At 44.3% G+C, this 71,724-nt stretch overlaps 3 protein-coding genes across 3 annotated transcripts; 2 read left to right on the plus strand and 1 right to left on the minus strand.

Moving 5' to 3' along the window:
* Window positions 1-3,656: 3,656 nt before the first annotated feature.
* KLHL6 (kelch like family member 6) lies at window positions 3,657-28,598 on the plus strand. The gene is made up of 7 exons (XM_014941524.1): window positions 3,657-4,011; window positions 8,903-9,068; window positions 16,895-17,344; window positions 19,817-20,054; window positions 23,514-23,716; window positions 25,298-25,511; window positions 27,584-28,598. The coding sequence occupies exons 1-7, from the start codon at window positions 3,752-3,754 to the stop codon at window positions 27,883-27,885; spliced, it is 1,833 nt and encodes a 610-aa protein (XP_014797010.1). The 5' UTR covers window positions 3,657-3,751; the 3' UTR covers window positions 27,886-28,598.
* Window positions 28,599-35,298: 6,700 nt separating this feature from the next.
* GPR148 (G protein-coupled receptor 148) lies at window positions 35,299-36,357 on the minus strand. The gene has a single exon (XM_014941526.1). It carries the CDS (start codon window positions 36,355-36,357, stop codon window positions 35,299-35,301), a length of 1,059 nt encoding a protein of 352 aa, XP_014797012.1.
* A 23,718-nt stretch (window positions 36,358-60,075) lies between these two features.
* On the plus strand, window positions 60,076-70,240 carry AMER3 (APC membrane recruitment protein 3; the record flags this gene model as incomplete). Its single annotated transcript, XM_014941527.1, has 2 exons — window positions 60,076-60,176; window positions 67,211-70,240. A coding segment is annotated over exon 2 (3,009 nt), but the record flags the coding sequence as incomplete, so codon positions are not given.
* Between the last annotated feature and the right edge of the window lie 1,484 nt (window positions 70,241-71,724).

The following is a 71,724-nucleotide window of genomic DNA, read 5'->3' on the forward strand; positions in this document are numbered from 1 at the left end:
ACATTGCAGCACAAATCCAAAATATAGCCCCATACCAGCTACTATGAAGAAATGAACTCTCTCCCAGCCAAAACCAGCACAGGCTCCGTTAGCTAAAGTACAAGGACCGTGGGAAGGCAAAACGAGTAACAAGAACTGTCAGAAATAGGTTTCTATGGTTCTGCTATAGCCCCATACCAGCTACTATGAAGAAATGAACTCTCTCCCAGCCAAAACCAGCACAGGCTCCGTATCCCCGTGTTATCAACATTGCAGCACAAATCCAAAACATAGCCCCATACCAGCTACCATGGAGAAATTAGCTCCCTCCCAGCCAAAACCAGCACAGGCTCTGTTAGCTAAAGTACCAGGAGCGTGGGAAGGCAAAACGAGTAACAAGAACTGTCAGAAATAGGTTTCTATGGTTCTGCCTTTACTTTAAGAATGACTCAGCTCTTGCTCTCAATCCATTGTTGGTGGGTGTCCCAGGTGTGATTTCATCTGGGCCTCCTCTTAATCACACTCCCATGTCCATGACTTTTCCCAGGGACTGCCTGAACCTTTCACTCTCCAAGACAGGGACCAGGACCCCTGCCCAGTCTGTGCAGATTTACTGGGGATAGTCAAGCTTTACAGCACTGAAATGCCACAGCGGTGAGATGCTGGTTTCAGGAACAAACATTTGAAAATGGCCTGGTGTTGGCTACAGATCAGCGTTTAAGCAGGGAGCATGGTCAATGGGTAACAGAGGATGCAGAGGTAAGGAGGTCGGTCAAGGGTTACAGCCCTGAAAAGCCACAGATGCTGGTTTCAGGAAGAAACATTTGAAAACGGTCTGGTGTTGGCTACAGATCAGCGTTTAAGCAGGGAGCATGGTCAATGGGTAACAGAGGATGCAGAGGTAAGGAGGTCAGGGCAGGATGCAAGGCATACCCTGAACTCAGCTTGCCAAACGTGTACAAAGCAGGTATATATACCTGCCAGTACATATAGGTACCAGCAGCAGCCTGTGATGTTACATAGCTCTGTAAACTTGCCACGTGTCAGAAATGGTGGATATACATTATTTAGCCAGTAATTCCAGCTAGTTATCTCAAGCTGGTCCAGAACCAACAGAGATGAATTCAGTATGTGTTAGCTAAGGACAATCGACAAACACTTCATGAACAGACATAGCTCTGTAAACTTGCCACGTGTCAGAAACAGTGGATATACATTATTTAGCCAGTAATTCCAGCCAGTTATCTCAAGCTGGTCCAGAATCAACAGAGATGAATTCAATGTGTGTTAGCTAAGGACAATCGACAAACACTTCATGAACAGACAAGCCTTCAGCTCTTACCGGATTAAGTGGTTCATTTAGCTAGCAGGTAATTCTTTAAGGAAAACAGTAGGAGTGCAGCCAGAACAAGTTTCTAAAGGCCAAAAAGAAGAATGTATTTGGAAGCTGCTACCATAAAGTAACAACCTGGATTTGCCCCGGGATTAATGAACGTGTTGCTGCTGCAGTCTCGGGCGATGGAGCAGCTCATGCAGGCATCTCCCTGATGTTGGGTTTGTTCCCTTACACTTGCAAAGACACAACCTTCACCTCAGCACTGCCCTGGTGCTCGTCCAAACAATGAAAATGGCTACTACATTTGGGGATTAATCCCTGAGCAAGGGATTCTGCAAATATTAGGCAGCCCTATAAAAACAGGCCAATGGAAGAAGAAAAGAGGGGAGGTGCTTGGCCAAAAAAATAGAGTTTTAAGGGTTAAAAATACATCACATGGGTTGGCAAAGCCACAGGAGGAGACAGACTGCAGACAGTGATTACTGCTACTACTAGGCAACACTTGTTTGAGGTACTAAGGTCCTTCCTAGAGTGCAGTTAATGGGTAGCCAGGTGACAATACCACAGCTATCAGCCAGCCTAGTTACTGCAGGGTTTCCATTCCCAGCACTCATGGCCAATACAATCTTACTTCAGCTTTCACAACTATTAACGCTTTGTTTAAAGCTTCAGCAACTGGAATCAAGTCATCACTGCTGAATCTCAACTTTCACTTAAAAAGATAAAGAAAATACGAAGCTTCTTACCATGATGAAAAGCCCGATAAGATGAATTCCCTAAGGTCACAAGTCATGATGATAAACAAAGAGAACCTAACGCAAGATAGGGTTAAAATATTGTGAATTTAAAAGCACACTTGATATTTTTGAGGGCTGTCCTTCATTTTCTGATTGTATTCTTGGAGGTGTACTTGTTGGAAAGATGGGACTGGCTTTACAAAAGGAAGTATTCATTGCCAAAAGTTAGCACAAAAGGCAGCAGGAAGACATTTACATCAGCTGGGAAAGGAAAAAGCCAAAGCGCTGCACACACTACACAAAATGAAGAAAAACCCATTACAAGGAGGTAGGGGAAAGCAGAAGGGAGATTTTTTGCTTTCCTTCCTCTTGCCCATCCTATCCTGTACAAGAACCCTCTGAATCTGGCTGGCTCTGAATGCCGCTTTCCCCTCCCTCTTCTAAGCCAAGCTTCCCTTCACACTGTGAGTTCAGCTGCACAAGCTGGGGACAAAAGAGGAAACCAAACACACAATAAAAACATGAGGATTGGCCAAATGAGGATTCCTAGAAGTAAGTATCAGAAGGCAGGGTCGGCTGGTTAGCACTCAAGCTCCTAAGGTTAGAGGTTAGTCCTGCATTCCTCTCGGGGCAGGGGGAGAGAGAGGGGGCATGATTTTCTAACTCCTAAGCAAGGCAGGGGATTTACTGTGTTACTTTCAATAGGCTGTGTGGCTGATTATCTCAGTCTGCTTGGGTCAGTTTCTCATCTAGGCGAGGTCCAAGTAGATCCAATTGAGTCCTAGGTGACAGTGAAAGGTTCAGCCCTGTGCTCTGCGTGCTCCTGTCACGCTGGAGGGTCAGTCCCAGCGCTCCCTGGCAGCGTCCCCACCGCTGGTGCTCAGCTCACAGTCCCACCACCAGCAGTGTTTGTCTCAGGGACTGCAAGTCAGATGTAGATGTGACTCAAGCTACCTCCAGCAGCGGGGATGGTGGGGATGAGCACGCATGCACTGCTCCCCAGCTTCCCCTATTAGCCAGAGTTGGTGGCATGACACCGGCTGCATGGACACATGAGGGACAGCAGTGTGCCCAGCAGCCTGGCGTGAAGATCTTTGATGCTGCTCCATGTCCTGGAGAGAGTTACACTGATTTAGCCTTAAAGAAAAGCCATCCAAAGTTTGTCAGCTAACACGTCATGAGGGACAGAAACAGTCACTTAGCGGGGTTTCTGAATACGTGAGCATATTGTTAAAAAACAAGACCAAAACCAAAACCAAAACCAGCTCTTTGACTGATATTCACATACCTGGAAAAAGATATTTAAAATAATACCCTCTTCCCCTCAGCAGCCCAGTCTGGTGGGAGTGACTCGGTAGCCATATGGTGCACCTATCACTCCAACCAGCAGATCTGGACAACAGCAAAGGGCTGGTTTGAGGGTGGGAAGCAGGCCTTCCCTGTCACTTGTAATCTTCTCACATCCAGAGGCATCTTAAGTCCTTTCTAAACACGTTGATACTGCCTGAAATTCACCGAAAAAAACCCACCCTTTGTTTGTGAAAGTGCAAGGCTTCCTGTTATGTGTGTGTGACAGCTATAGATAAGCAGAGACCTCTGGACAGGAAATCCGCCCAACTTCTGCAGTGTGACTCGTCTGAAGCTTAGGAGCAGTTTTTAGATTGAAGCACCAACAGAATGAGACGGTGCTGGCCAGAAAATGGGGGACACGCTGGAGAAGAGCTCTGAAGAGCCCGAGATCTCTTTGGACAATGAGTGTTCGATGAAAATGGGGGACCTGGTGGAAGTCTCGAGCGGCGAAAAGGTCAAGTTTGATGATACGGGACTCTCTCTGGTGCTCCAGAATGGCCTGGAGAACCTTCGGCTTGAAAATTCCCTTACGGATGTCATCCTGTGCGTGGACAGCAGGGAATTCTCCTGTCACCGAGTGGTCCTTGCTGCAGCAAGCAATTATTTCAGGTAAGAAACAAAACCAAGAAACTTAATTTGCTTCTTAGCCTTGAACCGTAGATCTCCAAGGAGTGTAAACTGGCTGCTAAACTCTGCAAATTCGCAGAGAGTCTGTAACTCCTGACACCTTTCAGCTCTTTTTTTTTTAAAGTTGGAGACTTAAATAAGGCAGGTGCCAAGTTGTGGATTTGCCGGAGTTCTGATACCAGCACTCAGCAAGTCCGCTGAAAGCATGCAAAGAAACAGAGAACGGCTGGCAGACAAGTGGATGAGAAAATTTTGTTTTAACCAAGTATCTGTCACCCCGTGGGATACAGGCAAAGAGGAATATTCATGCAGATCATGCGGCATTTTTATTGAGATAGGAGTGGATTTGTGGTATTTGATCATTTTTCCCATTACTGTTCTGTGGTAAAAATATATATTACACAAAATTGTTGAGGAGGAAAGAGAAGGAATTTTCCATCTTTCCTAGGGTTACTGAAAATCAATTGCAATGGGAAATATCTGCTTGAAAGCAATTTTACCTTTTCACCCCCTCCTTCTGGTCCTCTTGAATTTTTCATTCTTTCAGTACTACAATAGATAGTCTATCTGAGACTACTGGCCAGCAAGGACAAATTTTAGACACACAGAGGAACTCAGTATCAGTTTTAACACAGATTTTCCATTATCATTTAGACAATCACATTTGCATGGCTGGCATTTTTTGTCTGTCTTTTTTTTACTGCTAAAGCGGTCAGATGACTGAATAGCTACAGAGGAAACATGAGAAAAAAGAACCTGTGACCACTTGTGACATGAGCAGAAAGCTAATTTTAATGGAGTCCAGTAAGCTTTGCTGGCAGTGCCTGGAAGAACAGTTCTGCTTTTACCATCTCGTAGGACATTGTGTCTGTGAATATATGGAGATAGGTATTATTTCCGCTGATAGACTATATAGATCACACATGTGAGAATGTACAAATAAAATCAGAGATACCCAGACTTTTCTTAACAGCATCGTGTGCAGGAAGGACAGAAGATGCTCTAATTAAGATAAGAATTACCACAACGTTACTTTAAAAAACAGTAATTCCTCTTCTGCTGTGCGGAAAGGTGCTGCAATCGGAAGGGACCTCAACGGTTAAAACCAGAAAAGACAATTTTCTGATGACTACTGCTGGCCGGTTTTCCACTGAGCCCTGAGCTGCAGCCTGCCCCTGGGAAGGAAAGGGGTGATACCTGGCTGGAGGTCATCTCATCCCAAGACAACTGCACACATGCGTGGGGTCTACAACCCTGGGTGCTTGTCTTTGGCCTGGCTTCCCCCGGAGTTGAGATTTATCACATCGCGCTGTCTGCCTGTCTGTCAGTGCCTCCTGTCACAACTCTTTGCGTTAGTTTCAGTCAAGTTTGGCAGAGGGTGGAAATCTCAAAACTGAAGTTCCCGCAGGTTTGATGGAAATCAGTAGCTCAGCAGAGGAGAGATGCCAGGACAGGGACCCCATGGTGCTCAGCTGGGTAACCAGCACGTCCTGGCCAGCCAACACATGCAGTGTGTTGTTTCACACAGAAATGTGGGAGAGGAATAACCAGAGAGAATGGAGGGCTTGGGAAGGGGAAGCTGAGGTTACTGTGAAGGGGGAAAGGAGGACACAAGTCTGCAGGGAACTGAGCTTCACTAGTTCTAACTACTCACGAGGCGACTATTTTCATCTTGCCATAATTCGCGAGAAGCTGCATGAACCCAAGGAAGAAAGAAATTCTTAAATCACACTGTTCCTGTGAGTATGTTCCATGCTATTACAGGGCCTGTAGCGCCCGTGCACGGCAGCAAAGTACAAGGGACCCTGTGAGTCATGGGCTTCATTGCTCTGCAACAGCAATTACACAACCCCCTTCCTGAGCGCCGGGCGCCGTAATGCAAGAGATCTACAGCAGCTGACTTAAACGCGGTTAAACAACCGTAACAGCTCCTAGTCCTTCCTCCAGCACTGCGTGAGAGCAGATAGATTAGAACTTCAGACATGTCCTGCATCTATACACAAAATAGACTTCACTCTCCACTTAACCCAGGTGAAGATAACAAAGGAGAGGAGAGGAGAGGAGAGGAGAGGAGAGGAGATACAAACCAAGCAGTAGTTCTTTACTCCTACACTGCCCAAGGTAGTGGGAGAATGGGGCTGGGAGAGGTTGAAGCAATATTTTCCAGAGCATCCTCAAACTCCAGCATGGTGGTTTGAAGTCGGGTTCATAATTTCAAGCACAGGCACTCCAGTGTGGATGGGTGTTTAAAAAGTACTTCACAGACTGCCACCCTTCATTTCTTTCATTGAGATTTCTCCTTGTTTTTTCAGAATTTGCCCATTTTTAGGTATCAAAATTTGGCCCTGGGCCCCTAACTTCAGATGTGCATTTCTTAGAGAAAATAATCCCACACCTCTCTGTTTAAGTACAGGCAAACCCACGGGTTCAGAAGCAGCATTTTAATCCCCAGCAGAGGAGCTCAGCCAGATCAGCCCTGAGTGGTCTTCCCTGTGGTTGGCACACAGGGTAGAAATGAGGTGTACTCCATCTGAGCAGAAGGAGGGCCCTTAGAGGAGCCTGCTCTCCAGGACAGTATGGCCCTATTCACCCCTGTCACCTTCTAGACAGGAGTGCTGGTGGGAGTATGTGTGGTTTCTGCAGGTTGCAGCCATGCTACCTGAATCTCTACCCTAAGAGACGGGGAGTGGATGGCAGCTCTAAACCAATTTCACAGATTAGGAGAGAGATTGGTGAAAGCACTTTGACAACATCCCTATGCAAAACCTCCACCAGAATCCCAAGGCTGGTTTCTGAGCAGCCGTGCAATGGTGTAACGCTGGGTATCTTCAACTGACCTCCACAAAACCCTCGGCTTTGAGCGACGAAAGTGAGAGCTCTCACCTCCCCGACAGGGATGGTTAAATACAAGACTGGAGTCACCAGTTTAAGAGATAAAAGGAACAAGAGCAGACAACACCTGCATCCTACAACGGCCTATTTCTCATTCAGACGCAGCATTCGGCACCTATCAATCCCGTGCAATTGAAACAGCTGTTTTGTACAAACCTCCCTCTCCATGTTGAAATTCCATTCCCAGGGAGAAGTGGGCACTGAGTGTGGGCCAGTGGGCCACCTGCCTGCATGCCCCAGGCATACAACATTAGACACCACCAAAAGGGAGAGAAGCTAAGGAGGATCCCACTCTCGCTCTCACTGAAGTTAAGGAGCATTTTCTCTTAATGCCTTTCAAATACTCTGATTTCAGTGGCAGCAGAAACCAGACCATGGAGCAGAGCAGTGAATCAAAAACCTCTAACGAGCCAAGACGAGTAAAGGGAAAATGAGAATTTTGGCTGAATACCTTTTCTGACAAGTAACTTCTCTGCCCAAGTCTCCTGCTGCTGCTTATCCAAAAGGCTGGTTTTAATTTATTGAGATAATATCAGCTCTCTCTTCCTATAAAATCTCTGCTGAGGCAAGGAACAGGTAGCTCTTAGAGCAATGAGTAGCTGGTATCTTCCAAACATTTGCCATTCACCATGCCTAAGCTCTTTGCAATAAAAACTGTTAGTATCTTTGTTCCAGTAAGATGTGTCAATCAGACAGCTTTATTTTGGCACCGCTTTTACAAGAAAAGGATGGCCTAAGACTTTGGATCTCTAGCCACTTCCCAGGTTGCACTGTCCTGTCAACATTGTACATGACTAATAAAGAAGGGTTTGGTATGCAGGGTAAAGAGCGCTTCTAATTACACTTTAGATCTGCACATGTTTTTCACCAACGCAGTTACAAGTGGACTCATGTACTTCTAATTTGTGGAGCGAGACTCCAAATGATGTGAAATCTTGCTCTCTGAATGCAGTGAACCAGACGGACTGATCAAACTTCTAAATAAAAGCAAAAGCATTGGAAGAAATACTTAAAACTCTTACTTGAAAATGCAGAGGAAGATGCGCGTATTTGCCTTGCAGCTATCACAATGCAAAGCGGATTAAAAAAGCTCTTAGAGAAATTACTGATTTATATCCCACATGAAATACCTGACTAGTGCCAAAGCTGTGTGTGGCAGTCACCTTTCAAATGCAGTATTATCTATCAAAGACGAGGTGGTATCAACGTGCACGAAAACACTGCACTTTCTGGCTAACAGTAGTTCCAGTTCATGACTGCTCAAGTACTTCTGCAGCCAAGAGCTACCAGCTCTACAATTCTACCAGAAGTTCCCAAAACTTAGCAGAGGAAAAGATAGCTTCTTTATTGGAAGCAAATCCATAAGCCATTCCCTCCTGGCCCATCCCTGGTATTAATGGGGTCAAAGATATGTTGGGAAGCTTAGAGGTGAGGTTAGCAGACATGTGGATCTGGTCTGGCCCTCAGGGTTCAGTCTAAGCAGCGTTATGCAGCTCCAAAGCACAGGGGTATTGACCTTAACAAGGTTTATAAGGTTTATAAAGTACACGTGTTAAGTGCTAACGAAGTATGGAGAATGTCAGCGGCTTGGAGGTTTGGGCTTAATGAGCTGAGCCTGTACGAGAAACAGAAAGAGTAAGAGCCTGGCTAGCAGGTGAGACATCACAACTGCTCTGCAGCATCAGTCCAGGCACACAGCACTGCTCAGGGAAGGTCCCAGCTGCCTTTTGCTGCCATGGAGCTCCAGGTCTACTGCAGAGTCCAGCTCTGGGGTATCCATCGTGTGTGTACGCCTATCAAATTTGTGAGTAAAGAAGTATGAAAGCAACAAAAAGATTTTCCTTGTTACTTTGCTACCGGACTAATTGCATAAAACATGAAGCAATTGGAAGACTCTGTGTTGAAATCTATATAACCAAATGTTTTCTGAATGCCTCATCCTGGCTGGGATGCAGTAAAAGATAAATGTCTTTCTTTTCAGGGCCATGTTCTGCAATGATTTAAGAGAGAAATATGAAGAGAAGATCATACTTAAAGGAGTTGACGCAGAAACCATGAATATACTCTTGGACTACACCTACACCAGCAAGATGCTCATCACAAAGCAAAATGTACAGAAAGTCTTGGAAGCCGCCAGCCTTTTTCAGGTACAGATAATTCAAATGCACTGACGCAGTCTCGCTCTGGCAACACCATGTTGTACTCTGGTTAACACACTGCAAACTTCTTTGATTTCATGGGTTCTAGAAGTATTTTGCTTCGTATTTACTTATACTGCAGTAAAAATTGTCTCTTGCAGACATCTACTGGAATGCTGCTGTGCAAAGAGGTAAACAGCTGGGCCACCTGTGCCACCCATGTGCCACCTTCCAGGCAGCAGTTGTGATGCTGGGGCAGTGCTCCCCAAGGTTCAGGTTAGCCCATGGAGGCCAGATGTCTTCCAGCCCAAAAGAGTTAGTGAGCAGTGGCTGGTATGGCCAGCCAGAGAATCACAGAATCATAGGAGGTCTTGGGTTGGACCTTAAAGATCATCGAGTTCCAACCCCCCGCCATGGGGAGGGACATCTCCTGCTAGACCAGATTGCTCAAAGCCCTGTCCACCCTGGCCTTGGACACCTCCAGGGATGAGGCATCCACAGCTTCTCTGGGAAGCCTGGGCCAGGGTCTCACCGCCCTCATCCTGAAAGATTTCTTCCTGATATCTAATCTGAATCCGCCTTCTTCCAGTTTAAACCTATTACTCCTTGTCCTATCACTACATCCCCTTGTAAAATGTCCCTCTCCAGCTTTCTTGTAAACCCCCTTCAGATACTGGAAGGATGCTATGAGGTCTCCCTGGAGCCTTTTCAGGAAGCTAACTTCATCTCTCCCTCTCCATTGCCTTGAGACAGAGGCTCACGAGGCAAAGGTAGCATTTTCCTTTGTAGGACTCTTGATGTTTTAGTCATGACTTACCCCCTTCAGATACTGGAAGGATGCTATGAGGTCTCCCTGGAGCCTTTTCAGGAAGCTAACTTCATCTCTCCCTCTCCATTGCCTTGAGACAGAGGCTCACGAGGCAAAGGTAGCATTTTCCTTTGTAGGACTCTTGATGTTTTAGTCATGACTTGTGGGAAGTCAGACTTGAGCAGCGTTACTCAGCCTTTGGTCCATGAGGTATTCACGTGCCCTGTAAATCACCTGTGAGGTCTACCAAATTGCAGTCCCTGGTACCAAGCTGCAAATTGCTAACAAATTGCAACCAGCATAACCTGCCAAGTGCCAATGTGTGTGTGTGTCCAGTCTTTTCATTAGGGAAGGCAAGAAACACCTCACTCCGTCATCATCACGTTTCATTACGAACTTCAGATTCTTGAATCTTACACGGGAGGTTTTGCTCTGAAATGGATCTGTGGGTTTTGGGGTGATGGGGGTTGGTACTTGCTGTGGGGAGAGAGGGGAAAGTTATCACAAAGTGCTCCCCCAGGTAGCCCAGAAAAGGTGGTCCAGCTTTACTGTCGGCTGCAGCTGGAGCGCAGTAGCTGGCTGACATTTTCAGCAGACCAATACTGCAAACTGGTACCACTCAAAGGTTACTTTTGGTTCATTTTCAGGACACTTTTCTGTGATCTTTTCATTTTCTCCTGAACCTTTTTTCTTTAGGATCATTCCAATTTTTTTTCTTTTTTTTTTTTTTTTTTAAGGATGCTATGAGGTCTCCCTGGAGCCTTTTCAGGAAGCTAACTTCATCTCTCCCTCTCCATTGCCTTGAGACAGAGGCTCACGAGGCAAAGGTAGCATTTTCCTTTGTAGGACTCTTGATGTTTTAGTCATGACCTGGGACTTGTGGGAAGTCAGACTTGAGCAGCGTTACTCAGCCTTTGGTCCATGAGGTATTCACGTGCCCTGTAAATCACCTGTGAGGTCTACCAAATTGCAGTCCCTGGTACCAAGCTGCAAATTGCTAACAAATTGCAACCAGCATAACCTGCCAAGTGCCAATGTGTGTGTGTGTCCAGTCTTTTCATTAGGGAAGGCAAGAAACACCTCACTCCGTCATCATCACGTTTCATTACGAACTTCAGATTCTTGAATCTTACACGGGAGGTTTTGCTCTGAAATGGATCTGTGGGTTTTGGGGTGATGGGGGTTGGTACTTGCTGTGGGGAGAGAGGGGAAAGTTATCACAAAGTGCTCCCCCAGGTAGCCCAGAAAAGGTGGTCCAGCTTTACTGTCGGCTGCAGCTGGAGCGCAGTAGCTGGCTGACATTTTCAGCAGACCAATACTGCAAACTGGTACCACTCAAAGGTTACTTTTGGTTCATTTTCAGGACACTTTTCTGTGATCTTTTCATTTTCTCCTGAACCTTTTTTCTTTAGGATCATTCCAATTTTTTTTCTTTTTTTTTTTTTTTTTTAAACCATTAAAAGCATAAAAATGGTTTTTCCTTTCTTTTCCATATTTTTCATTAAAGTTAAGAACTTATACTGCAGTAAAAATTGTCTCTTGCAGACATCTACTGGAATGCTGCTGTGCAAAGAGGTAAACAGCTGGGCCACCTGTGCCACCCATGTGCCACCTTCCAGGCAGCAGTTGTGATGCTGGGGCAGTGCTCCCCAAGGTTCAGGTTAGCCCGTGGAGGCCAGATGTCTTCCAGCCCAAAAGAGTTAGTGAGCAGTGGCTGGTATGGCCAGCCAGAGAATCACAGAATCATAGGAGGTCTTGGGTTGGACCTTAAAGATCATCGAGTTCCAACCCCCCGCCATGGGGAGGGACATCTCCTGCTAGACCAGATTGCTCAAAGCCCTGTTCACCCTGGCCTTGGACACCTCCAGGGATGAGGCATCCACAGCTTCTCTGGGAAGCCTGGGCCAGGGTCTCACCGCCCTCATCCTGAAAGATTTCTTCCTGATATCTAATCTGAATCCGCCTTCTTCCAGTTTAAACCTATTACTCCTTGTCCTATCACTACATCCCCTTGTAAAATGTCCCTCTCCAGCTTTCTTGTAAACCCCCTTCAGATACTGGAAGGATGCTATGAGGTCTCCCTGGAGCCTTTTCAGGAAGCTAACTTCATCTCTCCCTCTCCATTGCCTTGAGACAGAGGCTCACGAGGCAAAGGTAGCATTTTCCTTTGTAGGACTCTTGATGTTTTAGTCATGACTTGTGGGAAGTCAGACTTGAGCAGCGTTACTCAGCCTTTGGTCCATGAGGTATTCACGTGCCCTGTAAATCACCTGTGAGGTCTACCAAATTGCAGTCCCTGGTACCAAGCTGCAAATTGCTAACAAATTGCAACCAGCATAACCTGCCAAGTGCCAATGTGTGTGTGTGTCCAGTCTTTTCATTAGGGAAGGCAAGAAACACCTCACTCCGTCATCATCACGTTTCATTACGAACTTCAGATTCTTGAATCTTACACGGGAGGTTTTGCTCTGAAATGGATCTGTGGGTTTTGGGGTGATGGGGGTTGGTACTTGCTGTGGGGAGAGAGGGGAAAGTTATCACAAAGTGCTCCCCCAGGTAGCCCAGAAAAGGTGGTCCAGCTTTACTGTCGGCTGCAGCTGGAGCGCAGTAGCTGGCTGACATTTTCAGCAGACCAATACTGCAAACTGGTACCACTCAAAGGTTACTTTTGGTTCATTTTCAGGACACTTTTCTGTGATCTTTTCATTTTCTCCTGAACCTTTTTTCTTTAGGATCATTCCAATTTTTTTTCTTTTTTTTTTTTTTTCTGAAACCATTAAAAGCATAAACATGGTTTTTCCTTTCTCTTCCATATTTTTCATTAAAGTTAAGAATAAATTTGATCACCAAGGCTGATGCTGTAAGAAAACTATTGAATGCTGTTAGAGTAATGATAAAATCGTGAGGGTGCCATCAGCAAGAATAGTAAAATACAAAAACCTAGAAAACCGGGAATGTTCTACTAAAAGCAGTGGTCCCAAATCTGACTGCAATGGTCTTGGATACGATCAAGATTTCTAAGGCTTAAAGCCTCACATTATACAAGGGTGAGGTTTTTGGCTGAAACTGGGCTTTGTGTAAAAAAGATGTAGTAACTACTAGCGTTCTGCCAGCTTGTCTCTGCTATTTATGTGGAAGAACAAACAGAAATGCTTGAAAAAGTCAAATATTTAATTTCAGTTTATCAACAGCTGAAAAGGTTAATTCTGCAATTTATTGTAGCATTTTAGTTTGGGAAATTCTTTCCTTTCCAATTAATGACGTGAGAAAAGCAAATTCCAAGTAGCACTTTTTTATCTGACTAGCAACAATTTTTGGCAGTGCCTCTCTTCAATCTCTCAGACTTGACAAAGAACCAAAAAAGAAGTAACTTGCGCAGTTCTAGATATTCCAATATAGAAACTCCGTTTTTCTCTAGATACTATTTTTGAAGACGTTTTACATAATTATGCCTTCCCTTATTCCCTTCCAGTGAGTTTTGACCAAATGCAGCCCAAACTGACAGCGGGGAGAGGGGGAGGGCTATTCAGAGAGAGCAGAAATCCCCGCCACAGTGTGCTTTGTGCACAGAGATTTCCTCCTGGGGGGCAGCAGGTGAAGGATTAGGAACAGGGAGCTGCTGAACAGCTAAGCCTCACCCTGAAGTGACCCGGACAAATTTTTTCCACAGTTGCAACATGAGTTCAGTAGTCACCTTCTCTGTCTGGGCTGGCGGCTGCCTGGGTGCCCACCCCGGAGCCAGCCCAGCAGCCTCTACCACCCGCACTGCCTGCGGAGCAGCCCATCCTCTCATCTCCTGGTAGGGCCAGGATCTCAGCTGCTTCTCCCGGCTGTGGCAGAGAGCTCTGCTTCCCTTGTAGTAATTCAACAACAACCTTCATACCTGTCTACTTGCCTCCTGCCCCCCCAGGAACCTCTCTATTACCCCACTCCCTCAGCGTGGCTTGGGTTAGGGGCCACGTCAGCTGCTTTGGTGGAAAGAAAGAGTTCATGGGAGGGAAGCAAGCTCCTGAGCAGACGTAAGAGAAACATGATTGTCATGAAGGGCTGTGGTGAGCACTGCCAGGGAAATGCCAGCTGCAGTGGGAACACGGGAGGATGCCCCTCAGCTGCCCCACTCTGCTCTAAGCAGGGCACAGCTGAAGCACCACCAGCCTGATGCCCGTCCTGCCTCCCAAAGCACCTCTCATCCCTACATTAATCTGCTTTTCATGAAGAGGACACTAGAAGGAAAATCCTTTGCCAATTATCTGAAGACCATCCTGTAGCCACTCAGCAGTGAGCGGCCAGGGTGGCTGTCGCAGGACAGTGCTAATTACGCCGCAGCCACCGCGCAGTGCCAGCCGAGAAGGCGTGATTTGCTAACGAAGGGCTTCTGGGCAGCTCTGGGTCTGAGATCAGCCCGCGGGCTCAGAAAGCTGCCAGCTCCCCCAGAAAGCCACCCTGCAAGGGTCGCTGTGCCCCTTCACCACCCAGCTGGCTCCCCTCCCGTGGGAGGCAGGTGTTATGGCTGAGCTGGGACATGCTGCCCCTGCAGCCGCGGGCAGAGCGGGTGGCCGAGGGCAGCGCAGCTGCAGGGTGCAGGATGTGACCCCCAAGTCTGCTGCATACAGAGAGGGATCATGAATAACAGCCCTTTCAGCCACCATTCCCTTCACTTTCTGGGGGTTATAGCAGGAGGCAGGGCTGCTGGCACTGCTTACGCTTGAATCAAAGCTGGGACAAGCAAGGCCTTCAATGGGGAGAATAAATTTTATTATTCAAAGAGAAGGCCAAGCGGAGGCCAAGTAAGCACATGGGATGTCTCTAGCAAGTAAGAACCTGGATTCAAAGGGGTATTAGTAGAAGAACTCAGTTATTGAAGTAACTGTTCCCAGGGAACAGGGCTTTTCAAATGCCTGGGGTGGCATTAGGAGGGGTACTCGCAGAAGGGAAAGAAGAAAATTCAGAGCTCTGCAAGAATAATCAGAGCAGATGAAGCAGAGGTTGAGGGGTGTCTTCCTCCTGGGTGCTCTCCTGAGTCACCTCCTCTCATGGGACTGAAGCACCCCCAGTGAGTTTGGGGGAGTTTTGGGGGGAGTTTTGTCCTTAAATGGAGTCACGGGGGGAGACGGTGCAGTACAGAGAGGAGGAGGAGCAGGCAGGGAAAGTCCTGCTGTGATATGCTCTCAAGCAGCCCAACCTCTCTGCTTAAGCCCTCGGTGGGAACCGTTTCTCACACTCACACCTCGCAGTTCCGCATTTGTCTGGCCACAAACACAGCTACCCAGCGTGATTAGTGGTGTCTACGTGGCTGTGAGACCAGCGTGAACCGCCTGGGAGAAAACCCTCTGGTGTCATCTCGTGAGTATCGCTCTTAACAAGCCATGTATAAATAATTAGAGCAGTCTGCAGTGGTTGGACTGTAGGCTGGTGAGAACATCATTTTAGGGTCTGTTCCCAGACTTGTGGATGACTTGATGAGTGACGTTGGCAAATCCCAGATTTGGTTTTTTTTGCGTCTCGTTACTGCCAACTTTTAAAGGGTTAATGCTTAACCTGCCCCAGGTCTGAGGACTACTCAGTGTTGGCAAAGTCCTCTCAGGTCCTCAGGGAGATGCACTGGCGAGTTCAAAATGTTAGCCTTGTGCTAGGCCAGGCAACGTGAGCGTGGCAGGCACCCGAGGGGCCGCCGAGCTCTGCCACCATGCCCCATCGTGCTGCTGACATATTTATATCCCAACGGCAGCACAATATTCTGAGACCTCGTGTACCCTTGTTCATCAGTCAGTTGCATTTCTCTAAACTCTTGACCACATCTAAATGTAAAACAGGAACCAGGTAGTCTGTATGCAGCGTCTGTGATCGCTCAGCTCTGGTAAACAGTCTAAATGTGTCAACACGACACCCCGGGTCTGGAAGATTCTACCCTAATTACTGAAACAAATCTACATACTACAGTGTTTAAAATTTTTTCACTTCCTCTTTTACCCCTAAATTACTGTTGTGCAACTGTCCCCAGTGGGATGGAACGAGTTTAAATGGTTTGCTTGCTGACACTGGATGGAAAAAGGACCCAAAAAGCATGGACGGAAATGCAGAGCATCAGTTCTGACCCATCATTCTGTGTGTTGCTGTTTGCCCTGCTCAGGGGCAAAACCAAGATGAAATATTGATCCCCTCTCCATATCTGAAATCACAGAGGTGATGGAAAGGCCAGGATGAAGCAATGTAACTTATCAGTTCTATCCCAAAATGGTTCCCAACTCCTGAATAATCACCAGCAACCCAGCTCCCACTGTAGCTCATGGCCAATGCCCCACAGACATCTGTGGTCCAGCATCTGCGCATTTGGGACCCTCAGGTGGGGCTTTTGTGCAAAGGAAATGATGAGAGTAGTTGTGATGCCTTCCTGAATGCAAACATAGGAAGTTCTTTGATAAAGCAGACTCTGTGTGTAAAGTGAACATCTATGTTTTTTTTGAACCAATGGTGAAGACAAGGAAAACAAAGGTCACTAAAAACTCCAAAGGCCTTCACCAGAACAGACACTTGCCAGACAACCCTGGCTGTTGGGCAACTCAGCGACTGGCCGATAGTCACTCTCTTCCTGCCACGTCCCCCAGTACAGGAGAACATGCCCATACCCTCTGGGGAGGCTGCACTTTGGCCGAAGCCTCCCAGACCCCAGCACTCATTTTCCACCACCCTGGCTTGTCCTCAGACACCTCCAGAGTTTGGATGGTGGGAGCATAAATGCAGACAGTGGAGCCACCTGCTCTCCAACACCAGACTCCCTCCTAGTTGATCTGAGCTGACATACCAGATGAAGCAGGGCAAGCACATCTGAAGCCTGGGGACCTTATCTGTGCTTTGTAACTCCAACTTCATGTTTGCTTATGCTTTGAGATCTTACGGAGGTAAGGGGGATGTTAGAAACCCCTTTACTTTTGTGACAAAAATAATATTCGAAAAGCTCCATAGCTCTTTAGCAATACGGTCATACAAGCAACCCCTCGGTGCTTAAACATGCTTTTTCTGTCCACAGTTCCTTCGGATGGTAGATGCTTGTGCCAGTTTTCTCACCGAAGCCCTCCAGCCAGAGAACTGCGTTGGCATCCTGAGGCTGGCTGATGCCCACTCCCTGCACAGCCTGAAGCAGCAAGTGCAGAACTACATTATCCAGAACTTCACCCAGGTCCTGAACTACGAGGAGTTCCTGGAGCTGCCGGCCGACATTCTGTGCAGCACGCTGAAGAGTGATGACCTCTACGTCACGGAAGAGGCACAGGTGTTCGAAACTGTAATGAACTGGGTTCGTTACAAGGAGTCGGAAAGGTTTCCTCTCCTGCCATATGTGCTGGAGAACGTCCGTCTGCCCCTTTTGGACCCTTGGTATTTCGTAGAGACTGTTGAAGCTGATCAACTCATTAGACAGTGTCCAGATGTTTTTCCTTTGCTCCAGGAAGCAAGAATGTACCATCTGTCAGGCAATGAGGTGAGTAAAAAAGGAAGGTATTTGCTGCTCTTTCTAAATATCTCATGCTTCTGCTTAAAAATTCCATCGGAGGGAGCAGTACCATGAGGCAGAAAAAGGCATTTGCACTGAAGTTTCACTACCTTGTGCTACTGAAAAGTCAAGGTGGGCCCCACCAGTTATCCTGCTTATTTAGAGCTTGGAAATTCTTGGTAGCTTGTTTTAAAACAAAGTGTACAGCTTCCTGTATATGAACATCTGAGCTTCACCCTTCATACGCACACTTGTGCAGCTAAACAAAGACCCCAGGTGACTTTCCCAGTAAAAAGGCAAATGGTGTTACTCCTCACACCTCACCCTCAGCTAATATTTCAAGCCTAAGAAAGGAAGGATCATTTTCCCACTAAACTCTGCCACAATCTGTAATGACTCTTTCAAATTTGAATATGCAACAACTCCATTCATTACTTATGGGGGGAAATCTTTCAGAAAGAAACAACCTCCCATGAAGAAGACGGTCTCTTCCCAGAGGAGAGGTCTGCCTGTCTTCCTCATTTGCAGAGGTCCCTGCACCCAAAGAGACAGGCTCGTCCTGGCATCCAGTTGAGTCCTGTCCTGCCTGCTCAAGGTAGGCTGTGGTAGATCTCCAGTTCTTCAATTGCCGGTCCTCTTTGGACAGTTAGGTATCAATCACACCTCCTGGCCCAAAATGTGGGGTAGAGGGGAGAGCAACTCGAGGTCAGATTTCACAACAGGAGCAAAGGTACGTGAGCAGGTGAGGAAACTTGTGTGCCTCCTTGGAGAGTCAGAGGGAGGCAGGAGGCCTCGGGAGCATGCTGTGGATCCATCGTTCGCAGATGTGTCACTGGCAGAGGGGAAAGACCAAGGGCTCTTTGTGACTGCGTAAGACAGCACACCATGACCCGGGCAGTGACAGCCAGGCTGGTGGGGACTGCCCGAGGAAGCCTTGCCCCACTCAGCAGCCTGTCAGGTCCATGTGGGATGGATAAAGGGAGTGTCGCTCGGGGCTGAACACTCATGACGCTCATCTTCAAAGGGGCAGCCGTCAGAGGCAGCCCCGACAGCTATTCTCCCCAGGGCTAACGCCCAGCAATGGTGACTGACAGGTTAAAAGCAGAATTCTGAAAGCTGGCAAGCCCTGGGACAGATGTTTTTTAAAAAAATCCCCTAATAATTTGCTAAACATAGGGAAAATACAACAGTTCTGTCTGTGCAAATAATACTTTTTAAATACAGATAAACTAGGCCAATTTATAGAAACATATGAAAAGTAGTTTAGAGAGAGAAGTAAAACTGTAAGCTTCTCTGGGGCTCACAGAAGGTAACAACTGCAATCCTGTCCCCGCCAGATGTAAGATTGCTGCAGAGGAGTGCAGACCCCTACCAGCAGATTTTGAGGGTTTACACAGCAGAAGCAGAGGAACAACTTTACATGCTCCCCATACCTTTTACACTGCCTTTCTTCCAGTATGAAAAACTGGGGGGAGGGGGGGAAAGAAGGTTATTCCTTCTGTCCTTCAGCATATGCAAATTGATACAGCAGAAGCAGAGGAAAAACTTTACATGCTCCCCATACCTTTTACACAGCCTTTCTTCCAGTATGGAAAAACTAGGGGGGGGAAGAAGGTTATTCCTTCTGTCCTTCAGCATAGTGCCAGTGTCCCTTGGGACACAAATGCACTCATTTCCACTTGCTTGTAAGCATTTCCTCCAGGCAGAGCAGAAGTTTCCAAGAACCCCCTGCATTCTTTGCTCCTGGTGAACATCTACCCGGGAAGTGACTTTTCTCAGTGTCCCTGAGACAAAGACCTGGCAAATAAACTAAGCCAACAGGCAGTAAATTAGAGCTGGCCACGTTTCAGAGCCTGGTGCTGGCTTTAAGTCTTCTGGTCTTGGCATAAAATAAGGGCTTATAAACAAAGAAAGCAATAAAAGCACCCCCATAGTAGAGAAGTCCTATTGCTTTGATGCTTTAATATATCTCTTCAGGACAGATAATGAGAGCACTTATTTCCTGGCCACGTTAACTGCAGCCTTGCTCTCTCCAAGCTCCCCAGGACATACACAAACCTCAAGGCCCTCCTACTTTACTCTCACTCAGTCAGCCCAAATAAAATTTGTCCTCTTCAGCTGCCTCACACACACCCAGCCGTGTCACTAGAGCTCACCTTCATAGCTCTTGGTGCCACCCTGTGAATTCCCAAGAGGATCTGAAAGCATCCTAGTGTGTAGGCAGAAGCAACTAAGTCCAGTGTTGGAGAAATACTGCTGGAAGAAGGATACAGCAACTTCTACTGAATGCTTCTGGGGTGCTTTCCAGGCTTTCAACTTAGAGGGCGTTTGATAATTGGTTCGGCTGATGTAAGCCAGTTGTGATTTACAAAAGAGGTAATCAGAAAAAAAGTCACCAGACCTTTCTGTAGCTGCAGGTGTAAGTGCCCTGTGTACTCACTCTGTCTTGCTTGCATTCAGATCATTACAGAAAGAACCAAGCCCAGGATGCATGAGTTCCAGTCTGAGGTGTTTATGATCATAGGGGGCTGTACAAAAGATGAGAAGTTTGTGGCAGAAGTGACTTGCCTGGATCCTTTGAGGCGAAGCCGCCTGGAAGTAGCCAAATTACCCATCACAGAGCAGGAGACGGAGAATGAGAATAAAAAATGGGTGGAGTTTGCATGCATTACGCTAAAAAATGAAGTCTACATATCGGGTAAGGAACAAGCTGTTGGGAGTGGAAGAGGGGAACGGAGGGGTCTCACAATTATTTCCAGCTTTTCTCACAAGCATGCTTGAGGCAGCTTTAGTAGAGTTAAGCACTACAGGTATTCCTAATGCTTTGGCTCTGAACCCACTGCAGATAAGTCCTGGATATGTGAGGACATTGCCTGGCCCTGGAAAGGGTTTTAGCACAGGATTCCTTTTCAAACAATATTCATCTATACATATGGCTGCTTGTGAGTGCACACTCAGGGCCAGTGATCATGGAAGGGACTCTGAGAACAGTTTACCAAACATAAAATGAAGAATAATTGCTCCAGCATCTTCTTATAGTAAGTCCATCTGCAGCTCCGAACGCGTAAGCAAAATCTGCCAGAATCTGAGTCATTCTGCACCGATCAGTCAAGAACCTGCAGGGAACTGTCACCACTGTTTGGCTGCTACCTGAAAACAGCACTTTCAGGAGCACTTCAACAGTGCATCAAAGCCAGATGAAACCCAATGTTCCAGACACACAGCGTGGGTCTGAACATATTGTTTGCAGGCCCTCATCCTGAGAGCTTCAAAAGGCACATTTAACTTCCCACACAAATACAGCTGAGCTCCATGTAGGGTTTTGATCCAGGAACTACAGAGTTTTCACTTTGACAACCAAAAAGGTTAAACTCAACCTTGCCAGTCAGTTTGACAGCTGGTTTTGATGGCCTGTCAAAAACAAGTTTGATGATCTCGTTCTGCTTTCTAAAGGAAAAGTGACAGAGAGCTTGTAATCACTGCCACGTTACAGACCCCGATACAGAGCTGTGCCTCCACGGGGAGGACACTTTTTCCTGCAAAATCATCCACCACATCCTATGCCCACTTAAGACAGGAGAGAAGAAAGGAGGAGGGAGGGCTAAAGTGTGAATGCTTTGCTTAAGTATGAAGAGTGGTCCATTGCATTTTTTCAAATATCTTCTGTTGCATTCCCTCTTTTGGGAATTCCCAGATTTTTATTAACTTCTTCCAATTTAAAGTTCATTAAATTTTTATCCCAGGATAAGAATTAGATTATTTTTTCCCCAGTTACATATAAAGGGTTTTTTTTTTCCTTTTAGCCCACCATAGGGAGTTTCTTTTTACGCTGGCAGCAGACCCTCTGTTACAGGTCAGCTGTAGAGGGGATCCAAAGTCAAACATCCCGATTAGGGAACGTCCCTCACACCTTCACACTCTTGAGTTGAGAGGTCTCTTTTCCATCAGCCTTTAATCTCTTACCCTTTCCTCTTTCTCAAGGTCACAGGCTTTTTGCTTCCTCTTATTCCTGACATCTTTTCCAGTGTCTCTTCTCTGTTTTTATTTTACACTCTATCCAGGCTACTTCCAGGCCAGGCTAACACCTCCCCTGCTCTGGTGAGTCTGAGCTGCCTTTCCCCTTGATGCCACTATCACAGGTCCTCTTTCTTCCTTTTCTGCTTACTTTCATCTCTTTCACTCCCTCCATTCTTTCTTAGCCTTTCTCCTATCTCCTTTTCACTGTTCCACTCAAATAAAGGGCTGAGTGGACCAAAGTCATCAGCAGTTTCTTTCCAGCTAGACCAAATTATTATTGCCTCGATCCTTATTAAACATCTGCCTCCTCCTGTGTGTCCTTCTACTCGTTTTCTTTCTTTTAGCTCCTGTGACTTGGTTCTTTTCTAACTTGACTTCCATCTTTCCTAACTTGATCTCCCCTCCCACACGCATATTTCCCTCACTACCCTGGTACAGTTTGGAGTCTTCCCTACTCTTTTAGCATCTGAACTCTCCTGTCTGAATGGGAAAGCCCTTTGCACGAGATGATGACTACTTTTAGATCACCCTTCCCCGAACAGTTTCAATGCTTTGACTGGATGGACTGAAACACTGCATTTCTGGCGTAACTTTAAATGACACGAATTGTCACTCACCACTCTGTTACTTTTACTACCATTTTTCCTCAAACTCGAAAGAACTGTGGACTAGAGAAAGAACAAAACCAAAAAAACCTCTAGTCCTCTCAAAAATCTCTCCCTGCCCCCTGATGTGCAGCAAATTCACCCACTTGGTCCAGCTCAGGCTCTTACCAGCGTTTCAGCCTGTGCAGGAAAGAACAAGCTCATGTAAAAGAGAAATTTCAAGGCAGGGTAAAGGGAACACCTGCAGTCTCTCAGCCCCTTTGTAACCATGAAAGCTGCATTCAGGCCCTTCAGCCACTTCAGCTATTTGAGTGCAAATAAAATTCAACACATACATGTGAAAAATACTGAGACAAAAGCATTACAAACGACTCTTTCTAGCATGCTAATTATCTCCTATTCAATCTGCTATTTGGCCCCGAGATGAGCTCCATCAGTTTGCAGTGATCTGCCTGCAGTACAGAATGCCAATGAGGGCAGGCACTTTCTCAATGGAATATGAATTCTCTTTTCAGTATATTCACCAGTGAAGCAAATGTTTAATCAGGTTGCAGATGACGGAATAAGCTACTCGGTCTGCAAATGTGGTTTCAGGCTTAACTAGATACATGCGTATCGCAGTTACACCAAAATTATATGCAAACAGCAGTGCTTGTTTAAAACACTGCATTAAAATGCATTGCATTTAAAACACTCGCTTTAGCATGAGTAAAGATTCATTTGCAAGACAGCTCTAGAATGTCTGCAGGGTCCAATTCTGACCTTCAATCTATAAATCTGAAGCAAATCCAAGTCAGTAGAGAAAGAGATCAGAAGGAGAGGCACCAAAATGAGATCCCAGCCATATGATCCCAAGGCTGAATAGTAAAACTTCTACAGTGTCATGCAGGGCTACTGTTGATAGGAGTTCAGAGTCAGGTCTTTTGTTTTCTGATGTGAACCAGTAGGGTAGCTGACTGTAGCTACCCTGCACAAACTGGCAGTTCCCCAGTGCAGGCCTGTCTCGGAGGGATTTGGCACTACCAACGGCAGCATCCTCCGCTACCTTATTTAAATCACGTTTGTTCATTTGTCACTGCCCAGCATTCTGCGAAGCCCTGGTGGTGCACAAAAATCTCCTGCATATCACCATGCTGTGTGTGGCTGGTCCTTCACTCAATATTAAAATGAAAATGGTTGTGGTCTGGTAAAGTGAAGAACAGTGATTTACCTTTACCAAATATTTGGCTGCAGAAATTGTTCAGAGTTTCCTTCACTATTAAGTAAATTAAATGCAGAATTTTTCTTTTTGTATAGCAGGGCCAGGCCATTGATGTAGGTCACTAAGAAGCTAATAATAAAGGCCAATGATTTATTTTCTCTTGTGAGAAAACATTTTTAAATTTAACCATATTGGAGATTTGGAGTAAATACAAGCTATGCTATTGTATTTACATGTGTGCTTTAGCATGAGTAGAGATTCACTTGCAAGACAGTTAGATTTGGAGTTAATACAAGCTATGCTATTGTATTTACATGTGTCACATACACTGCAGGTGGCAAAGAGACCAAACATGATGTCTGGAAATACAACGCCTCCATCAACAAATGGATACAAATTGAATATCTAAATATTGGGCGATGGAGGCATAAAATGGCTGTGTTGGGTGGCAAAGTATATGTCATTGGAGGGTTCGATGGCATGCAGAGAATCAACAGCATGGAAGCATATGATCCCTTTCATAACTGCTGGTCAGAGGTAAGATACTGCATCATGTAACATTTTACTCATTTGGAACATTTTAATCAGAAAATGCTAGGGCTTTGGATCATAAAAATGAACCAGAAAGGTTCTAGTACAATTCTTTTAAGTATTTCTGATCTGCAAAAACCCTAAATATTTTTTTCTGTAAAAATTAGTATCCTTCAGAGAGTAAAAAAAAAAAAAAGGTATTTCCTGCTAATCATTGCCTGTGAGATATCTGATGCCTAATTCTAATTTTCCTTTTCTTAGTTGGCTTTTACAGTGAGTGGCCCATAAATCAGTAAATAAGAACACACTATACATGAACCAGAGCACAGGCTGCAAACAACTGCTCTGATACATAATATATATTTATAATGTGTGTAGCAACCTGTGCATTATATACAGTTTGGGTTAGACATTTAAGTTGAAAGTATGGGTTTCTGTGCACTGCAGGTGGCAAAGAAACCAAACATGATGTCTGGAAATACAACGCCTCCATCAACAAATGGATACAAATTGAGTATCTAAATATTGGGCGATGGAGGCATAAAATGGCTGTGTTGGGTGGCAAAGTATATGTCATTGGAGGGTTCGATGGCATGCAGAGAATCAACAGCATGGAAGCATATGATCCCTTTCATAACTGCTGGTCAGAGGTAAGATACTGCATCACGTAACATTTCACTCATTTGGAACATTTTAATCAGAAAATGCTAGGGCTTTGAATGATAAAAATGAACCAGAAAGGTACTAGTACAATTCTTTTAAGTATTTCTGATCTGCAAAAACCCTAAATATTTTTTTCTGTAAAAATTAGTATCCTTCAGAGAGTAAAAAAAAAAAAAAGGTATTTCCTGCTAATCATTGCCTGTGAGATATCTGATGCCTAATTCTAATTTTCCTTTTCTTAGTTGGCTTTTACAGTGAGTGGCCCATAAATCAGTAAATAAGAACACACTATACATGAACCAGAGCACAGGCTGCAAACAACTGCTCTGATACATAATATATATTTATAATGTGTGTAGCAACCTGTGCATTATATACAGTTTGGGTTAGACATTTAAGTTGAAAGTATGGGTTTCAAGGTAAACAGGATGGAAAAACCCCACAGTTCTAACTGTACTTCAAGCAACAAGAGGAGACTATTAGGCAGCCAATTAATCCATGAAAATAATGACATCAGGCATAATAACGGCAGATACAAACCCTAGGGTTTAGATGATAGAAAGCCATGTGGAGGAATTTAACAATCACAGCTGCAAGTAGAACGATCATCTTGTGTTTTTTCAATGTACCTAAGTATGTAAAGGAGATTTGAGGCATTTCTGTATATTTCCTAGCCTTTGAATTTTTAACAATGTAATTTTAATAACAGTATTTGAACAGAGCATATTTTTATTAAGGGATTTACAGTCTTAAGAAAAAGCTGAAACATACTTCTCCCTTATCCCTTGAAATATCATCTTCTGAACTCTACTCAGACTCAGAAAAGACCATCTGACTTAAAGTTCAGCAGACTCCTACCCTGTAGGCATCAGTCTGACTACTTGAAATCAAAAGGGTTACTAATGAGTTTTTATGGTCACACAGGCTGCTCCCCTCATGGTCAATGTAAGCTCCTTTGCAGCAGCGAGCTACAAGAAGAAACTCTACGTGATCGGAGGAGGACCCAACGGGAAGCTGGCGACGGACAAGACTCAGTGCTATGACCCTGCGACCAACACGTGGAGCCTGAAAGCTGCCATGCCAGTAGAAGCCAAATGCATCAATGCTGCAAGTTTCCGTGACCACATTTATGTTGTGGGTAGGTGAAGTGTTAATGTTCCTTCTTGGTTAGACACAGCAGAGCTTGTTTCTGTGTCTTAGTTTTAGCCACAAACTCTATGGAGCGTAATCAAGTGGTCAGATGGCTTTTCCCTTTGAGTTTATTGAGGGATGGGAATCCAGCACATTCACAAACAGCAGTGAAGAGTCACCAAGTTTAACTCCTTGGTTAGCATGCTAGGTATCTTGGAAACCTGGACCTACCCCAGGGACAATTTAAAGCCATTCAAAAGTGGGTTCATAGTGGCAAGGGCATGACCCTGTGGCTACATCATGTCCCCTTGTCCTTTCCAGGGGCATTACACAGCCCACTGCACACAGGATTTATGTAGGGATAGGAGTACTAGGAGCAGGTCATGGAAGCCACTGATACCCAAAGCTCCAGACCTCTTCACTAGATCGTGATGGGTTAATTCAGTCAGTTGCCTGAACTGGAAGCAAAGATGGAAGAACAGGAGTTTAGTGGTAGTGAGCTGAACTGTGAAGGAAGAAGGGAGCCTGCACACATCTCCAGATGGTGCTGGAAAAAAACTAAAGAAGGAAAGAGGAACATTTCTTTCCAAAACAGGAGCTCTGAAGATTCATCTCCCCCAGCCCTGGCACAGAATTTTTTTCTCTGGCAGTACAATCAATATGGTGCTGAGGGCTGGGATAGAGCCAGATATACTATCATGAAACAGTAAATGGTGTTCTGAAGGGAGATTTATAACGTGCATGTGTGTGCACATATATACGTACATATATGTGCACCTTGTGTGTATGTAAATACCTTGTGCTTCACCTCAGCACAGGGATTGACATCACCCTCTTCATTCAAGAGGAGAGACAGAAAGAGAAGGCATGACTTAGGGGTGAGCTGATACATCTCCTGATACAATTTGACAGGATACAGGATACTCCAGTTACAATCATTCAGCATCTTTCACCAGTAAACCTATTGTTTCCCTATCTGAGAAACAAATCTAAGCTCAATTGGATAAAAATCAGCCCCACCTGAGGTTTAAAAGATAAAAGAATGTGTGGTTACTGCATCCAAAGCCATCGCGTTACCCAGACTGATGAACTACCAGGTGCCACATGAATCACTGTAACTAACAATGTGTATGTTTTCAGTCTGCTCCAATCGGGAAATAAAACTTGTTTAAGTCACCTCACAGTGAGCATCCCTGAAGTAGTATTACCAAAACCAATATTTATTATAACTACAATAGATAAATGCTCGCTTTGCCAGCGGGTAGGATCCCAGGCATTGCTGCAACGCATCAATAAGACCGTGGCTTCGAGGTTTCCTCAGTCCTATTCTATACAGTTGAAGACAGACCCAGTCCCTGCAAATTTCAGAATAAGAACCATTCATCTGTTGGTACTCTCAGGAGGGAATATATTTCCACAGTGTTTCTTGGGTACTGAGATACTGACCATTTTTCATAAGAAAAATCTGCAAAATTGGAAAAGGTGCACAGAAAGTTTTAAGAATTACTGCAGATTGGGGAAACATGGAGAAACTGAAAGTCACTCTCTGTTTAGCTTACCCATAAGAAGATTATCAGTTCAGTCTGACAAATCTCTAAATGAGGAATGGGCTTTCGGAAATAACCACTTCAAGGCAGAAGAAGGTTTAATGGGCAGATGGACAATGAAGTTAGAGGAGTCAGTGAAGAAATCTTGCACCCATTTCTAATAGTGACAGCTCACCACATCTACACCTTCATAATCTGAACTCTTCTAAACAAGATTGTATTTTGCTAAAGTCGTATCTTTAGCTGAAGCAGCAGGTATGAGAAAGGTCTGTTGCTGGCTGCACTGTGTCACACTGTATGACCACAGCAGTTTGTTCTGGCCTTAAATTCCACAGCCTTACGAACAATAAGTGGCCCTTTTGCAGATCTGGCTTTCAAAACAATAAAGTATCCCGTGACCTTGTTTTTTCTTAGCTTTGAGGCATAAATCATTCTTACGAATGTCAGGAATGGAGCCTTGTTGAAGTGGGTGGTTCAGTTAAAATCTCTTACAGGAATGGCTGGTGCAAACTGATATCCATTTCCTCTCCAGGTGGGGCAATGAAAGCACTCTACTCCTACAGCCCCCAGGAAGACACATGGTGCCTGGTGACTCAATTCACCCATGAGAGAGCCAGTTGTGGGATTTCTCCTTGCAACAACAAGCTGTTTATCACCGGCGGCCGAGATGAAAAGAACGAAGTCATTGCGACAGTGCTTTGTTGGGACCCTGAAACTCAGAAGCTGACCGAGGAGTGTGTCCTGCCTCGGGGGGTGTCTCATCACGGGAGTGTTACCCTCAGGAAGTCTTACACACACATCCGTAGGATTGTGCCTGGGGCAGTTTCTGTCTGACCATAGGAGAACTGCAAAGAAACCCAATGCCTCCGTGTCCCCGTGGCACAGCCTGCAATGACGATGTTTTTTTAGCTGCAGGTAGCAATGGATGAAAAAATTGCCACCGGGGTCCTCTGGGGAGTATCTGTATATATATGCTCAGTCCTTGCATTTCCTCTGTACAGTATATCCTTAAATTATCTTAATTCCTTCCCTCCACAGAAAAACAAAAGGACCAGCTGTAGTTAGCTCCTGCCAACACAATATCTCCAATCAGGCAGAGAAATGGGATGTGTAGGTGGGAAATTTACTTCCCAGCTATATCTGCCCAGAAACGTGCTTGAACTGGCTCAGCCTGATCCTGAAGTTTATTCAACTATTTATTGAGTTACGTTGGATTTGCAGCACCTACTAGTGCAAAAGAGAAGATGCTTTTTTGGAATGAAAAGATTTGTAACTTTGATGAAATGTAACATCGTTTCCTCCAAAGCTGTGGGTTTTTTTCCATTGCTTGGCACAGTAGATTAAGTTAAAACCAGTTTGTCTGTTGGTGTGTTTGTTTGCTTAAAGACACTTCGTTAGTTTTTCAGTTCTGCGTGACCAAAAATTCCATCTCAGTTTGCAAACCTTGCTGTCATTCCCAAGAAAGAGACTGCATAGACTGCAAATATAAATGAACGCTAATCTGGTTCCACTGAACATTCATTGTAGCTGTTTTCTAATAAAGCTGACCGAAACCTAGTTTCCCTTTTGTTCTATTCTGGGCTGGTTTACTGTTCTGCCTGAAAGGCTTTTTCCTCTCCCTGTTGGTGTGCACAAGAGGAGAATGGGTGCCCCCGCCTGGGATCCCTGCCTCCATCCCCACTGGGTGGCAGTGCTTTCCCAGCATTTTTCTCCCGGGTGTTGATTTCCTGGAATGCAAACGGACAGAACAGTCGGCCGGAGAGAAAAACACTTCCAGGTACTGGAACAGCCTGTTTCCTGGGACCATCACATGCTGTACCAGAAGGGGTTCAACAGGCCAGGAGGGCCCGAGTCTCAAGTCCCAGCATCTAGGTCAGTTGTAGAGAAGGAAAAATAAACATTGAAGAGGTCACGCCTGGGACGCTCTGGGACACTCTTGGCCAAAGGCTGGGAACATATTCCTGTCCTTCCTCCCCTGCCTCGTTGCTGGAAAGAGCCAACTCACCATTAAATCAAGACAGAAAACACTGTGCAAAACAAATCAGTCCAAGCAGAGAGCAGTGACTCCTTCCAGCCTCTCTCCCTCTCTGCAATGTCTCCTTTTGCCTTATACAGTATTAAAAATAATATTTCTCTCATGTTGGGCTGAGAAAAAAAAAGTAGGGGGTTTCTGAATTTCAGCATACTAATGCCAGAGCAGTCGGTGGTACTGCAGAGCCCCAGACCATACCGGCAACTCTGCCCCAACCCCGCTGGCTGAGACGCAGTGGGGTAGGTGTGTGCCCCCCACCAGGTCTCCACTGGGTCCTTCCCTCAGAAAGACTGTGAGAAATTCTGTCTCTTCTGCAATTGGCCCAATGCCTTAAAACTCACTTCTGCAATTCCAGCCCGTCCCTACATTTTCTTACTCTAATCTTCCTACAGTCCTTCCATTTTAAAATATTTTTTCTTAATTGGTCCTCTTCCTTCTTAATGCTCCTGTCGTTCTGTAGGTCACAGCGCTTCTCATGTTTCCATGCTGGCCCAGATTGTCACATCCTGCTCTCCTTTTTGGGAGGCATGAAGATATGCCCCCTAAAAAGGGGTATTTCATTTCAAAAGGTTTTCATGAAGAACAGTTACCACCTTTGACTTGGCTAGCAGTACCGGCTGGTCTGCAGTGGAAGAGAAGTGGATGAGGTGGTGGTGGTGTCCCACCTCCCCTTGAGGAGCTGCGCTTCTGTATCTTCACCTGTTTCTTGCCAAAACTAACAACAGTGGCTGCTGAAGCTGGCCAGTTCTTCCTACTGGGAAGCATTCTAAAAACCAGTAGCCTTCAGGAGCTGGCTGCTGGTTTTCTCCCTGCAATATCAGTAGCAAAACATGTGGTTTTCTGCTTGAGAAAAATAATCCACTGAGCTGGAAGAAAGTTGTCCAAATAAACTTCCAAATACAAATTCTTAGCTCTGCATATCAGACAACAGCCTCTTGTCTCTGCTGTGGCGGTTCCCCAGCCACACCTGCAGACCTTGGGCAAGCACGAGCCAGACCATCCCTCAGTGACAAACACGAGACGGCAGAATCACACAGCTTGGCTCCTTTCCCTCTCCTAATTCATGAGAGCCTCTCAAAAACTCTGACGTTTTAATAGCAGCACAGAGAGAGTTGTTTTTATCTGCCTCCTTGCTCTTTGTACCTTTCAGATTCGTGTTGCAATCTGAAGGACTCAAAGCATAGTGAAAAACAAAAACATTCCGGATCAGTAGTTTTATAAAGAAGCCAAAAATCACGAGGCTTGTGAAAAAATGGTAAGAACTCACAGTGCTGTGCCTTCAGTTACTAACAGTGAGGTGGGGGTGGAGACAGGAGACAACAGAAACCAAGTTTCCTTGAAACTTGTGGTTTCCTTTTCCTATCAGGGGTTCTCTCTCATCTGTGAAGCTGGCCAGTTCTTCCTACTGGGAAGCATTCTAAAAACCAGTAGCCTTCAGGAGCTGGCTGCTGGTTTTCTCCCTGCAATATCAGTAGCAAAACATGTGGTTTTCTGCTTGAGAAAAATAATCCACTGAGCTGGAAGAAAGTTGTCCAAATAAACTTCCAAATACAAATTCTTAGCTCTGCATATCAGACAACAGCCTCTTGTCTCTGCTGTGGCGGTTCCCCAGCCACACCTGCAGACCTTGGGCAAGCACGAGCCAGACCATCCCTCAGTGACAAACACGAGACGGCAGAATCACACAGCTTGGCTCCTTTCCCGCTCCTAATTCATGAGAGCCTCTCAAAAACTCTGACGTTTTAATAGCAGCACAGAGAGAGTTGTTTTTATCTGCCTCCTTGCTCTTTGTACCTTTCAGATTCGTGTTGCAATCTGAAGGACTCAAAGCATAGTGAAAAACAAAAACATTCCGGATCAGTAGTTTTATAAAGAAGCCAAAAATCACGAGGCTTGTGAAAAAATGGTAAGAACTCACAGTGCTGTGCCTTCAGTTACTAACAGTGAGGTGGGGGTGGAGACAGGAGACAACAGAAACCAAGTTTCCTTGAAACTTGTGGTTTCCTTTTCCTATCAGGGTTTTATTGAAGAGGGTCATACGCATACATCCCCTCCCACAGGGAATGGCCACAACCACGGGTTCTGTCCAAACATACATACATACAGTGTCTCGGTGTACAAAACCAGCCACTAGTGAAGCAAAGAGCAGAGGAGTCCCTGTGGGAGCTGCGTGACCCGTCCCAGGGGCAGCCCATGCTGTCCCCCAGCGTTGGGACACAGCCCCGGGGTTGCCTCGAGTGCAACCAGGCAAATGCCAGTTGCCTTCTGACCTATTACTATATTAAACTTCCCTTGGAAAATGAAACAGCCAGCTAATGGAGCAGGAGTAGACGCTCTAGTATTAATTACTAAAACGGCAGGAGGTTAATTAGTTTTACTGAATAATTACTCAAGTCCTTGCAAACGAACTAAAGCTCAAATCCAAAGCTTGTTTACCTGCCTGGAGATTCTCTGCAACTTGTGACACTGAAACTGATCTCATGTGAGGCACAGACCTAACTGCAGATTTATTTAGTTCTCCAGTGGTTAATGGCACGGACCCAGCCCCTGGAATGAGGTCTGACTCCCTCCAGTCTGCAGGTTGAAGACAGCAGTCGGCAGCACTATCGGTCCAACTGGGAGAGGGGAGAGAGCAGCGGTAAGCTAAGCCACAACATTGGCACAAGAAAAGAGGGGAAAAACTGACCAGGAATATATTTAGGCTATAAATTAGTATCACCTTGGTGATTCATGCTATTGCAATTTATGAAGGGATTACTGCCCCCAGCTGCCAAATCACATGTTAAAGCCAACTGCTCTCCATTTCACTTTAAATTAAAATGCTGGGCAGGCACAGTGACATCCAAGAAGTCCACTAATGTGACCTCGGAAAGGTCGATAGCTGGGCTCCGGTAAATAGTCTCAGTTTGAATTTCCAGAGCTTATCTGGAGACATCCTTACAAGGTTGCTAATCACTGCAGCCCTGAGGTTCTGGCAAAAAATTAAAAAAAAGCACCAAACAATCTTTAAGACAAAACTCAAAGACATTTATGAAGAGAATTATAGGAACCTAGCGCTTGTGATACTGCCCTGGTGACTCCTTTGGTCCTATTCAGACAGTTTGGGGAAATCCCCAAAAGGGAAATGATTCAGGTGTGTATGGTGTATTTCTTCTATGCATGCTGTAACATACTGCTTCTGTACCAAACAGCACAGTAACATTCCATGGCAAGATGTCTACAAGCAGTCACTTAAGAAAAATCTTATCCAACTAACGTGAAACCAAATTAAAGTGGATTAATAAAATATCCTCAACTCCCAATGTGCATGACCTTTTTAAAATTCCCTTCAACTTAACCATTTCAGTTCCACTATAATCTTTTCTGGGCAAACATCCATTTTAGGGAACAATTTCAAGGACATGAATAAGATTATTTAATTCATCTTTCTTAGAAGGCTGTTTCCACAAAGCACAAAGCTTGGTTCTTATATCCCTGTAGACAGATTTGGGTTTTGTTTGCTTGGTTCTTATATCCCTGTAGACAGATTTCATACACACATAAACTTGCCACGATCATCAATTCACTTCCTTCTCCTTTCAGTATCCTTCTTTATGTTACCAAACTTCCAGTTGTCTCTAAATATATCCAGGGAATGTGTATGTAAGAAAACATTACAGAATTGGCAATATAATCCCATCAGAGTTTGTCCTGGAGATTAACTTCAATAATTGACAGAGGCTAGCAGGAAGATCAAATATTATTAACCTGCAGCTATTCAAGGTCACCTCTGGCTGTATATAGAACTACCTTACTTTATACTATATACACAGTTATCTTTACTACTTAGCGTGAAAACTTACAATATAGGTAAATTTCAGGTAATAAAGCTTGAAAGAATCTTGCATGGACAAAACAACCTGTTAGTTATCAGCAGCTTTGCCAAGGGGCATTGGCATAAAGATTTGGCCCAGGATATGAGTGGCCTGGGGAGTTACTGGAACCTCTTTCACCCTTGATCGTACCACATGCTAAAGGGATTTAGCAGAAGGCACCGGATCTAATATATCAACATTTTCCCCATCCATCCTACTGTTATGGAAGAGCTCTGTTGTGGGCTGAATCTAAGATCTTTATACAAACACAGCGTGTGTGCTGTATGTCTATGGTACATTCATCTCGGAGAAAAAGAAAAGCAGCCAGTAAAAAGCAACCTTTTGGTCCTAATTTTTTTTTATTGAAGAGGATTGAGAAGAAACGTAGTGGGTTTTTTTCTGAAAAACAAAGCCATTACTCAGGAATTTAATATTTCTTTGGGTCAAAATAGGGGAAGCACAGAACCATGGTTAAAGCAAATACACAGTAATACCGTTTATTCACCTGCTGCAACTTCAGCTTAAAGATGCTCTTACACAAGAAGTGTCCCTTCGCAGCAAAGCCTCTAAGATGTCCCTGCTCATTCCTGTCTCTGACCTGGAATTTGTTACCCCCTCAATTGTGCTGACACAGCTGTTTGCAGAACATGCTATAAAACAGATCTCTGGGATAATCTTGGTTAAAATGAAAACAACACCGCTTCTCCCTGGGGGGATATTTTTAACCTGCAACCCCAGAAGCAGTTGTATCAGCAAACCGGAGAGAGCAGACACTGCAATGTGAGGAGAGTAGCAAGCAGTTTGGGAACGGGGAGAGAAAGAGATAAGCAGGAACTTCTCAAACAGGCTTCATCTCCAAAAAACATCTCACGCAACCAGACACCCATCTCCTCCTGGCTGACACTTAGTGGAATTCTTCAGACGAGTGTGAAATAATACCCAAAAGCCACATTCAGCACTTTCTGTGTAGCGCTTTAAGCAAACAGAAGGTGAAGGGAGTTTGCACACAAGTAAAACACTGCACAGAGTGAAATCAAGGGCTGTTTTCTAATGCCTTTTTTTAAAAGCCCAATGTATGTTTATATTTCTAAAGTAACAAATTCTAAAAATATCCTCTTCAAAAATACAATGCTTGTTTCTCAAGTCCAAGGAATGGCACTGCAATTTAAATTTCTCACACTGACATTTAGATTTAATGAAATTTTCGGTTCTTTAAAGATTATAAAAAACATTTCATTTGTCTTCTATCTGTACACAGCTGATCTGGAAACTCTAAAAGGCTCTTAAAAGATATCTTTCTTGCCCCTGAGTACATCAACATGCTCTGCAGCCTTTTCTCCTGACCTTCCTAGGGGTTTGGTGGCAGGTGCCCAATACCAGCTCTGATATGGTGCACCCATAACCTGGGATCAGGCTGCTGGAGACGATCGATGCGCGACAGAGCTGGGAGATGCCTCGGCAGGGACTCAGGAGCAGTGCTCACACTCAGACCCTCACCCCGGGTCACGTATGGCCATGCTATGGGCAGACCTGTGCCCAGCCTCGTGTCGCACTGCTCCTGCCCTGCTGCCCCAGTACCAAATCAGTGGGGCTCAGGGCTGACCCAGGCTCCCTGTGGCCACGCGCTGTGCTCACTTGGTTCATTTTCCCTCACCGAGCAGCCCATCTCTGTTACTCACTGACAGCATCATGTGCTGGGTGGCCCAACATACGCTGATCAAAGGTGACTTTCCATCATATTGAAATTTTATGAAAATGCAGAGGTTTTCAGATTGTCATACAGAATCCACGAGGCAGCTAACATGCTAGCAACACTGCACAAGATGAAACACAGTATTTCACTGAGTACAGCAGTTTCTAGAAGCACCTTCCAGTGTATGTTTTAAAGAACACAACATTGGCTACCAACCTTGCAAGAATACACTTGAGCAAAAAAAAATAGCTGTTGTGTTCACAACACGTTTGATTAAGGATCCTCTCTGCTGTAGGTGATGCTGCCAGGAGACCTGTGGTTACTCCCTTTGCTTTGAATAATCTATTTTTCATTTTCTATTTTCCAGAAAGACATCTGCCACAGGTGGGTGAAAAATTATCTTGATTCAGTATCTCCTCAAAAATATACTGCCCTCCCACATCAGAACAAAGCTTAGACCTTTGTCCAGGGTAGTATTTGCTGTATTCTCAGCTGTGATGTGATGAAAGATCCATGGCCTTCTGGCACCAAGGAGACAGAGAAATAAAGCCATGTCTTCTCTGATATGGGTTGATCACTACTTCTACAGAAGCTGAGTGATTTCCATCAGGCTTGCATGCTATCAAGGTAAGGACAACTCCTCTGCTGTGGCTGTGCTCTGCATTGGCTCAGGATGGTGATGGAGCAGGTGACACCGGGTGAGGATGCTTCCTTCTGACAATGGATTTGAGAGATGCTGAGATCTCTCTGTATCGAAGCCCATACAGAAAAGGAAACAAAACTTTAGGCAGAATCATCAGGACATTGCAGACTGTCAGGGAGACCCAGATGCCAGTCTTCACTCTAGTGACAACATTAATGCAGAAGAATGATTCAATAAACAGGGCCAAGAGTGGAAAGAAGTAAAAAAATAACACAGTGTTGTGCATTAAGAATGTTACACTGGCTCTGGAGCAGATGCTCTCCCATATACCCGATTGTTTGGTTTTAAAATACAGAATAACATAGCAACAAAATATTAGAGACAGGCAGAGAATGATAACCGTGGTAGAAAGCCAGAAACAGAGTTTCACAGCATCAGTGCCGTTCAGAGTCAGGATTAGTATTACTGGAACCGAGCACATTTCCAGGACACAGGGCACAAAGCTGTGAGTGCTTGATAGCACCAAGAAGAAAATCCCAGGGAAAGCCCCAGAATACATCCAGAGTAAGACAATAATTTTTTTTGTTCGTGCAGGCGGCATAATAGCAATGTAGCGCAAAGGAAACAAAATAGCTATGTACGTGTCCGAGACCATGGCAGCAGCTGTGAACAATCCTCCACAGTAAGCCACCGCCAGCAGAAATAACAGGAGGACACAAGCTTCCTTTGGGAGAGGGACATGTGCTGTGTTGAGAGCAGCAGACAGGGTGTAGAACAACAGGTAGATCAGATCAGCAAGCAGAGCGTTTCCCAGCAGCATGTACCTTGTTTCCTGCCGGATACTAAACCTAGAGAAGATCGCAAACAAGATGGTAGGGATGATAAGGACACCTGCCACGAGGCAGACGACTGGAGGGATTAAAAACATCTTCATGTTCATGCCTGGTGGGTTGAGAGCCCATTCCTCCAGCAAATAGTACAAAACAGCATTATCCGAATTTGAGGAACTGTTGAACTCCATCTCCCTGAGGCGGTGTGCAGTTGCATTTGTTCTCTTTACTACAGCACAGCTGGAGAAGTCCATTTCCTTAGGAATTTGGGATGATTGTCTGACTTGGAGAACACAAGATCTTCTACACTGAATCCTTAGAAAGGCAAATGAAACAGAAGATGCAAAAAGCCTGTGGAAGCAAAGTGATTTCTGTAGCAAATTCTACCAGCTCTTCTCAAGGATGGAAAGTTGAAACTTGGAAGTCAGTTTTGTGGTGCCAAAAGATGTTTTTGCCTGAAGTGGAAATCTTCTTTTCTTTCTGCAAAATCTAATGTTTAGAAATGAGAACAAATCTTTGTGTGCTTTAAAAAAGTATAAATCCTCCAGCTAGCTCTTTGATCAGAATGAATCGGTTGATCATTGCCAGTAATTTGAGTTTGTTCTCACCACCTTATCACTCTTGAGGCAGATGAAATATTAGCTTGATTAAACAAATATGCAATGATACAGAACAACTTTCCATGTGTACTGATGCAGGAGAGTCATAAAGGTGATTGGGTGACGTTTTGTACCAATTTGTATGCAACAACATAATTGATTTAAAGTGATCAATAAACCCAGCTCTCAATCCTGTTGTAAAATTGTATTGCAATTGCTGTAGTGAATGAAATTATATTTATAGACGACAAACATTTTTGCTTCAGTGAATTAAATCATGTTATTTGTATATTACAAGCCTTCCCCTGCCTTTTTTAATGCGTGATATACAAATACTGAATTCTCATCTATTGCAGACTTAGAGTCAATATGTGAATTGTCCGGGATGAGTGACGTACCCTATAATGTACCAGCACACCCTATAGCAGACTCAGCATTTCCAGTGTCCATGTGGAGACAAATTCTTGGCTTGCAAGCCCGCACACCCTGTGCTACACTGCTTTTACTGTCAGATCTCAGCATCAGAGCTGGGGGTGCAATGACAGAACTGTGAAGGACCTGGACTGTGGAGAAGGAACTCTTCAAATCCTTCCAGGTGTGGTCTGATCAAAAAAAAAGAGTTGATTTGTTTTAAATAGGCTCAACACTGGCTAATAACGCGTTAGTTTTAATCAAAGTGGGCAGAGCAGCACTATTTAATTTCATGGTCTCCACCTCCTAAAGTGCTTACCCCTTTGTACACTGCTGCACCTAAGACAAGAGATCTGCCAGAATAAGCAGCTTTGTCAGCTGCTGGCTCCAGGTGCTCTTCTCACTGGTGGTGCAGGGGTATCCTGGAGCTTTTTAGACAATGGTAAGCATCAAAGGATTACTCCCAGCTTTATAAAACAGTGTGTGCACAAGCTAAAGGTCTAATAAAATAGTCAAAATAAGTAGTCAATGAAATCTGCTGGCTGGTCAACTATTTTGAAGTTGTATTATTTATTTAGGTGCCTAAAAATAAAAAAAAATTAAGTTCAGACAACCCTTTTGGCAGTCCTGATGAGTGTACCACAAATGTGTGAACTCTCACATTCACCAGTATGGACAAATCTTTAACTATTATTCCAAGTATAGTCTTTCTCCTCTTCTCAAGTAATATGGATTCTACTAGTGATGCTACAAGAGCAGAGGAAACACTGCTCCTTATTTGCCATTATTTGTTATTTCCCCAGCATTACCAGCCTATAGCAAAGCAGCGTGCTTCCATCCGTGGGAGACAGTGCATCGTCTCACCTGGCAGAAAGTCATGCTGTGCCAGGACATGCTGTGGCTAATAACGCGTTAGTTTTAATCAAAGTGGGCAGAGCAGCACTATTTAATTTCATGGTCTCCACCTCCTAAAGTGCTTACCCCTTTGTACACCGCTGCACCTAAGACAAGAGATCTGCCAGAATAAGCAGCTTTGTCAGCTGCTGGCTCCAGGTGCTCTTCTCACTGGTGGTGCAGGGGTATCCTGGAGCTTTTTAGACAATGGTAAGCATCAAAGGATTACTCCCAGCTTTATAAAACAGTGTGTGCACAAGCCAAAGGTCTAATAAAATAGTCAAAATAAGTAGTCAATGAAAATCTGCTGGCTGGTCAACTATTTTGAAGTTATATTATTTATTTAGGCACCTAAAAATAAAAAAAAAATTAAGTTCAGACAACCCTTTTGGCAGTCTTGATGAGTGTACCAGGAATGTGTGAACTCTCACATTCACCAGTATGGACAAATCTTTAACTATTATTCCAAGTATAGTCTTTCTCCTCTTCTCAAGTAATATGGATTCTACTAGTGATGCTACAAGAGCAGAAGAAACGCTGCTCCTTACTTATAATGCCATTATTTGTTATTTTCCCAACATTACCAGTGTATAGCAAAGCAGCATGCTTCCATCCGTGGGATACAGTGCAGAGTCTCACCTGGCAGAAAGTCATGCTGTGCCAATATTATTTATTTAGGCACCTAAAAATAAAAAAAAAATTAAGTTCAGACAACCCTTTTGGCAGTCTTGATGAGTGTACCAGGAATGTGTGAACTCTCACATTCACCAGTATGGACAAATCTTTAACTATTATTCCAAGTATAGTCTTTCTCCTCTTCTCAAGTAATATGGATTCTACTAGTGATGCTACAAGAGCAGAGGAAACACTGCTCCTTATTTGCCATTATTTGTTATTTCCCCAGCATTACCAGCCTATAGCAAAGCAGCGTGCTTCCATCCGTGGGAGACAGTGCATCGTCTCACCTGGCAGAAAGTCATGCTGTGCCAGGACATGCTGCCTCAGGACATGCCAAGGAACAAAGCAGACAGCTTATGAAACTCAGCATCAGTCATCAACCCTCACACAGCCTCCGATAGCTGGCATCCATGGAACTGTACATTAAGACAGTTTGACAGGCTGCACCATATGGAACAAAGGGAGAGGAGGAAAACCCTATGGTAATTTTAAGCACAGCTTAAAATTTCAGTTGCTTTGGTGTCTGGGTAGGCGAAACAGAAGGTGATTATTTTTGCTCACTCAATCCTGCATCCACTGAAAATTGTGTGAACAATATTGATGCAATCATACATTGGCTTCAGGATCATGCCCTGCCTCTGTCAGTGAGCCACGCCACAGTTAATACTGTAAGTACATGGTAGGACTCAAACACCCAAACTGTTGAATTATACTATTACCGCAAAATGGAAGAGAAGCAATGAAAACTCAAGTGGGTGCAAATCACCTCCAACTATAATTTCAGACCTCTGTTAATGGTGGAAGTGCTTCCTACCTCCCAGGTCATGGCATTTCAAGGATGTCTGATTAATAGGCAGATTCTTTCATTTCCATATAAAATCACAACTGTATTTTCCACCAGCTGGTTAGGATTAAATGTGAGCAAACAAAAGAGTTCATTGTCATCTCAGCTGCACATTTTTGGCTGATAGAAAAACAGATGCAAATACAATATACAATGATTTTCTGGCATTTATAGGAGTGTCGAATGCAGCCAAGTATTTCACAGAGTGACGTTGTACAGCACTGTAGTTCTGCAAATATATATCTCAAGGGCTTGTTGTTTATATATAGTGGTTTGATTAACAAATAGTTCTTATTTGTTGCCTGAAAACAACATCCTTATAGCAGAACTATTCCTTCCCCTTGGATAAAAGACCTAGTTCTCATGAGCTAGAAGTCCCAGCCACATCTGGGAGGGTAACAAACACTGTGACGTCCTCACTACTGACAAGTACAAAGCAAAAGTGGTAACTCTAGCAATCTCCCATTCAACCATCTTTTAAAAATCCAGTTCTACAGCCATGGAAGTGTAAATGTGAATAACATACGGTAAAAAGGTAAGCAAAGGTATGAACTTGCTAATTATTGCACAGTAGCTGCGGTTCACTGCAGGCTCACCCTCAGCTGAGGTCCTCATGACAAATGCAAAGTAGCTCATGACCCTCTCATTTAGCTCACATGCAAAGTGTCCCACAGAGCCCAGAAGACACCACAGCTTCTCAGCCTTTCTTAGCCTGTGCTTAACTATTCATCTGCTACAGCCTACGGATGGCAGAGTAAGCCCCATGGCATGAGCTTGTTCAGCTTTAACTGTGCTACTGTAAAAGTCGGAGGAACGCAGGTGGACTTTAGTTTTACAAAAATGGAAAACAGCAAATAACCAGAAGACAGATTCAACCCCATCAGACCTGGGCAAGTCCAGCCAAAGCCGCTCCCCTCAGATTTCCACAGGGTTTATAACTTTTCAGTATTGTCCTGCTAGATTTAAAAATTTAAAAGATTAGTGTCTTGGCATACTGATAGACATCCAGAATAGGTGGCTCTTGCTGTCTCCTTTCATTTTCTTAAGCTTATGAGGCATTTCCACACCCAGACCATCTGCAAGGGGCTGGCAGCTCTAAAGACTGCTCCTGAGGATAGTGAAATTAGGCAGCTCCTTGCCATTGCATCTCAGTGATCAATATTTTGTGGTGCCAACCTGAATGATTCTCCTGCAGTTTCCTGTAAACCTGGTTTTAATGCTCTAGTTATTGATTTCTTTAAATGCTCCCTGGTAAATTTACGTTAAGTGGATGCACTTTTTGCATATCTTGCTGATTCAGACCTACAGTATTAGCAGCCCCTCTTATGGCTCAATACAATCTGTATTGATTTTCAAACTGAATCACGCACCATTAATTACTTTACTCATTTCTGCTTCCATCAACAACCCACTGAAAGATTAGTTATCTTATCTATTTAGTTTGGGAGATTTAAGAAAGCATGCATTCAACCATACTGAACATTGTAAATCCAGCAAAGACTGTACTACATCATGTTCTGTTACTGGCTATAAACAGGTATTGTCAAATTGAACAGAAAAAGTCAGAAATATCACTGTCTTACAGTAGTTGGTATGGACTTAACTGTGTACACACACATAGGGAAGCTTCCTATTTCACAGAGAGTTTAATCTCACAGATTCAGCAGGTTAAAAACACACTGATGCCATGGGAAGAAAGCACCATACAAGAACAAGAAGCCAACCAGAATAACGTTAAAATTTTCCCAGCCTTTCATCCCAAGAGATTGTGTTAGGAGAGGATACCCAGAGAAAGCCTGAGACCAAATTGCATGCTCCCATTCATCTCTGAGGTTCCCAGGGTGCCATCATGTCACTGTCTCAGTATGAGCATGGAGTCTTCGACGTGGCTGCCTCTTCCAGCATCACTCACCAGGTTCTAGCCTAGAAAATGACACTGTGCTTTGGGTCTGCCCCAGAGGCTGATCTGCCTGACCAGGAGATGAGGGAGAGCAGCCTAGAAAGGCTGCCTCAGAGTCCACCACAGCTCTTTGAACAGAAGTGTTTTGGATGAGACAGTTGGGTCCAACAAATCAACATTTTCACTAGAATGTTGTTTCATAGAATCATTTAGGTTGGAAAAGACCCTTGGGATCGAGTCCAACCATCTGCCCCACTCTACAAAGTTCTCCCCTACACCATATCCCCCAACACCACATCTAAACGACTCTTAAACATGTCCAGGGATGGCGACACGTCCAGGGATGCCCGACCACTCTTTCTGTGAAAAATTCCTAATGTTCAGTCTAAACTTACATGGGGGTATTTCCAGGCATGTTTACTAACAGAGTCTTGGAGCCACAGGAGTCTTCATATGCTATTGCAGTTTCTTCAGCTTCCTTCCAAGAATACCCCCCTTATGGGTGTATCTAGGTCCAGAAGGCATCTCCCTTGCTGGTGAAGCTCTCCCAGTGGTGAATAGCCAAGTACCCACGAGCAGACCTGGGAGAACCAGCTATAACTATTTCCTGCCTGTATCCATATTCTTACTCTGGGGAAATGAACTGCACTCAGTGAAAAAAGAAGTAATCAAAACAGTTCAACTGTACTGTTTTCCTGGTTGAGCTTTCCCTTTTTCTCCCCCTTTAAATAAAAAGTCAATTAAAAGATAACTTTTTTTCTAAACCATTAAGATTGCCTCTAAATTTGTCTGTAAACCTCTTCTAGGACCAGCAGGGGAGGGGTAAAGCTTGACTGTCCTAGTCTTACTGTCCTAGACTCCGTGCCTCAGCTATCTGCCTCCGCCTGGCTCCAGAATGATCGTTCAGCGCCTTGCTTGTTATTTGCTGTAGACAAGTGAAACAGGCATTGCTCTTCTAACCGTATAAAGTCCACAAATCAGGCATAGCAATTACCCAGAGAAATGGGTGGAAAAACTAAACTCGGATTACAATGATTTTGAAGGTAAAATAAAGCCTGAAACAAAAGAAAACAGGGATTAGAAAGCACTGGTTTGAAGACACTTTGATGTGGCTCCCAAACAAAAGAGAAGATATTGAGAGAGAGACTGGGAAGACTCAGCATTAAATCCCTGAATCACTACTTCCAATTCCAAATACCATCAGGCCATGGTGATCAGAAAGCCAACGTAAATTTTGTACCAAATCTGCCTTGCAGGTGCAATATTGAGAATTACGCTGGATGTCAGAAGAACAGAATTTTGGAATATTTGACAAATATTGCAACAAAAGGTTAGAGAGGTAACACAACTGAGGAAAAAAAAAGTGCCTGTAAGTCCCAGACATCACCTACTGTCCTGCAGGTCACTGCTTGGCCTGGGCAGCTGCGAGCTGCAGCTGCAAGCTGGAACTCACAATTTTCGTTTCCTGAGCCTGGGAAAGCAAAGCAAGACAGATTTTTCTCCTGTGCCACACTTTCACGTGGAAAGGACCTATATGATTCATTCACTAACATGCTTTCACGTGACAAGCTGCAAATATGACCAGGAATTTATAGAAAACAACTGCTAGTTTACATGGTCATTTATGGACAGATTCACAGGACACCAAGAGGAGCCATTCTAGACTCTTTCTTAGATTTATCGATCTCTCAATGCTTTTCAAAACAATGCATTTGTGAACCAGGAGAAACTGTCTACTAAGTAAGGCCTATTTTTAAAATACCGGCCTTCTTTCCTAAAGCAGCTTAATTTCTAAGGAACCTTTCTAAAAGAATTTAAAACACTGTACAACATTGATGCTACCAGGAGTTATCTGCAGAAATGTGAGGGTTTTGGTAAAGAACAATGCCATATCACCCTTATCCGAGCATTTAGCAACTATCAGAAGAGATTAAACCCACATTAAATATGACACAGAGTCATAAGCAGAACCAGAAATACATGTCTGAATTCATAGCTCCTCCTTTAAGTCAGGCAGAAAGCTCCTTTTCCTGAGAGAAAGCTTCTCAAATGGGAGAGCTACATACATCCACCAACCTCCTAATGGCACCTTTCCATCTTAGGGTGGCTGCCTTTCTGGTTGTGGCAGGTACTGAAAATTTGGTCTCTGTCCTGTCTCACCAGCAATGATCTGGTCCAGCATTGCCTAGGAAGGACTACTGCAGGCAAGCAAAAGCAGAAGTTGTCTGGCTATGCCCCTGTCCTAACACATTTTGGCTCATGGAAAAAGCCAGGCAGCACAGGAGAGGTTTAGCATGGTATTTCCTTGAAGGATAATTTGATGAGAAGGGAGACAGATGGCTGGAGAGTGTAAAATGCAATATAAAATGAAATACCGGAAGGGAGATAGAAGGAAAAAGGGGTAGAAGAGACAGGTTGGCATATACAGGCAGACAGATAGGGGCTTTAATGGTGATGCAGCAGACAGGAGGACCCCAGCCACAGCTGCACACTGTCACAGTTCCTCCCTGACAGCTGGGAAGCGTTTGCCTGCACCGTACAAACTGTGGGCTAAAGAAAATACAGGAATCAAGATGCAAGGAGACATGCTAGAAGTGGAGAAGCAGAAGAGAAAAGGGAGGAAAAAAGCAGTGTAAAAGAAAATACATGCTGCCTCTTCCTATTCATGCCTTTTGGTGACAGCCTGTGAATGAATGGATACAATCTGTACATGGCATGGACTAGCACAAGGCACAGCACCATCCTGGGCAGGAAGGAGCCCCACTGCCAAAGTTAAGATCCTCCTTCCCAGCTCCCAGCGCTGTACCTAGGAATGGCAGTCGCTCCCGGGTGGCAAAGAAGCCGAAGCAACATTGATTCTCCAAAATACCTCTGCCCGCAGGGAGATGCTGACCTTATCTCACACTGAAGAAGCAGGTGCCAGGCACAGCCGCCATATGGCGGGGAGATTAACTGCCAGCATGTGCTGAATAAGAGTCACAATCTCTTATTAGCCGAGCGGGGGATATGCCGTGGGTCGCATACACAGTGCCATTCACAAGCTCTGTTGTCCCTTCGCAGCAGCTCCTTTGTCACTTAGCCAGCACAGGTGCTTAAAAATTAGATTTTCTCCACAGGAGGCCTCGCTCTGCCTTGTCCTGGTAACAGCAGCTTTGTACTGAGCCCACTCATTTCCATAGCAATACCCTGTGCTCTCGCAGGGGAGACTCGGGGCTCATGGCAGGGAAGCAGCGTTAGGGAGGGAGCAGGAGCACAAATGTTGGAACGCAAATGCTCTGAACTTGTAAAGAAAAGAGATGATTTTTTTTTTTCAGGCAAGACTACCAGGGTTTGGGTTATGTGAGCCCACACCAGTCTGACTCTCCTGGTGACCCCCACGGGCACAAGGCAGAGGACACATCACCCTCTTCTCTGCCCAGAACTTCTCATCAAACTGCCTGGCAGAGTTACAGCTCACCACAGGGAGAGACTGAGGCATGGAGAGAACGTTGCTGAAGGCAGCCAGCAAGCTGAGATCTTCACCAAACAGAGTCAGTTTTATTTCTAGTTTAATTGTTTCTTTCTTCTCCAGTTCAAGTTCCAGCTCATTAAAGGATGTGCATGAGGAGCTCCAGAGAAGATAGGTCCTCTCTTTTCCTTGTCATCCTCAGCAGCTCCTAGAGCCAACAAAGGCCCTGTGAACACAGGTACGATGGTACCTGATGAAGAACTGCGGCCACCTGCATTTTCAGCAGTTTAACACAGCTCATACTGAAAAGCAGTGGCAGAGCCAGAAATTATAATTTCATCTCCTGAGTCTTGATTCAGGGCCAATATATCACACTCCCTTTTCAGTCTCTCTATGCTTTCATAAGCATTGCTACCTACTAGCATGGTAGCCAGCTCCAAACTGCCTCCAGGTAGCTCAGATATAACTCAGCTATATCTACAGGAAAATGCCTGTCCTGAAAAGAGTTCATTATATTTACAGCTACTGGGGATAACTAGAAAAAGAATTTTTTCTAACCCATTCTCAGCATTTTAGAGAGGGATTCTTTATCAGGGAGTGTAGAGATAGGATGAGGGGTAGTGGTTTTAAACTGAAAGAGCGTAGATTTAGATTAGATACTAGGAAGACATTATTTACTGTCAGGGTGATGAGGCACTGGAACAGGTTACTCAGAGAAGTTGTGGATGTCCCATCCCTGGAGGTGTTCAAGGCCAGGCTGGATGGGGCTTTGAGCAACCTGGTCTGGTGGGAGGTGTCCCTGCCCAGGGTAGGGGGTTGGAACTAGACGATCTTCAATCAAACCTATACTTCTGTGATTTTCTCAGGAATTCCTAGGTCCTTTTAATTGAGCTGCTTTTTCCTCCCATGAAGCAGGAGTTTCTTGCTCCAAAGAAAACTTTTCCGTGCTAGCCCAGTGGATAGCAACTAAGAGGAATATATGGATGCACAGAACTGCTATAGATCACAAAAGGTGCAAGACAACATATACAGGAAGAAAACTTAAATGAATTAGCAACACATTTTAATGAACTATTATTAACAAGCTGCGAGTTGAACCAGGTCAGAACTACACCAGTCTCTCACTGAAGTCCTCAGCAATGCTCTGAGGCAGTTCAGGGGCACTCTCCCCTGTGTAGCTCCCATCCCTGGAAGCGCTACCACCCTCAAACGTTCTGGTGGTCACCCCAATACTAGCTGACCCATGACTTCTTCCCCTTTCAAACACTTGGCTTTCCTGTGAAGCCCACAATATTCTCTTGTTTTTGGATCTTGCCCGAGCTGTATTCAAACCAGGGCTGTTACATCCGTGCCAGCTACAGCTCTAGCACAGCAGCTGTGGAATTATGTGTGTTGTCCCCTGGGACACCACCTCACCCCTGCCACTTGTGTCTCTTCATTCCCTGCCAAGTATCATGCCAAGTTCTTCTGCATCAATTTCTGAGCTGAGACTGTCTCTCCACTTATTTCTCTCTCCTGCCTGCTATTGGAGATCAAAGTGACGGCAAAAATAAGACACACAATGCCACTTTTCATCCCCAGCTATTTGTCCTGAAAGTCTCCTATGCTGCCTGTGAGTCACTTCAGCTCCTGTCAACACCCCCTGTGAGGCAGTTTCTGATATGCAGCACTGAGCCCCAATTTTAGTCAAAGCAAACATATATAATCAGACTGTTTCTGTTGTTGGCAGCCTGAGAAGCTGAGGAGTCAGTGTAAGGGGAAGCCCCTCTGCTCCCATAGCCTCAGATCTGCACCACCAGCACTACGGGCTCTTCACATAAACCAAATGTTCTTGAACTGCTGCCCTCTGCTTGGGCTGACATAGGAGCTGCCTGCCACGAGGTCTAAATTTGGATTCACAGCAAGTGTCTCACCTTGACACTCCGCTAAAAACATGAGTGTCGCGGCGACCTCAGCCCTGAAGTGAGAGAAACGGCATGTAAGGACAGCCCAGAGGATGCTAAGGGCCTGGAGGCTACACCCCAAGTGTTTACTGGCAAGATTCCCAGGCCCACCCTTCCTGTTCCCAAAACAGAGGGAGGTCTGTGGTATGATTAGCCATCGATAGACACCAGCTTGGGGAGTTTCTCCCCACCAAGCAAATCCTTTCTACCTGTAGGAGACCAGCTTGTGGCAGGTTAACTCTTTGTCAGACTCAAGATAGGGTCCTTGGAGCCTCACAAGGTGTCTGCAGGGATACAGAATTACAAAAAGGTACTTGTTTTTATAAATGAGCTGGAGGAGGATCAGGTCCCTTCATACTGTCCTTTCTGGTTTTAATATGCTATAAATGACCTGCTTCTCTAATAATTTATGCATAATGAAGAACGATTTCCAGCAAGAGGCCAAACAAAAGCAGCTCTGAACTTCCAAGTAATGTACTGTGTTTGTTTTCAGTTAGTATAGTAGCCTTAGGAACAAGCAGCTGTTTAGACACAAGGTCTCTAATGGAACAGAGAGCCCATCAGAAGTTAGGCAGCATCTAGTCTGCTGAACAGCGGGAAGAAACATGTTCCTACCCTCATGCACCTTACTTATTTGCCTAAGGACCCTCCTAATCTGGAAATTCTCCATTTTTACCTGCTCTGGAATTTCCTTCTTCTGCCTCCGGACAATTCCTTTTCTCAGGGGAGCATCATGCCTGCCCTGAGATTTTACTTGGTTGGTTGGGTTTGGTTTTTTTGGGTGAGGAGTGGAGATGGAGGGACGAGCTCTTCTGCACAATCGTGTCCTCAGCACTGATCAGCCCAGGCCTCCTGCATCTCCATGCAGGCCCAGTGAAGACAACAACAAATGCAGCAGGTCTACACCATGCCTCCAAATCCACACAGGAATTAAGCCCAATGTGAGAGGATGTACAGAGGAGGAGAGATTATAGCTGTCTAATTCAGTGTGCTCTGGGCACTTAGGCCAAACAGAGCATGGAAGACACCTCCATTTTATCTACTTACATTTCTGTACTATGATCTTTTGTGGGGACTAAACATTAGCAGATTAGAGCTGCCATAAGCCACCCAGAAAAACCATCCCGTGCTACGTGCATTTTTTCCTCCCTCCAGGCCAGAGCAGACAGGATCTTGCTACCAGACCCCAGCAGAGTTGTGCCTGGCACCTCCAAGACCCGATTGGCACGTTGATGTGCACTTTGAACCACATCTGCCATGTAATATTGAAAAGGATGGGCTTGGTCTGAGAACAGTTTGGCTCAGAATCACCTTTTGTTAAACAGATCTGGCCTGGGCTTGGCTGTACTACAGTATGAGCATAACAACATTTATTATAACGAACCGTGACTGAGTACAGGCACCCTTTTTCCCCAGACTCAATTCCCATAACTACGAAGAAGTTGGGTTAGTCCTAAAGCTTTCCTTTTCCTTCACAAATTCACACTAGTAGTGACTGTTAAAATTGTTTTATCTGCAATCCACCTGTCCATGTCTCTTCTCAGCTTCTGGTCCCAGCCTTGAGGTTGTCCAGATTGTTCCTTTGTCCTTTTAAGACCTCTGCACCAAATCTAATCCTCAGTAAGCAATCAAATCTCCCCATCTGTGCTTTTACTATTTCCCTTGGCACCATGGTATGACTTCTCTATTTTAATTAACCCGAGCTGGATGCCTTGTCAAGACTTAGCTGCTCTGATTTCTCATTATGTTATCATAATACCATTTAGCAACACCACCCTTCTCAGCAAGGAAAACTGGTTCCAGCCCCTTGAAGGCAGCACAGTGAAACAAAGAGCACTTGCCAGGGCCCACAGCAATATTCAGTCACATTCTTGTTAACCTACTGCATTTCCTTCCCAGTGAACGCACCAGTTCTTGCCTACTCACAAAAGCACATTTTAAGATACGCTTTCTTATTTTGTTTTTGATGGTCATGATCACTTAATTTCAACTTTTTAACTCCTCTGTGCATTGCTTGATGAATGCCCTCTACATGTACCTTATTAGTGACAGTATTAATGTACTTATTACCAGCACCAGTTGTTAGTACTCCGCACCATTGTTTGCCCTTTTCCTGCCAAGCAACTTCAGTTTGTCCTGAGCCTTTTCTATATGTTGCAGCAGCTGAAAATCCAAGGTCTATCAGTCACTTTACAAAATGAGAAGGAAGACTCTTGCTTTCATTTCAGTACAGACATTTCCAAACCTGCTTAGCTGGGATACCAGTATTAGCAGCAGCAACTGAGAGGACAGCAATAGCTCCCAGCTCTGCAATGGGCTGTATGTACTGAGGCATGACACAAAATTCTTCTATCATTTTATTGCGGCCTCCAACCCATAAACCTTGTCCCCAACCCCTTCCTTACCCCAACCTAAAATACACCCAGTCTCAGCAACACCTTACCCTTGGTCTCAGTCTCTTCACCAGGCCTGTTTCCATCTCTTAAATTGTTGTGTGGTTCCTGCAGGTGCTGCGAGTTGCCATTTGTGCACAAAGCATCAAGTTAGCACCAGGGACCTGTTTCACAGTAACTCGCAGTCAGCTACTTGGTGAAACTCCCTTTGCAGGCACAAAGCAGAATTAGGCACAGTCTCTGACACACATCCACCATCAGGCTCACTTATAAAGTTCTGGAGAGGTTGCGTACCTCTAATGGTGTGTGAGTTGTCCTCTGGGAGTAACTAGCACTGGAAAGAGCTGTGTGTGAAAGGAGTTTACCTACATGGCCCTCATGGCAGGAAGATGAGACTTGTGTCAAGCATCCTGCAATTTAACACTGGGCAACATCAGCAAAAGGAAAGAAACACAGGAAGGTGTCATTTGGACAAGCAGCAGTGACCTGGAGGAACAAATACAAGGAAGTATTGTCTGCCACACTCCAAGGAAGAGACCTCCAAAAATAGCCTCTGTTGCCTTGTTATAGGCAGAATAATCATAGAATCATTCAGGTTGGAAGAGACCCTTGGGATCATCGAGTCCAACCATCTACCCTACTCTACAAAGTCCTCCCCTACACAGAAGGGATCTCTCTCAAAATTCCTCAACCAAAGCCAGAGCTGAGGTTGATTAAAGCAATTCTTTAAATATTAACAGAGTAATGTCAATTTACATTCCCTGAAAACTTATTTCTGTTATTTCCACACCCCCCTCGCCTTAGGAAACCCTGCCAAATGTAAAAATTTTAAGCAGAACTGGTGCAACAAGACGAAAGGCAAGGCTGTAATACCAGTGCTTCCTCTTTTGTCCATGAACTTGAACGACAACCTCACAACCCTAAGTCCCAGATCTCAATTTGTTTTACATGGACAAAAAGAACAATTAACAGCCACTTATATAGCTCCCATATATTGAGAAAGCAGGATTTTGTATTCTGAGGACAGGTTGACAGTATAAAAAGACAAGGTGTTTTAATGTAGGTGTTGGGTTGCAGGAATAAGGCTGCCCAGTCTCAGGACTGGAGAAGCTTTGAGTTTGGCCTACAGGAATTATGGGCTAGAAAGCTTAAAGTGAAATTCAAAGCCAAGAAATTGTTTCCATATTTACATGGAAACTTATTCAATGTTTGATGTCATGGGCTAGAAAATGAGTTGACAAAGCTTAAAGTGAAATTCAAAGCAAGAAATTGTTTCCATGTTTACATGGAAACTTATTCAATGTTTGATGTGGAGGGCCATCTAGTGGAAAGTCTCTTGGTTTGCAACAACAGCTTAAGTATAGGTAGCATTTGACATCAGTCTGAACAAAGGCATCTTTGCTTGTTAACATCTCAGAAACGCATTTTATGAGCTTTTCTTTTCAGACGGAAGGCTTCCCTGCTGAGACACTACAGCATCTGCAGGAGAGCCTTTGGAACAAGGAATCAAGCCTGTCTCGCTGCAGGATCCTTTGCAATAAAGTGTGCATTTCCTAAAATGAGTTTCCTTTGACTAATGACTTCAGGAAGCTTTCCTTAAAAAAAAAAAAAAAAAAAAAGGAAAAAACAAAACCCAAACACCCAGTTACAATTTTTGTTCTCATTAATACAAGTGCAAAAAGGGCTAAACCCAAACGCCTAGTTACAATTGTTGTTCTCATTAATACAAGTGCAAAAAGGGCTCAGTGGCACTGTCAGCAGCATACTGGGATGGTATAGAAAGGCATTAGTATATATGTAACATTCTATCTCTGGTATTTGACTGAATTAATCAGGTAGCTGTGCTGGCTGATTCTTGGTATTTTTTCCACAGAAATATCAAGTGTTCTGAGCGAGATTCTCTGGTCAAATGACTATGATAACCCAGAAAATACTGCAGTCACTGCAGAGACGTTCACCCAGTTACCCATCTGTGCAGTGAGGAGGGTGAGAAGTGGGTTTTACAGCAGTTGTAGGGTTACCCATAAATCCCACTGTGAATCTGGAAAACAACTAGGATTTCTGAAAGTATGGAAAAATCTTCCACATTTAATTTTTTACCATTTTCTCATATTTTATTTAGTGCTGCATTAAAGCTTATAAACAGTTGCTGCTTAACAGAGGGCTTTTCTCATTTTTTTTTTTTACATAGAAAGTAGCTAGTTGAAGCACTGTAACAAAGCCTGCTTTTCTGGGACCTCGTAACCTGTTGTTGATTAACTGCATTTGGTTTCTAAGCTGCTAACTTGCCTGCAATGCTGCTTATTTGATTTCTAATAAAAGCAAAGTTTCTTTTCCAGCCTTTTTTACCCAGCAGAGGTACTTACATGGCCCATCTCTTGGGCTTGCCACCTAGTTTCATGAAACCTTTTAAAAAAAGGCAGTATTTTCTGAGAGCTCTCACAATCTTAAGATGCGATAAACCAAGCTAATAGGTGTAGAAGTTATTCAAAGGCAGGGACATCTAGGCAGGTACAAACAACAAGATTTCATACATATTGCTGATCTGGAAATTAAGCTAAAAGAAATTTAAATATTCTTATAAATCTCCCTGTTAAAAATGCTTTAAGAGTTTGCAACCAATTACTTCATTCCATGAAGGCTGACTTTGGCTACTTATTTCTTCTGTATCATAAAGAAAATTAAAACACAGTTACATTAAATACATTAAATAAAAATCTGCAGTGTCAGAGAGTGTAGTTTGGACTGTTCTCTAACCAACCAGCATCTCTCCTATAAGCACAATACTTAATATATTAATACCAGTTATGCCTAATTCAACATGCAAAAGGAAAAGACACAGAGAATTAAAGGGAACAATACATCCTCACATTTCCCTGAACATCTTTTATGGCTAGAAATATTTCAAATGCTTATTGAACAAGAGCTATTATTCCTGGCTCCTTTGGACTCTACTTTCCTTCTCTTCTTTTATGGCACTGTATCCACACTGCCCATGAACTGGGAAGAAGCCAAGAGTCCCCCGAGCTGCTCCCTGGCCTCTTGCTGCAGCCCCAGCCCCAGGCAGCTCCCGCACCCCACGGAGGCCCCATCTGTGCTCCCCTTCCCCTGCCTCCTGTCTGTCCCCAGCCGTGTCACCGCTGTCACCAGCATCTTACCCGCAGCTCCTACCAGGGGTGCTGGGGCACAGACAATAGTCCATTTCTGGGGTGCAAACTTCTCCCTCTTCTCACAGAAAGTGCTTCATCTCACAGTTATACCATCTCCATGGAAGGCTTTTGTCCCCCTACAAACAGCCAAAGATGAGAACTCTGACATAAAACACACGTTGCTGATCCGCTCACCCCACAGCCTTGAACGCTGAAGGGATGGGACAGGTTGGCACCTTAATGATCAGAACTACATCAGACATTTCAGGAGGAAGCAGCAGCACGCATCAGGTAGAGCTGGCAAAAAACTCACAACTTCAAATCCCTGTTCAGGTGTTGAAGCAAGATCATTGTGGGACAAGGAAAATAATAATATTATGAGAGAATCCAGGGGCCCTGATCAGGGTACCTTGGGCACACACACTCACCTGGGAGCTGCTGCTGAGAAAGGAGGGGGTTCCTGCCCACCTGGTTGCCCCCTCCTCCCCTCGCCCCTATGGGCAATAGCACCTGTGGGAAGAGGACCACAGCAGCTAAAAGCTAGCCTCCTCCCTGACTCACATTTCTCTGCATGTTACCTGGCCTCTTCCACTACCTAGGTATTACAGCACCTTGTTATTTTAGGTAATTACTAATTACTGGGGCAACGCTTCCCAATCTGGAGAAGACTAACCTGGGTTTGAGCCATGCTGGCATTAGGGAAAACATCTATAACACGCAAAGCCAAAGGCAAGAAATACGTCTCCTCCAGCTCTAACCAGCAGTACCAGCACTCCTGTGAATGATTTGCAGGGTGCCCAGCACAGATCTCCTGCCCTACACAGTGTAAGGAAAAACAGCAACATTTTTCATACAGAAAACTTCAGGCCAAAGCAACAAATGAGAAAATCAAGGTGCCCATCCCTCTGTCATTCTCATACCATTTCTGTGACAACACACGTGAATCCAGACTTCATTCTTGACTGGGCAACTCATTTAATGAGCTGAGGAAGAAGTTAACTCATTTTGTGGCTGGCTTCTGTCCATTTTGGACACCACTCTTGTTAGGTCTGAATGGGCCAGGCTCTTTGAAACACTGTCAAGCTCCAAATGACTATGCAGCTATGACCACACAGTCGGAAGCACTCCCCACTTCATATACTCTTTCATGCACCTTCCCCTCCAGCTCCCCAAACTCATCAGTCTCCTGTTGCCTCTTTTTTTTTTTCCTCCCACAATAAAATCACAAAACATAAAGGGCTTCGAAACACCTTGAGGTGTCTGATTTTCAAAAGGAGTTAAACTCCCTGTAAGGTGTTTCAAACTAGGTGCCTGGAAACAGATGTATGAAAACAAACACTAGTCCTTGTCTGAAGTGCAGGTTGCGTTTGCAGGGCAAGAAATTGCCAACGCTTTATGAAAGCTCACGAATCATTTCTGAATCTCTTTTCCCAAATGAAGGTGCCCTATTTCCCAGGCTTACCCCCTGGCTCACCACGCAGCATCAAAGAGCTGAGCATCCACCCTACCGTAGCGCAGCACCACTCGCACGGCCCCAGCTGAGCTGGGCTCCCAGCTTCCCTGTCCTCCAACACCCCGTGCCTGTCTCCCAGCCACCACACCGCCCCGGCTCCCACTGGCACCCAGCTACTGCCTGGAAAATGGCTACTGCACAGTCGTAAGAGAAATACATAACAGTTTAATATGCTTGAGTACTGCCTAGGCGTATCAGCTGGCTTAGAAACGTTAATAACTCCTCTGTGAAAAATCAAACAGCTGGGAGAGATTGTTTCGTTGCCGAGCTATGGTAACAGCTGAAGCCATGAAAGGATAAAGCCCAAAGACTAGTGCTCAACAAATCACCCCTCTCTAAATAGCCTGCCAGCTAGAGGACCCATAAAATACCATATTTTAAAACCTGCTGGTAATTAGCGTAGCTGCAAACCAAATGATGACCTTGGCGTTGTCAATACTCATGATGCATTAATGGAGCACTTTATCAGAAGCCAAGGTCTTTCAGTTTTACTGATTTACTGTAACTACAAAAATATATTAATGGTCGTATTTCACTACCATAAGAGCCTTGCTTGTAACGCCATACTCCTACCACAAACATCATCTCATAACTTCAAAGAACACGGTGGGAGGTTTCACCTTCCAGCTGGGATGGCAGTTAAGGCAGCGGCAGGCAGCAAGCTTCTGGCGCCAGCCACTGTCACCCAGCTCACAGGAGGCAGGAGAACAAGAGAAACAAACACCGCCACATGTCACCTCTAAGTCTGCTAGCAAAGTGCATTGAAGAGTGTGCATTTTATCCTCTTCTAAGATGCACAAATCACCACTTTAAAATGAAATCTGGCTGTGACATTGCCACTAACAACAGAAATCCAACACACAGATTTGTTTGCAAAAACGTATGTTCCACAGAGTAGAGCAACCATAAGCATTTCTAAGTGCATTGTTACCAGCTGCACTGCTGGTGATTTCAAAGGCTTCATTTATCATACATCTTCAAATGTTCTTTTGTTTGTATTTAAATACAGATTGGTAGACAGTGGGATTTTACAGGGGCTACTCATTGTAGTTAGCAAACTGGCTGTAGTGGGACCTCTTTTTCCTTGAGGTCCCACCAACTACACACTCAGCCAAGAGGTTTCTTCCCTTAGAACAGGATTTGTGATTTAGCTCATGGCCCCCAGACGACCCATGAGGACTCATGTGCCATAAAAGGAGGACTCATGGGTGGTGGCAAGATCCCGTGACAAGTATGTCTTCTGCAATGTGACCAAGCCAGCATCTCTGTGCAACGCATAATTTAATTTTTTATTGAGATATGACCTAAAAGCATACAAACAGTGAGAAGCAGAAGAGGGAGGAGCAGCCTGTCCTGCTCACAGCTCACTACGCCCCTGTGTGCACATGTAGATCTGTGCCTGCTGTGCTAATGCACTCCCACTGACTTTGTCTAATTACTCACTTCTCTCTTATCTAGGTCTTTTTGGTTTTAGCCCCTCCTTTGATGCCAGCTGTAGCATTTGAAAGACTATCCTGTCAGAGCCACTGAAATAGTTTCTCCCTCACTGAGGGTCTGTCTGTTACTCAAAGCTCTGTATCTATGGCTACTTACACCTATGTCTCTTTTTTCAATTTCCTGACGGAGCCTTTAACAAAGCCTTTAGAGCACTTAATTGTATGTATTCAGGCAGAGAGCAATATAAAATTAAGCAGGCAAACAAAGTCATACAAAACAGTCATTAAAGATTTCCTACAGCCCTCCCTCAGGTCATCAGAATAGCATCTTCCTCAGCAGATGCTGAGAAAATTTTACTTACAGGTTGCAGTGGGGTGTCTGTGGAACTGCCCATTTTGCCATCCCACATGCTTTATGCTGAGTGATTACTTTGCCTCTGAGACAGGGAGCGTCTGTTAATGACAGTAGCAGTTCCATAAACTGGAGGTATTCTTGCCTCATCTGGACAGATGTCTGTAACACACAGGCATATCTGGAATTGAAAAACTTCTAAAAATGTGCTTTGTATTTAAACATTTCTGCAGTCAGGCCCCTGAGGTGTCATGTATCACCCAGGTGTTGTCTCTGGTCTATAAACCCTTGGAGTTCTTCATGATTTGGTGAAACAATTCTTTGGAATAGTTCTTCATAACATTTAATGGAGCTCATTTCCCCATGTTCATTTTATAGCTAAGCATTTATTACCTGAGAGCTTTTTGCTTCAAACAGATAGTTTAAGGGCAGCCACTAACATGAGCAGCCAGAGAGATGTCCTCATCATTTTCCTTTTTTTCCCCTCAAATTCCCTTTTCATTCTCCTTTGAGGCAACAAGTAGTTCACAGTCTATCATCCATAGTCCCCAGAACAGCAACAGAGAACGTGGTCAGTCCCATCCTGGAGGCACTCCTTCCTGCCCTCAAGGGCATCATTGCTGGCACTCTTAGGGCTGGCTGGCAGGCAGGACAGCCAAGCTTCTTAATACCAGCACTGAAAGGAGCTCTGGCGACCCTGCCTGCTCCACCTCATCCCCTTGGCAGCAAGTATGGCAACAACAGTGCCTCACAGAGAAAGCAGGCAGGAGATGCTGAGGCAGAATACATTTAAAGAAATCTGTGGATAAAGATCCTTCTATTTCCTTTGCTAAATCCTGATGTTATTAACAGCAATTCACAATCCTAAATTTTGCAGCAGACACTAGCTTACCAAGTAACTGAGAAGAGAGCAGCAATTAACTTAATGTAAGCCCTGGGAAGCAGTCAGATAAGTAGCAAAGATTGTTCCCTTCAACCTAGGGTAGTCTTCTGCTAGCAGTCTGGAGAGAAAAACTCCATATCCCATTACCGATTCTCTACAACAAGCAAACCCAAGAAATACTGATAAGAATCCATGAATAATTAAGTTTAAGCTGATGTTAGCAGAAAGCTCAACTGGATTGGGGATGTTAGACTCTTCATTAGTTCACTGGCAGAAAATAGCCTGGGTCAAATTCATTCTGTAAGTAATTCCTTGGAAACAAATACAGCTACCTCAGCAAACCGTTTTGTTCTGAGTCTTGGGGTTAAAGAATCTGTGACATTCTTCCATGACAGAAAATTAAAAAATAGTATAGTTAGCTTTTTGCGAGTTGCTCACGCTAATGGCTTCAATCCCTTGATGCAAAATTTGCTACCCAGGCTGAGGAGATGCAGGCTTCCAAGTTCTGGCAGGCTATAGCATAGTTAGCTTTTTGCAAGTTGCTCATGCTTCACACATGATTTCAATCCCTTGATGCAAAATTTACTACCCAGGCTGGGGAGATGCAGGCTTCCAAGTTCTGGCAGGCTGGGCCTGCTTCATCTAAAAACTCCCTCCCTGGGTTTCCATACCACCCCTTTTGTGGTTTTTCCTCCTCCTTTCCCCAGTCTTCCTCCTTGGATAGGAAGGATCCCTGCTGCCCTACTCTAGCCATGCCAGGGATTGTACGTTCCTTAGTCCCTCTTCTCTCTAGGACCCTCTTCTTACTCTGCGTCCCAAGGGCTGTGTGCTCCTGCTAAACAGATGGCAGCCATCCCACGTGCCCCTCATTTACAGTTTTCTGATTTCCCTTCCCTTTTATGCCCACTGATGCCCGAAACAATTCTGGACAGACTGAATTAATCAGAGAGGATGATTAGATTCTCCAAGAACCAACCCTTTGAACCAAGCTGATCAACAGCCCGAGTAAAATAGCCTGAAATGAAGTGATAGCAGAAAAGGACAGTTCAGGGAACTACAAGTTACCATGAACAGATTTGGATATCTCATCCAAGTCTAGAGTGATCTCTAACTCCTCCAGCAAAGGGATAACAGATGCCATTTGTTAAAATGGGGACATCTACATGAGAGCTTTCCTAGTTCCTGAGGAGCAGCAACAGACTGTCCTAGAGACAGCAGGTATGGGAACTACCTGAAACGCTACTGGAGCCAAGAGCTCCTCTCTGGCCAGATTCTCTCCTCTAAATCTTTGAGTATGGCTTGTCTTACTGCATTTGAGTTGAACAAGAAGTAGGCTTCAAATGCAATTTTCTCCTGCTGTCTATTTCCTTCTCCACATGGCATATTTGGGTGCATCTTTGCTGGTGTACCTTTGCCTTTAATGCCTGCGCTTCAGAGTTCAGAAACTCAGTTCAGAAATTGTGTGCATGAATAAGCTTCAAATAAAAAATCTAAACCCTTAGTTTTGCTAGGTTTGCTCAGACAGTACCAACACCAGCCCCCAGCCCTGGATCAGCACCAGAAGTGACCTCTGACAGATTCTCATGTCTATCAGCATTTCTAACAAGCCTTGGTGTTACTCTGAATGAAGAAGGGCTTCAAAGTTTTAAAGGCTCCCTCTTTCCAAAACAGAGTGCACGAAGCAGATGCTCTCAAAAGTGACATCACTGCAGAGCAAGGATCTACTACCGGAAAACTCAATGGTTCACATACCCATCATGAAGAAAGGCTTCCTCCTATGTTAATACAAATATTTCATGCGGAATAAAAAACATCAAATCTAATTCTAATTAATATATTTTCTCTCATGGTTGGTCTTAGTCTACTTGCCAGAGCTTGTTCTTTCCTCCTACCAGTCTTTTGGTGAAGTCACAAGGGCTTTCTACTTGTTGCAGACTGGACTAAACCCGGGGTGTTTTCCAAGATGTACCTTTCCAGTCTTTACCATCGGGGACACCTCAGTGGCTTACTGGCTGGCACTCAGAGCAGGAGCACTTCCTATAAGGTTAACTGGCTGATTTTTCAGCTTTTGGAGCTCAGACAGTACAAAAGCGTAAGCTCCTTCCCTCCCCCATCTCCAAGGTTTAGCTCAAGCACACTGTGAAAAGGAAGATGAGAACACAGAGCAGGGAAAAGCTTTTGTTCCCTTTCTGCTGTCATGCGGGGACAGAAGAGATCAGCTCTCTGACTGATGCGCCTGCTCCAACAGTGAGGGAACACTTATCTCCAGTTCGTAAAGAGCTGGAGGATTTTCTAAAATCCTTGCACAGATTGGACCTGTCCGAACTTGCTGTGTCTCACTCGGCCATGTGAGAGCTGCCTGTTCACCACCTTAGAGCTACCCTGGAGCAGAAGGGTGAACTGCCCGCAGGTACCACCAGTCTGTACACAAACTACTGCATTATCCCAGAGTACAGCTCGAAACTGCAGCTCACAGGAGAGCTACTGAAGTGGATTAAGCCACTGCTCCATGGCATACACTTTTGCTTTTAAGAGGCTCTTCTCATGCCCCCAACAGAAGTGTTTCAATGAGGAGGAAGGAGAAGGAAAGCGGCTTGAGAGACTGATGTAAGGACTCGGAGAAGAGTTTACGGGAAGGGACAATCAAGATACGATTCTCATGCCCCCAACAGAAGTGTTTCAATGAGGAGGAAGGAGAAGGAAAGCGGCTTGAGAGACTGATGTAAGGACTCGGAGAAGAGTTTACGGGAAGGGACAATCAAGATACGACCAGGTTGGAAGCCCTTCCCAGTGAGAGGGCTGGGGTGAGCGTGCCAGCTTTATGCTTTTGTGAAATTAAAGCTCTAGTGTTTGTGATGGCAATAAATTCATCTATATAACAAAGAATGACGTTGTAACACCAGATGTTGACTTCACTGCACACTGAAGCTGAAGTCAGACTGGCTGTCGGGATAATTTGATAAATCATGTTTGTCAAAGGCAATGTGAGGCTAACACCAGGCGCTCCAGCTTTGGGCAGCAGAAATATTCAGTCTCTCCCCTTACACCACTTTACTCCCACATGAAATCCCCTCTAATTTCAGCATTAACAAAAGCCCTACAAAAGGCAGCACAGTCCAAAAATCTGTATACATTCCACACTGCAGCATCTCACTAACCTGAGAACGTGTTAGGACTGCTTTTCCTGAATCCTAGTCAGAAACAAAAAAACATGTGAGAAATGAAATTAATTTGGATGTGTTCCTCCCTATTTTATAAGCAGTCATGTAGAGAGGAACCAAAATGCTGGCTCAGGACTCCCGAGCTTACCTCCTGGGCTTTTATTCCTTAGCAATGGAGGCATTTCCATGGCATCAAGCAGATGGCTGAAATAAGCATCTTTCCTAAATCTAGCTACATGTGGAAGCCTAGAATCTAAGTAAGGTACGAAAAAGCTACAAGCAGGAGGAATGAGGGGGTGGGGATGAAGGAAGAAGGAGGAGGAAAAGACAGGGGGAGGAGAGTAACACTGGAGAGCAGCAGTGGTCCAGCCCCTCAGAATCTGAAAAGCATCACAGGAGCCTCTGGATAAAGACCAGCCTCAATAGCAAGGCTAGGAGACAGAGGATTTCTGCTCAGTGATAAAACATGGTGAGTAGGATTTTTGTGATCTGCCTTATTGTTTGCTCTGGTGCAATGGCATTTCCTTTGCTCTGACACTCACAGCGACTCCGAGAGAGTATTATTTTGGGATGACTGCTCGTTTTTGAAGCATTGTTTTTTACTTATTTTTCCTTACATCTGACAAGTGTGTGCCTGTATTTATATAAACGCACATCCTATCTCATTTTAAAGCAATAAATTACTGAAAACAGCCAAAGCTGACGGCATTAACACTTTGCAGTCTGGTACCAACAGGCTGCTGGTCAGGGCAAGTAAAAAACGCCCTGTCTCTGTCTCAGGTAGACAGCAGAAATTTCTGCTCAGCTGCCTTCTCCTAGCAATAGAGTGATGATTCGATAGCTCCCTGCGCAGGAGTTTATGCTGCCCTTTTGCACGGTGTAATTGGAACATTTCAAGCAGTTACATTTCTTTCAGCCTCAGGTACAGAAGGAAAGTGAGCAAGGGGTGCAGAGGTTTTGTCAGAGAAGGAGCCTCCTTTTGTCATGGTCTCAGCCTCCTTCCGCCCTGCCCCACACCCCATGCGGGGCTGGGGGGAACAGTGGGTACCCCACACGGGGCTGGGGGGAACAGTGGGTGCTGCTGTTCCCCCAGGGATCCTGCTGGTCGGCACACAGCAGGACAGGATGCTGGGAGTAAAAACATGGTTAATTTTACTATGAAAAATCCCGAGCTGCACAGAACAGTTGGCAGGGCTCAAAGGAAGGTTCAGGCTTCCCTATAGCACACTGCTAATAAGATTAAGCATTTAGCTACACATCCTTCTACTATTCTGCTGGGGAGTGTAAGGTTTTACTTTGTGTGCTCACTGGAATTAAGGTTGAAGGAAAACACACCAATGTGCTTTTTGCTGGTTCTTCATGAGAAAGCCATTGCCTGACCTAAATGTATATGCTAATAATTAGGCATCCTGGGTTACCCAGGGGAGACAAATGATTAAGGGGAATGATAAGACACAGCCGCTAAGGCTGATGAGAGGAGCACTCCTAACAAGAGGCATGATCTCAATGCAGGTTTGTGTGTCACACGGGCGTCTTTAAAAATAAACATTCTTCTGTTCCGTGAATCATGACTGTCCCTGATTACATCCTCCATCCTTTACACCCTGTTCTTTTCTGCTTTCTAATGGAGATGAGATACTAGCAGGGTAATCAGTTTAAGTGAGAAGATGAGCCCTGCTTTAAAATCCTCTTTGGTTTTCACTGTACAAACTGTTACGTTTATTCGCCTACTACGAATGGGGTTACAATAACTGCTACCCTCTAGCAAGGATGCATTTTATTGCTTTGTAATTAAAAATCAAATTAACAGGATGGAATATATGTTCATGATTATTAGTAACTATTTTCATTATTAACTTTTATCTTCTGAGATAGAGTTAAGGTTTCTGACCGGAAACAGTCTTATTCCAAAAATACCCCCCCACACACTTTACTGGGAGCACCAGCTGTTCTTTATGCATTGCTAATTGATTAGATCCTAAGCATTAAAAATTAGTATTGTCCATTGACTTTAAAAGTAGCTGTGGCTCTCACCGCCTTGTGCTTGCTTGTTTTTGCATTTTAGGACCTCCAACTGGTGCCCAGTAAAAATCCTCCAAAGGTTAACTAGGAAGGGAGAGCCCTTCATTCTTTTCCCTTTCCATTATACAATTTCTCTAGGAACAGTTTTACAAAACATTTCATTTTAAAGTGCATCTGTTTTAAGCATAATACCATATCCAAATGCCCAAACCAGATACATGTTTTCAGAAAATTTAAGCGTGCTACCATTTTTGTTTGGAAAGCAGGGGTAATATTTTCAAAGGTAACTCTGATACTCAGGATCTTGGTATGAAGCCACTTGTGGAAAAGGGATTTTGGACTCACTCCAAACTTGTATCCTAAAACATAAAAGCAGTCCAAACAGAGGGTTTTTTTTCTTCTTTTTAAATGAAAAAAAAACTAAACCACAAAAAAGAATATGTAATGTTTATCAAGTCTTTCATTTAATAAAAGGAAAATGCTTGGAGGGAGCTGAAATTAAGACTTCAAATGGCATGCAGAATTCTGCTTAGCAAGTGACAGCAAGGTACCATCTCCACAACCTGCCAATTTTAAGAATGATCTAAAGGTAGAGAAGAAAGAGTACTCCAGTTTCCCCTGCAAAACAACTACTATATTCTGAATCTGGAGTACTCCAGTCTCCCCTGCAAAACAACTACTATATTCTGAATTTTGCTGATTTCTATCTCCAAGACAGACAATTATATATAAATTACACATCAAACAAGCAAGTAAGAGTGCCCAAGCCCAACAGTTGATAAAATTTTGGATAAAATAATCTTAATTATATTTTTTCTTACTTAAGCAAAAGCAATTTTGAGCCAAACTTGCCAAATCCAGAGAGTTCATCTACAGTTCCTCTTTGTAATACTATTACTACTACCCATGCAACTTCACTGAAGCACGTACTTCTACTTTCCCAGTAGGATGATCTTCCCAGTTCCTCTTTCTAATACTATTACTACTACCCATGCTACCTCACTGAAGCAGATACTTCTACTTTCCCAGTAGGATGATCTTCCTAGAGTTACATCCAAGAGGACTGCTATTTTAGCTACTAACACATTAAAGCACAATCTATTTTACCTTTTCTTTGAAGGTAACCTAAACAAACCTTTCCACTGTGAGATAGGCTAGTAACAAACAAGGTAACTTTGACACCAGCCCCAAAACCAAAGTTAGTCTTCCCCCATTCCTCCAGAGAGGAAAAACTGTCAACAGCTCAGCCTGGCAGAAAGCTCTGGGGGCCATGGGCAGAGGCAGGTGTGACCCCTCTCTTCTCTGACCCAAATGGCAGAGGTAATATTTGCACAGTTCAAATCCTGCCTCCACCCATCTTCCTCCTGCTTCCTAATGAATATCCAGTCCAGCTCCACTGAACCCCTCTTTGGCCTCCTTGTCTGTTGACCTGGACTTAGGTAGAATTTAGGCCATCTGAATATGGCTCTTATTAAGCAGAACAGTTATCTAACTCTGTCTTGTTCAGGTCCTCATAACCCAGAACTACAAGCAATTGCTTTGACTGTCCTAAAACCATGTCTCCTCAGCCCACAGGAATGTGTTCACCTTCCCATTCTAAAATTTTAATTTACTTTTAGATGAATCACAGACACAGATGGTATACGTTAGAGCATGAAGTATCTCTGCATTTTATGAGAAGTATTATCCAAATTTAAACCAAAACTTTATTTCCATTATAGTATAATCCCATAATCCAGATCTAATTGTCTGCTTAAACACTTGTGAAAACCTAAAAATGAGTAGCTGGCATGATCAGGACAGTACTATTTACTGTAGATGGGAAGTCTCAGCATTTCTGCACCTAAGATCATTGTAAATGACAATTAAACTGTAGCCCAGTGTAAGATTCAAGAATGTCCTCTATTTAAATATGTGATCCATAAGCAATTTCACAGATATTAAGAAAGGAGGTCAAGTAACATTAACAAAGAAAACATCCAGAGCCTGTTGAAAACAGAACCTAGCCCTAGTAGATTGACTGCTAGTTTCCACAGATGTCTATTCTTTATAGTGATTTTTAACTACAAAATATATTTCCTTTTCAAAGATGGAAATCAGTCCCTCATATACCTTTTATCCCTGTGGAAGGAGATGTTTACTGCATGTTAAGACCAAGAGGAGAATAATTAAAAAGCAGCAGAGAGAGACAAGAGCATAGCTGAGTGCATGAGTCAAGAAATCCCAGAGAAGATGTAACATTTTTTAAATGCCTATCATAATTTTTCATAGAATTTTGATTAGCTTTACATCACCACTGGAGGTTAACTTTCCCTTACAGCACTTTGTTTCTAACTTCACTGGTACAGCTTCTGGGGTTAGAGATATAACTGTCCCTGCAGAGAATTAAAAAAGGTATCATGGTATAGTCCAGTACAACCAAAAGTGCTAAAAGTATTAGTATGTATAGAAAGAGATCAGCGTGGCATAAATATTTCTGGTCCATATTTGGAAAGAAGCTCATTGATAATTTATATGATATAAGGATGAAGAGCAACTCTGAGTATGGGAATCTACAAAACAGCATCTGAGACGAATATTTTAAAAGATCTGCAGTCTGGCAGCCTTCCCATAAGAGCCCTCAAAGAGTTGACCCTCTCTTGCTGTTCATTTTTAATAACATTTTTAATCAGGAAGATTCCCGAAACTGTACCAGTGTTAAAACAGGATAAGCAGGATGACACAATGAACTAGATACTAATAGTCTGGCATAAATCCTGGGGGAAAATGAGAAAAAGAATATATGGGATTAAATAGAGACTTAGAAGAATTAGAATACAACGCTGGTGATTAGACATACAGTAGATTAAAAAAAAAAAAAAAAAAAAAATCAACAAAACCACCAAAAAACCCAACACCACCTAACTTTTTTTCTCAAAGGAAACTGAAAAGGTAGCACAGGCTGCCATCAGTGTACCTTACATTATTATACTACATATATTCTCAGTACACATGTTATTCAGGCCATTTGGCCTTTCATATTAAAGCTGTTCATATAATCTATTAAAAAAAAAGACAGGATAACAAGCCTTGAAGTATCTAGACCCAGTTACCAAACCAGTAGTCCATTGTGTTTCTTATCAAGGTGATACAATTCGGATAAAAGATTTCTTTATTCCAAAGACTATCTAATGATGTCCTGAATTCTTAGCTTTAATAATTTCATACTTGGCAGTAAAACAAATCCACCTCTAAAAGCCTTTTTAATGCATCTAGAGAAAAACTTCCCAAGTATGCAACTTCCTACAAAAATGACTCTTGCTTAATACTCAGAACGGGCAGAAACAGCTGTAGGACTTCAGAGTCCTACATAACGTTGTTAAAACACTAGCATTTGCCGTGTCACAGACCTCTAAGGAGACTCTCAGTAGCAAGACTTCCCACAGGGACACAGTACCTACTTGTACAAAGGACTGAGATGCCAGACACTTTATTTTTTGAGATATTAATAAATGGTTTTGCGTCAGCCGTTTCTGATCGTTTTCACAACTCTGCTGGAGTTCTGCGCACTGAATTTCTTCTCAATCACACCTTGCTTTTCAGAAGAGGAGTGTAATCGTGTCCCAGTGACCTATTTCTAAATATGCAAAACAAGTTTCCTGCAGCATAAGTGAACTCCAGATACCTGACAGGGTAGTGAAATGTTTACTGGCTTTCATTAAGAACGCTCTGCAATACTCGCATCCAGCCCCAAATGGAAATAAATGTGCCAACTTCTCAATCATACTGGTAGACGCCCATCTATCACCACCCACCATGTTTTCCATAGCATCCATACCCTTGATGTCAAATAGTCACACTTTACCCTTTTGTTTTCTACCTTTTGTCACTGACCTACATTTAGTTGTAAATATTGCTAGTCGTGTGCTCGTTTAAAAGGTTGTAAATAGTTGTAATATTGTTGTAAATATTGCTAGTCGTGTGCTCGTTTGCAGCTTCTATGAGAAACAGGCTGTCACCGATACGCCTGCTGGAGAAGTGCTGTGGGTGACACAGCTCCCTGATACACAGACCTGTGTCTTGTGAGGTGTTTGTTGGCCAGTGTGTTGCTGTTCCCAGCAAGCCCTGGCAACTGGAAAGCTGTTACAGTTCAAGGTAGATTAAAGACTGCTTTAAGTTGTACTGTAAGAGTGTTCAAAGGCTAGGCTTGGTGTTGAATTTAAAATCTCCCTGGCTGTCTTCGTACTGGGTGGAAATCTGGATCCATGGATCCGACCTGAGATTGCTCTCAAAGAAGTATTAATAATTTTTCATTTTGTCAGAATGGTTCCATACAGTTTGTCAAGGAGTGCTAGAGATAGCACTGTGTTGTTTGTGTGTGTTGCAGAGTTTAATAGCTCTAAGTGAGTTTTGTTATATCTAAACAATTCAAAACAAGAAAACCAAAAGATCCAAGCACATTCTTTCAAGAAGAGGACTTGAAGGTTTTGTCCTGCTTCCCATCCAGTGAAAATCTGGTTTCTGTAACAGCTGTAAGGGCTTGCTTCTTCCCAGATATACCTTTATGTAAGTCCATTGACTTACTGAATATTTAAGCTGATATAAGACAGGAAAGAATCAGATGTGTCCATGAAATAAGTGCTGGAAAACTTAAAGTATCATGGCTAAAATAATTAATGACTAATTAAATGTATTAAATCATAAACCAGATTCTATATTAAAGCATACAGGCAGAGACCAAAATTGGCACTGATATAGGTAATAGAGTATTTTTAGAAATAGCTGACCAACGCCCAAGGCAGATTCAATGTGGCAATGCCACAGTATATTACACTGGTCTTCATAAATAAGAAATAATCCTTCTGTCATAATTAACAGTGATTTTCAATGTGGCATTTTTTACTTTTTCCAATATAAATTACAGTGCAGAAAATTATATATTATGCTCAGGAAGAAGCAAAAGCAGTAATTTAGTTTCAGCATGCTTCCCAGGGTAGTACCAAGGTTTATGGATTTTCTACTCACAGGTAAATATTATTTTAATATTAAATGAGCATCATGTGTCAAATGTTTGATCCTCTCTCTCGGGAAACTCCCAACTTGAGCTCTTTGCCATCCTCAAAGGCACAGATTTATGAACTGCTGCCTCCCTGATGCACACACTCGTGTGTGTTCCTCAGGCATTGCTTTCCATTGATGATGCTCCTACTTTTGGAATAGGACCTCCTTCTTGTTACAAGCTATCCTGCAGTCATAATCCTAAATCCGAACCCCCTCATTTCTAACAGATAAACCATTCTCTGAGCCTCAGTTACCAACCTATAACGGGCAGTCTCCACTTGACCTGTTTCTCATGCAATACCATGACTTAGTGATGGAAAATTCTGGTGACAAACAAAACCACTTGTATAATGTTTACTATCTGTCCCTTTGTTCTCCAGTTGTTTCCAAAGTTTACAAGTGCCAGTCACCAACCTCATAATACTGCTGTTTTCTTTACAGAAACAGATGTGAGGAAGCACTATGGAGCTCAAAAGAGGAAAGACCTTCATAAAATCCAGTGCCCAACATGAGAAAGTGCCACCAGCGCACACAATTCCCATCAACAAAGACGATACGGGGAAAGACAAAAAGGCAGCTCTGGAGGGAAACCCAAGTGTAGCTGAAGTCCAGCTCGCGTGTTTGGCCACACACAGGAACTACAGATTTTCTACCAGAGCAGCAAGGAATGGAGCTGGCGACAACAGTCTAGAAAAATCATCTGGGTCCTCCTACAAACTTGTGAGGAAGAGTAAAACCCATGACTGTGTCGCTGAGGCAGACAAAACAGAGCAGTGCAGCCCCAGCAGCAGGGCTTGCGAGGAAGGTTTTACTGGAAAGGGTAAGGGGCGACTTGTCAATAGCATCAGCTTTTCAGGGTTGTCCAGCTCCAGCAGTAAGAAGGAGTGTGTGGTCAGCCCCAGCCAGTCTGCGTGCAGCAGTCAGATGATTGATTACAGGAACTTTGTGCCACAGATGCCTTTTGTACCGGCTGTCGCAAAAACCATCCCCAGGAAGAGGATTTCCCTCAAGAGATCTAAGAAAGGGATCAGAGATATATTTCACCTTAAAAAAAATAAACCAGACAGCCTGACGTTCCTGGTTGAAAAGGACAAGAATCTGTCCTCTCCAAGCTGCAAGAGTGAGTTTTCTGGGCGTCTTGCAAAGTATCTTTTCAAAACTGGAGAACCATTTGCAGCTGACTGCTTGTCACAAGACTGCTCAGACAGTGAACTGCAGTCTGACTCTTCCTACGACTGCTGCAACACCCTGTGTGAAGATGTCGCCTCGCTGAAGAGCTTTGACTCCCTCACCGGCTGTGGGGAAATCTTTGCTGATGAGACCTCTGCTCACCTGGAGCTGGAGAACAGCAAAGAAGTTCTGCTGAGAAGGACCAAGCACAAAGACAGCCCTGTCATGGGCTCTTTCCAAGGGGGTGTGGAGCAGCTGGCCTCTCCTGGCCAGAATGAGACCGTGGAATTTGCAAAGTTTTGGGACAACATCAACAAATCAGTGAGGCTACATCAGAGTGCTCTGTTTGATAAGAAGTTACTGAAGGTACCTGGTCCTGATGCGGAACAGGCTAGAAGCCAGGCTGCTGCATCTGTAACAGACCCCCAAGTGTCACCTGATAAAGATGGTGACAATTCCAAAGAGAGCTCCACAGAAACAGGAACGCCAAAAAGTGACAACCAGGAATCCACATCCACAAGTGATGAAGGTTACTATGATTCATTCTCTCCTGGACAAGATGATGAAATGAAGGAAGCTCAAACCCCTGGGGTCCCAGGTAGATTTCCAAGGGACAGCTACAGTGGAGATGCCCTTTATGAGCTCTTCTATGACCCAAACGAAGTCAAAATAAACCCAGTCCTAGATGATGACTTGTGCACGTCTGAAAGCGTTTCAGAACAAGCCATTGAAATCCCTTTGTCCATTTACAGCTTTCATGTTGGAGCTGAGGAAAACATGGCTTCCCAACCAGCTCTAGACATTATCAGCCAGAGTTTCTTCCACAGCACATGGAAAGGCAAAGAATGTTTGCTAAAGCTCTGTGATACCGAGCTTTCACTGACCATGGGGATAATAAACTGGCTGCGAAAACACTCGGGACTTGTTTCCTCCCCTGACTCTCTTCAGAGTCCTCAATCGCAACCAGAAAAGTCTAGTGATTCATCAATCCTGCCCAGCCCCAGTCCAGAGCAGGAAGCCAGCACAGAAGCTCAGCAGGAGCAACCAAGCAAGGATGAATCTAATATATTTAACCTATGTATGTCTTTGGATGAAAGCAAACATGCAACCCAGGCCTCCTCAGAAAACATTGCTGAAAGAGATCACAGCCCGGACTCTTGCCCTGCCACATCTAATTTGGATTTCCAAGGAAGGGAAGGGAGTCACCACAAGGATTCATTTATACTGCCTGGGACTGTGGAAACCACCAGAGCATCAAGTTATGCACTGCAATCAGAGGTTAATGGAGACAATCTGCAGACATCTTCAACTGAGAATGAGAAGGTGACAACTTCAGAAAAATGTGAGACATCTGGAGATAAAAACCAACTGCCAGAAAAGCTGAATAGAGACAGTGGCTCCCAGAGCTCTGAAACCCCTTTGCTAGATGACAATCATGAAGTAGAATCATGTTACTCCTACAAGACTGCTGCGACCTCACTCCTGGATCCCCTTGAGAGGGAGGACAGAAATAAACCAATGTATCACTCACTCTCTATTTCCTGTGAGAAACCACTGCAGCCTCTTACTGTCAGACACTTCCAGAGCTACATCAGCCCCACACCAACAGAGAGCAGCACTAACATAGTGCAGCTCTTAGAGCACTGTGTAACACAAGTGGCATCACTAAAAATCAGCTATGAAAACAAGCACCTGGAAGACAAATGCATTGGGAATGAAATGAACAATATCATTCGTAAGATGTCTCAGTACAAAAACAAGTTATTGCTGCAAAATGAATGCAACTGCATTGCCCAAACTCCAGAATACTCCAGTATTCCCAGCACAAACCAATACAACTATGAGACAAGTTTCCAGTCCAACGGTCTGTATCACTTGAAGCAAAACGGGGAGCAAATTTGCTCTGAAGGTGAGAAAAATAGCGCAAAAATCCTAGATGAGGTCACTAGAAGCAAGATAAATTTTGAATATGCCCAGCTAAATAATCAAGCGCTCTCCTATTTAAAAGACTTTACATTCGATCTTAGTCCAAGTGACTCTACTCCTGCTGCAACTCTTAGTAGACCAACATTTTTACCTCTCTTTAACTCTGTCTGCTCAGACATACCTGCTACTTTCTCCCAAGCTTCCTGCAGCACCACCGTGTCTCTATCTGACTCGCTGCAGCCTCGGGAGGCCAAGCGGTGCAGCCCAGGGCCCTGGGGTTACGCAGAGACCCCCTGCAGCAGCCTGGCTGGAAGGAGCCCTCTGTCCCCTCGCCCAGAGGCAGTGACCCCAGACACAGCAGGGACAGGGAGGACGACTCACTGCAGCCTCGGGAAGCCAAGCGGTGCAGCCCAGGGCTCTGGGGTTACACAGAGACCCCCTGCAGCAGCCTGGCTGGAGGAAGCCCTCTGTCCCCTCGCCCAGAGGCAGTGACCCCAGACACAGCAGGGACAGGGAGGAGCCACCAGTAACACACCTGCATGGAGAAGGTGAGTGCTTATGGGGAGTCTGAAATGAAATGGGAAATTAGTAACATCTGCTCTCTTTTCACCCAGGGTCATTTGGGGCAGCGGAGTCTGATATATACTCAGGCTTTCTCACTTTACAGTTTAATTGTTCTTAACTCAGTGTGGTAATTAAGAGAAATCAGAAATTAAATTACACAATTGCCCAAACCAGGCACTATGTATACCAGATATTGCATTCACTGAGTCTTGCAAGTCCCATGCAAAGATTGAAGCCCCATCCTCCACCCAGGTGCAGCAGTTTCCCCACCAGCTGAAGCAGGGAAGGTTTTTCCTTCTCGCTCTCCAGGATCTCCCATGCTTGGAAGAACCTGGTGGATATGGCTGCCCGGCCATAGACTGCTGGCGGCATTCAGCTCAGATTCCAGATCATGAAATCCTCTTGCTACATAATGACAGCATAAAAAATTATGCCCTGCTTCCCCCCTGGAGTGATAACGGGATCTTAGAGCTCTCTAGTGGACGTCCTGGCGTGTGAGCTGCTACACAGGAGGTCACACAGGAAAGCCAGAAATCTGCAATGCTAAGTTACAGGGCAGACAGTTTGTCCTGCAATTGCATATATACGGTGCACCCTCCAGCACAGGGGGAAGCCCACAACACTATATGCTGCTGCTGCTGCTAAGTGTACCGAAAGGATATTCTTCCTTCTTGCAAGCCTGAAGTCTCACTCCAGCAGGTGCACTTGGTCTCTGGCCAAGCAGTGCTGTGGCAGAGCGTGAGCTGCAGCCAAATGGCATGCTCCATGGGCAAGGCTTGACAGGCTGCTCAAGAGAGGGATTACAGGGCTTGTGCTGCACCTCAAGCTTTTGAAGATCCTTGAGCCACACTTACGTAGTATAGGGAGATCCAGAATTTGGTCTCTGACATAGGTAAGAAAACTGACATAGGTTGTAAAACAGAAAGAGCTGATGGAGTACACAGCCGTGGTGCTGCTTCAGATTTGTCAGTCACACAGGGCTTTATGCCATAGCAGATACTGTCTGTGCAGATTGCTCTAACGCTCCTGTTGTAAAACAGAAAGCTGATGAAGTACACAGCCGTTGTGCTGCTCCAGATTTGCCAGTCACACAGGGCTTTATGCCACAGCAGATACTGTCTGTGCAGATTGCTCTAACTCTGCACCAGCTGAGAAATCCTCTCTCCTCCAGTTGCTGAGAGGAATCTGCCGTAGAAGTATAAAACTTGTGTAAATTCTCTATCATGTGCCCTGCCAGATCTGACAGATTGGCTGGACTCTGCCCAGCCCTGGCACTCTGAGAGGGAACCTTTGGA

This window comes from Calidris pugnax, unplaced genomic scaffold (genome assembly GCF_001431845.1).
Source record: "Calidris pugnax isolate Ruff unplaced genomic scaffold, ASM143184v1 scaffold117, whole genome shotgun sequence".
Classification (NCBI taxonomy): Eukaryota; Metazoa; Chordata; class Aves; order Charadriiformes; family Scolopacidae; genus Calidris; species Calidris pugnax.

Excerpts from the sequence above, each read along its gene's own strand:
- KLHL6 (XM_014941524.1), top strand. The coding sequence starts at position 3,752 with ATGGGGGACACGCTGGAGAAGAGCTCTGAAGAGCCCGAGATCTCTTTG. Across the intron at positions 4,012-8,902 it reads GCAGCAAGCAATTATTTCAG|GGCCATGTTCTGCAATGATT; the intron begins GTAAGAAACAAA and ends CTTTCTTTTCAG. Across the intron at positions 23,717-25,297 it reads TTCATAACTGCTGGTCAGAG|GCTGCTCCCCTCATGGTCAA; the intron begins GTAAGATACTGC and ends ATGGTCACACAG.
- GPR148 (XM_014941526.1), bottom strand. The coding sequence starts at position 36,357 with ATGGACTTCTCCAGCTGTGCTGTAGTAAAGAGAACAAATGCAACTGCA.